Here is a 72,089-nt window from a genome sequence, read left to right on the forward strand (position 1 = left end):
GTATGCTAGTCGGGTGGTTGATCTGCTGCCCTGCTGGGATTGCTCCTTGCTTCGTTTGTGCTTTCTTAGGCTTGGGTTTTCCATTAGGTGTGGGATGGGCCATCTCATGGGGAGAATTCAAGAATACAGCACCTGCGGTTATGTTTATGTTTACATCTGACAAGCCAGAAAGAGATTTAACTTTTGATCTAGCTGAGTTTCTAGAGTTCTTTTCGCTCTGGGCCTTGGCATTTGGCAGTGTTTGAGTCTGATTCGTCTCCTGGGCATCCTTTCCCAGTGACGCATCATTATTTCTCCCAATCACATCCTTACAATACTTTTCATAAATGGATTCGTCGTGATACACTGATATTCTGAACCTTGAAAAGAACCACTCAGCTAAATCGAAGTTCTTACTCTCATTCGGGTACAGACAATCCACAGCTGTAAAACAGAGTTCAGAGAGCAAATCAGCAGCAGATGCATTGATCAACTCTGGGTTCTTGGATGTATCATTCCCACTTATGAATTTTCTGATCCATTTCTTCTGGAACCTCTTGCCACTAGACTTCGAAACTGAATGGGACCCAATAAACTGACCAGCTACTGGGTTCACATCCTCGTCCTCTTGAGAAACTTCCTGAGGCCCTTGGTCTTCTAATGGACCAGGCAAGCCTTTAGCTTCCCAGTTCACATAGGGATATGACAAATACTTGCTCTTCTTTCTTTCTCTCAACTCCGAGCTCTTCTCTACTGTTAAAGAAGAGCCCGAGTGGTGTTTCTCCTCCATAATCGGAGAAGAAAATGGATCGACATCAGGACCTTCCACTTTGAGTTCAGAATACTTTCTCTTTCTCTTCCTGGAATTTGATGCCATATCATTAGAGACAAAATTTTCTTGAGGAGCTTTGCTTCTGCAATTCTCGGACATGTCCAGGTCCCTTCCAAAAATCACAGCCAGGTCTTCATTTTTCATTTGTCGTAGACCTTCATCCTCTGTGCTCTGCAATTTCCCTCCAGATGGTGTTGAATTTGCGTGTGCACCATAGACCTTGGAATTGCCTTTTGCCACACACCTGTCACTGCCGTCTTCATCAGGAGTTGTATCCCAGAGTTGATTCGTAGGTAATTGTTGATGTCCTATGGATTGATAAAATGCTGACAAACGATTCTTTGCAACAGTTAACTCAAGTACGCTGAGCTTGGAAACAGCCAGCGCAAGATCTTTAATTTGTGCAAGAAGTTTCTCTGGTTCAAACTGAGTGATTGAATAGTCACCAAATCTGCACTCTAGAATGGAAAATCCGTCCTGAAATCCATCATTGCCGGCTGACTGCCAACCTTCTTTGAGAATACAAGAACAAGTCATCTCTGATTTGAGGCACCTACCAAATTCATCCACAGCCTTCTCCACTGCTCCAAGGAAGCTTCTAGCCTTATTCTTTACCACCATCTGTTCAAAATCCTTATGGAAAGGCTTCAACTGAGATGGCAAGCACCAAGCAATGTGGCAACTCCCCAAGTACCCAACCAATAAGCCGTTCCTCTGGTCACTCTGGACAGCATACTTTGTCACACCTAATGGATCAAAAATTTTTCCAGGCCACCAAGACTGATTTTTGGTTTTAACCCAGACAATATCACCGACGTGAAACTTACCATTTAACTCTTCCTTCTCGTCATCAGCTTCTTTAGACTCCTCACTCACCACAACCCCAGGGCAATTCACAACATCAAAATCAACTCCAGTCAGAGAACCAGAAAGATCAACATAAATTGATAGATTGTCTCCCGAAACATCAATCTTCCGAGCAGAATCGACAGCATTAAATCCCAAGAGCTCATCTTCCTTCAATTCCTCATCTCTCACAATATTCTTATCAACAACTCCATCTTTCTTCAGTTCCTCATCTCTAACCGTATCCTCAACAACAACTCCATCTTCCTTCAGCTCCTCATCTCTCAAAGTATCTTCAACAACAACTCCATCTTCCTTCAATTCTTTGTCTCTCACAGTATCCTCAACAGCAACTTCCTCCCTCACAGCAACCCCCAAATCCACTAAAGCTTCACCCAATGCCGTGTCCACATGACCCTTTCCCTCCTCAACAGCCTTAACAATACCATCATTCACCAAATAACCCTCTTCATTTCCAACAACATTAATACCACTCGCTGCAACATCAAGCGTTGCATATTCATCGCCACCGGAAATCTTTCCTTCAACAACATCAAACAGCCCAGAAGGCCAAGAAGGTCCTCCTAGATTTTTTTCATCTGGTTTTTGAGCTTCTGGGGTTTTAGGGTTTTCCATTATCAGAAAGCTTCTCTTTTTGACCAATCTCAATACAGCCAGCTGATCATAAACAGCAATAAAAAATAAATAAAGTTTTAACAACGTGCTTATCACAAGAAAGAGCCACTAAATTAAAAACAGTAATTTATAAGCAATAGAAAAGTACCTGAAACCACAAAACGAGAGGAGGGTTTGCATAATGCGCCTAAAGGACTCGCTGTAATCCGACACAGCGACTTGAACGAGAAGAACGTGGCGGAGCAAGATTCCTTCCTCTACAGTGAGAGGGAGAGAGAGATGAAACGATGGGATGGGATGTTTAAAAAAGCTGAGAAAGTTACTTAGCAAAAGATGCGGCAATAATAACTGAGTCTGTGTCAGTCAGTGTAGGAAGGAGGGGTTGGAGGGCTTAGTTGTAATTTTACGTTCAGCTGGTGTTTGTTTGCGTGCTTATGTCTAACCAGGTACAGGTCCAGATCCAGGTCCGTATTTGGGGGATATTATGGGTAGATTTTTGGATTTTGAAATATACACACAACACACGGAACACACGCTGTTACAAAAAGGTTTGGTCTGAGATTTATATTGGATCGTGATTGGAGTTGTATTGTAAAGTATATTTTATTTAAAAGTATATTAAAATAATATTATTTTTAATTTTTAAAAATTATTTTTGATATTAGTATATTAAAATAATTTGAAAATACCAAAAAATTATTAATTTGAAGTAAATAAAAAATAAAAAATATTTTTGAAATATAAAAATAAATAGAATCAAATATCAATAAAAAAATCTAAACGGTCCAAAAAAACTACAGTAGAAAATGCTCCATTGGTTGCTTGGTTTTTTATTATTAAATTAACAAAACTTATTAAATTCAGTGCTTTAGGCTTGAATTTCTTTCAATTTTTTAGAAATTCTAGTGTGATCTTAATTTTGTTTTTCTTATATCTAAAAAAATTTAGTTTGGCCCATTATTTTGCACTGACAACTTATAAAAGTTTACTCGAGTCACTTTTATGTTTATTTTTTTAGATTTTAAATATTTTCATTTCTAGCATTGCTTGGAGGGCGGTCATGAAATCCCCATAGTTTGAAAAAGCTATTAGTTTGGTCCTAAAAGTTTAGATTCTTGAATGTAAAGCTTATTTCATAATATATATATATATATATATATATATATATATATATATATATATATATTGCTTACTCTCTTTTTTCTTAAAAAAAAGAATATTATTCTTCAACCATTATCAGTTTTGTTTTTTCAAATGTATTGTATCATATATTATATTGGCCCTCTGTACCTAAATCCTAGTTTTGCTCATAGACCCATTCCATAAGTAAGAAAGGATATGTCCAGGAACAAACACATTTTTTTCTTGACAAGGATGTGAAAAGATACGCCTGACTTGTTACTTCTTTCACAATGTAACTCCATGTCAATGTCAATAATCATGATAATATTTTAATATTTAATATTTTTATTTTTATAATAATTTTTATTTTTTAAAATAATTTTTATTCGAAGATGCATTAAATTTTTTTTAACATCAGTATATGAAAATATAAAGAAGAATTTAATTTTAAGTAAAAAAAATATTTTTAAAATTTGAAAACAAAAGTGCTCTTAAAGGGGTGATTTTTAGTGGTAAAAATGCATATATATGAAAGTGTGAGGAGGGTAAATTGAATGTTAAAATGATAAGGGGTAACATTGTGAAAAAGAAAAAGGGGAAAAGGCAAAGGGGTTATTTTCACAGGGAAGCTAAAAGCAGAAATAAAATGAGTAGGGTGGGGCTAGGCGAAGACCTATTTGGTAGGGTTGAAGAGTGACCGTTCATGTTATCTGTTGAGATTGACACAAGTCTTGGCCATCTTTCACACATGTTTGTCTCCAACCGTAGACATGATAACGACACCTTTGTAAAGGACTGGTTTTTGTCCTAAACCTTCAATCTCTGATTCAAATTAAAATGCATTAAAATGAATAAAGGATGATTAAGTTGTTCTTTAAAGTCTTTTTTTACTTAAATATATTAAAATAATATTTTTTATTTTTAAAAAATTATTTTTGAGATCAGCGCATTAAACTGATCCAAAACATACAAAAAAAATTAATTTTTAGCAAAAATAATTTTGAATTTTTGTGGAACGCGGTTTGCACGGTTCCCAAACGGTGCTAAAATTTTTCAATTTTTCAATTTGTTTTAGAAGTGGAGGTTGAGTTTTGGGTGTGAAATCCAGCAAAAAAACTAAAAAAACAAGAAAAATTAGCTTTTGTGGTTGAGTTTTGTGCATAATTAAGTTATATCTAACCACAACCTCAACCACAAAAGCTAAAATAAACACCCTTTAATAATTGGTAGTGTTTGGCATTGTGGTAGTGATTACTTTTCAAAGTGTTATTTGCTTGGAAATGCATCAAAATAATATTTTTTTTTGTTTTTTAAAAGTCATTTTTGACATCGGTACATCAAAATGTTAAAAAAAAAACACAAAAAAAATAAATTTAAAGAAAAAAATAATTTTTAAGAAGCGCGACTAGGCCACAAAAACAAATGGCCATATTGTTTGGCATTGTAGTAGCTTTTGTGGTTACAGTTTAAAAAAATAATTTTAATAAAAAGCAATTTTAGTTGCTGCCAGTATGCTTTTATACGTGTTTGGTTAAAATTATTATTGAGATTGTTGTTGACTAAAAAGCAGTTCAAAAGTGTTTGGTTAAAATTATTGTTAAGGTTGTTGTTGAAACTGAAATGACTAAAAAGAACATGTAGTTAATCCATAGCTTCAAATTAAATAAAAAGCATGTGATTATTAATACATAAAAAATGTAGCAAAGCAACATTAAGGTCCTAATCTTATCATCTCATTATACTAAATGCAATCTCATCATGAATATGGTCCATCTGCGATGATCTATGATATACATAGCTTTCTAAACATGTCAGGACATCGATTAAAATATCATCTAGAAAAAAAAAAAGCGACGATCAAATTTTGCAAATGTGTGATCTTTCTGATACTTTCTTCTAATATAATTATATAGTGCTATTGATGCCACTACAATTTGAACTTGTATTTTGTAAGCATAAACGAACAAGTTTTGCAAGATTTTCTATCTTTTTCCCACACTTCAAAAGTACATTCTATAACACTTTGTGTTGAAGAGTGTACATAATTGAAGACCTTTTTTCAACTTCTAGGTTATCCATATCACTGAAAATCTAGTAAATGATATCTTTCAACTATATATACACCTAAAAATTCATACTCATTTGGATATCCAGCATTTACCAAATAATATTTTCCTACAATAAAAATTGAAGAATTTGTAAGTTATTTCATAAAAGAAAGCTTATACTGAAAATTGAATTAAAATAACATGAAATTTCTCTAATGTAATTACCTTAAGGTGATTTTGGAAATTTTATATTAGGATTGTCAATTGCCTCCAAAATAATATATATGGCATGTGCACTGTCTTCTCATCCTACCTAAACAAATATGAATTGCATGTCAAAGCTACATGCAACCATTACATTTTGAGTCGGTATACCTTTTCTACCAATAAATGAGATTTGATTTTCTGGAGAAATTGTTGCACGCACATGTGTGCCATCAATTACTCTTATGCAATTCTACATTAAATAGAATAATCATTAGGATGTTAATGAATGAAAAAAGTTATCCAAATATAAATAGATTTATACCATTAATAATATAATAATATATTATTGTTACCTTGAAATGAGACATATATCTCAATTTTCAATGGAATGTTTTGAAATTTAAGGTCTTATGGTTTTATAACATTTGTTGTGAGCAAACATGCACATTTAAACACTTTCTTCAAACATCTATTGACAATCTCGCTTGAATGTTGAAATCTTTCCAGAATTTTTCTATTCAAAACACCTAATTTTAATGTGTAAAAAACACATTATCACATTTTCAATAATATTCATCATTCTTAAAGCTTTTAACCCATACTTAGTTTCTATATCATAACACAAACTTTGCAATATTGTTGCATTCATTCTAAACATGTTGACACATCATTTCCAATATTCTTGTAAAATTTCATTTAATCATCTCATACATGTGTTGTATGAAACCATACAAAGTTCTTTAAGCACATAATTAGCATAATATATCATTAGAGCTTCACCTGTACATATTGCTAGTTTATGATAATTTAAATCTTGCTTCCAAAATGAATCAACATTCTCATCACCATCATTATTGTCATCATTGTTGTTATCATCATCATCATCATATGTATCCCCACAATCATCAACACATTCATCACCACCATTATCTTCATCACCATTATAATTAATAAAATCAACTACAAAATTCATTACATTGTCATAAACTTCCTCAAAATTGTCTTTGAATAAAGCATTAAACCATTCAACTTTCATATCAACAATCACAAATAAAAAGGCAAAGACAAGTTTTTTTGTTAGTTTGGTTAGGAAACTAATATTATGTGAACCAAAAACAAACTAAAGGGATGTTAAGTAGAGAAGAATGTTGGTGATAGAGGTTAATTGAACTTCCAAACATAATAGAGCTAAATGAAGTCTATACACGCAGGCCATATATATAAATGACAAATCCAATCTTATAAACATCATAAAGGATTCAAGATTAACCCTTGGTATTATACTGAAATGAAAGAAAAATGCACAAACACATGTCTCTAAGGTTAATTTAACCACAAAAATTACACATCATCCATGAAGGATTTAAGATTAACCTTGGTATTATACAAACACTTCAGTTATTTGCTACTCTAAGCAAATCTATAAAAGAAAATAATAAAGATCAATATATCATTTCAGCACGGAGAATGGAACTGCTCCTAATAAATCTGACATTGGATTTTCCTTTGTAGTGTGAGATGTTTAAAAAGGGACACTATTAATGTTATTCAAGTTTATGACTTAGAAGCTCACTTTTGGTTACCAAATTAGTTGAATATTGGTTGGAAATTGACTATTTTCTTATATCTATTGCTAAAAGTCGTATTATTTTATAGACTTGAAAGTTGGTTGGCAAACTTTTCCATTATTTCACTCTAAAAGAAATAAATATGACTCATATGCTCAACGTATTGACAATTTGATATTTATCAACAAAGAAATAATCTAAGATAAAGTTTCTTATTATTTCATGCTTTACACTCAACCATTGAGTGAAACTTGTTTGTCCAATGCAAGACTATAAATATCCCAATGCATATTCTTATAAGGTGACATTATAGTGATTGAATGACTTTATTATGATACTGCTATATGACTTCAAATGAGACATTCATATTGGAATAATTTGGTCATACCAAACTTTAAAATTTCTTGGGAAGTGTGTATATTAATCTGTTTTTACCAGGACCAACTAAAATGCAAAAAAAAAAAAAAGCTCTTTTTTTCATAGGATGAGGAATCTTGAACCAACCAATATTCATGCAAAAAAGAAAAATCATGCAACAATATTTCTTTTTTCAATTTGATGTATTACAAGTGGAATGTGAGTTTAAGATGCTACCTTGCTGCTTCCAGCTGATGACTTTAATCTATTACGTTGATATACCACTTAACCTTGCTTCGATGGAAGACTAAAAGCATCATAATATACATAAGGTGGTATTAATTTACTAATTCCACTGAATATGGTAGCCTAGAAACCATTTATATCTTGTTTTTGTATGGTTATATCAACTGGTGCCCCTCTTTCTTTATCAAGTTCAAGTGTGAACATGCATGGTGTTAAAATATTAATCATATTAACATGCCTAGAGAAGTTGCCATATAATACTATTATTTGTGCTTTAAAAAGCTTTGGAAAGGATATTCATACCCTTATAGAATCAGTAAGGAGAAGAAGAACAACAAAATAATAAATATGATGGATTGGTCAAAGAACTTGACATAAGGACTCTAGTATTCTAGATAACAGAGAAGATGATTAAAGTTTTTAATGGAAATATATCATAACATTATCAGAACTCGTCATAGTCTTGACATAAAAGTCAATCTAAGTAACTCAAAAACCAAACATTACATAAATATTATGAAAATAACAAGTTTAATTCATTACTCATAGCCAAATGACCTTTACATTACAACATCATAGATACATTAATAATGTCCAATTCCATTATGTCATATATCAGGCAAGAGAACAAAAGCAATAAGAATGATAGATACAAGGCACAACTCTTATTATCAAGACTTCAAACTTCGTTGATACATATTTTATAACCATTCAAGTGTTGAAGCTAGATCTTTCATTGTTGACCACATCTCTTTCTTTCTCTTTAAAAGTAAGAAATTTGAAGCTTAGCAATGAAAGTCACCACCTTTGACAATGCCATCAACAGAATGAAGCTCATCCATCACCCTTGCAATGCTACAACCTTTAATATCCCCACCAGTAGAGGTGCATTCATTTTTTATGGATACACTATCTAATAGTCGATTAAAACAATCAACTAACTGAGCTCCGACTCTAGAACCCCTTTTGATTTTTCTTTCACCTTTCTTTATGGAATATGTTATTTGTTTTATCTTTTCACTGCTATGAGTGCTATGTTTTTCCATATTTACTCCACCCACCATGTTAATAACATCATCCATAAAATTAGTAGCGTCCTTCTCTTTCGAATCACCACTTCGTTCCTTCAAATTTACATTATCATCATTGTTATCATTTCTCACATCATCATCTTCACCACCATCATCATCAAATAAAACTCTTATAGATGGGTTCTAAGCAAAAGTCTAGTAGCCACAATGTTGATGAACATTATGTCAAATTTACTACAAAAAGATGGTTTAATACCAACATGCCTAAGCTTTTTGGCTATTCTAATTCCTACATAAAAGAAGAATCAATGTAATTAATAGCACATAATCAATTTCTAACTTGCTGAAGGTAACAACTAAAAGTTAAGAACATAAAGTTCCTAAAACTAACCTAAATCTTTATTTTCCACCAATCATTTCTTACATCAATAGTTCCAATTTCATTATTCCATCCAACCAGTTTCAACAACTAATTTTTTTTCAAATCCTCTAATCTTTTTTTATAACATTCCATTTGTTCTTCAATTATGATTTGGTGAAAGAATTACCAGTCCTTTCTTTGAATGTATTATTTATCACACATTTCCATCCGCTTGTATCAAGTTGTGTGCTTAATCTCATATCATTATTAACTACTATGACATGTGTGTCATAAAAAGTATGCAACATTTTTTTTTGTCTAAAATGTTTTATCTTGACTTTGATGACCTTTCATTACTTAGTTTGCTAGCCTTGTTCAACATGCACAAATGAAAACATTATTATTATATTCAACTATGACATTTAAATAAAATTTAGCTCTCACTTAACCAAAATTATCACAAAAAATCTAATGATATATCTCTTTTGCCTAAAATTGCATATGCTAAGATTTAAGGAAAACATAAAAAAAAATATAGTGGAGTGAAAAATTGAATTGTATGACGACAATAGTATATATTGTGGGAATGAACAACATAGTGTACACCATGACACAACATATGTTCTTCGTAATATAAATGTGTTGGAGTAAATAATTAGAGCCCAATGACTGCATATTAGCTAGCTAGCTAGGATAAAGAACATAGAAAATCAATGCAAATGGCTCATAAGATGGAAATTAAAGCTAAAGCCTTCATTAGTATTGCTTGCCTATAAAAAATTGCATGCACCAAAAGCAATTTGATTTGCTAGGATATTTTTTTTCATGCTAAATTTGAAATAATCAAATCCATGAACCCCTAAATAATTAATGGGACCTAATATACATTTAACGAAATTGATATTCTAGACATTAGTATCAATCCATAAGCCTTACTGCTAGAGCAACTCAAATCCAAAATAATTCAACATTGAAGGTTTATGATGCTCTACTCAGATAAAAAGAAATCCATGAATTTTTACTATGAGTTAAGGATTTTTTTAGACTAAGAAATAGATTACTAGTTGATCAACAACTTCTCCATTTTAGGAATTCAATTTTCGGGTTGTTCTTCTTTCTTTACCACAAACAACAAACCAGAGCTGCTTTCGCTTTTTCCATAAACACACCTTGCAATTTTAGGATAAAAACACAAAATCTTATAAGTGAAAATGTTAGAAAAACCAAAATACATAACAGATCTTTACATTGAGTTTGAAGAGATAGGAGAAAAAGATTATTATTTTGAAGACATAAGGGAAGAAGATGATTTCAATTATCAAAACAAAGAAGTAAACATCATAAATAAGCAAAACTCATGTTCCAAATAACATGATCTATTGTACTTGCTAAGATCTGTAAATTAAATTCTAGTTCAAAAGGATGAGTTTGTATTCAGATTATTGCTAGAGTTTAGAAGAAAAAAGCAGGGTTAGCTTTTAACAAAGCAAGTAGATTTAAGAAGAAGTGGGTATTTCTGTCTGAGAAATTACAATGGTTAAATATCTTTTTTTGCTAGCAAACTAAAAAAGAAAACCGAGGTCAAATCTCAGAAAAAACTGCTTCAAGATGTTTCAAAATAACTGAGTTTAGACCTCAATTATTGGTAGGGTCCACCTTTTAAATCACAAGTTTTCTTATGTAATCAAATACTGTTGTCTTGTGATTGGGAGAAAACTTAACAGCTACCACACTTCTAAATGGGAACTAAATCTTAAATTAATACATTCATGAAGATCTATTATTTATTTATTTTATATGTAAAAATTCATCTTATAACAGGTTTAATTAAATACTCTTTTTTTAAGTCGTAACTAAAAATATTTTTCTCTAGCACTCGTAACCAAAAACAAGAATCAACTCAACAGACCATATTCCATTACATCTCATCGAACCAGGTTTTTTCCTTTCTTTGTTTAGGCAATTAAAAACAATGATGGAAATGAGTAACATTCATTAATTATTACGTTAGCACATAAGGGTGTGCATTCAATAAAATGGAATTTGGCACTTGAGGTCGTGGCAGGGAATTCCTTGCCTCTGCACCCAGGTTCGACCCTCTATGTGCACGTCTGTCACCTCCGCGGTGTCTTACATGCCTACTGGGCTTGCAGGGTGTTCAGTGGGTCCGAGAATTAGTCGTGGTGCGCGTAAGCTAGCCCGGACACCTCGGGTTATCAAAAATAAAAATAAAAAATAAAATGGAATTTGAAGAAATGATAGGGCATTAAGAACTTCAGAAGAAGGAAAAATCAACAAAAATCCACCTGGTTTTGTGTTATAAGTATAACAAAAAGGATAAGTGGTACGTGGATACTCTCAATAATTGTTTTTTTACTTTTTTTTGCCACTTTGTCTAACCGCCATCATGCATTAAAAAAAACATCCTACACAATTCAAGAATTGTGCTGATATAACTAGAAATCCTGACTTGGATGGTGGCACTTTCTTTATTAACTGAATTGACTAATCGAATCACGGCATTTTGCGTTTTTGTTTTTGTTTTGAAGAGAGGATGGTGAATCGGATGAACAGGGCAAGCAGTCCCTCCGCATCAGAACCTTATCAACTCCAGGAACGTATTTTTTTCATCCATGAAAAGTTTAAACAAAGGTATCTGGTCGAGCTTGGCAGCGCATAGATTATCTATCAATGACAACTGACTTGCCAACTTGTTAAAAGAAACGACTGGCTTTATAGAGCTTTGCATGCCTTGGCATCTCGCAGGAAGTGAACTGCTTTACTCGAGGCTTTAGGAATTGTAAACCACAGGGAGGGAATAGATTTTCAGTTCGAGCCTAGGAATATGACCCTCGTTTCTTAGATTGGAGTTCCTCCTGCAACGCTGTAGAGATAGAGTTACATGCATTTCCTAGTTTAGAATAAAGGCAACATCAACACCGAATGATTATCTACCACATAACATTGACACTTGAATGATCAGTGCAAGATAAACAGGAGAAAGCGTAGACAATAGAACTGAAGTGTTCTTTTCCCTTCTGTTTATTTCCTTTTTCTTCTCCCCAACCTCTCCAATGGGGTTACAACACCACCCCCCCCCTGGTTTCAAAAGATGACGTCCTGACTGATAAATATGAGCTTGAGAAGATTTCAACTGGCTGGTTCATATCTGCAGACACAGTCGTATAAATTTCCTTCGATCAATTTTTCTGCCAGCCTCTGATTCTTCACCATTGCAAGCTGCATTAATGAGATACGTCCACATATTAGATGGTGTCAATAGAAATACTCGAAAGTCAAAATATGGATGACACGACTTCAATAGATGCCTGAGTTGGCGTCTTGAATGCCATTTCCTCGAACATTTTAGAATGTCAGAAGATAAACTACCACAAGGCCACGCATGAAGCACTTCAATGGTAAAAGAAAAGCACCATTTTAACTCTCCATAGAGTGTTACCTTCAAAGCCTCACATTTAAACCGAGCATTGAAATTCGTGTGAAGAGCTCTACCCATCCCTTCCAATACAATCTGCGCAGCACAAACTCCAACATGTGATTACAGTTGCACTCATTTGTCCTTTATTTTATGCTTGGAGCAGTTTTTTCTCAAAATAAAGAGAGGAAAAAAAGAAGTTAAGGCAAACCGATATACTTGATCATGGGGACTTTAACAAAGTTAAGCACTGATAAAGATTTTGATAATAGGATCCAGAGCCATACCAAATCAGCATCCTTTGCAGCGGCAGCAAGCTCAGAGCTGACCTGCCTCAAATCAATGCACGGACTCCCACACCCATTCTCAACAACCATCAAGGGAACTGAGGAGGAATTATCTTTAGAACCATCTGAAGTGTTTATCATTGCATCAACAAGTAGGCCACCTGCTTCAGCAGCTCTGCGAAGAATGTCACAATGCTGTGGAATAGGAAAATCAGTTTCCTCACTTTTGTTTACTGGCATAATTCATGGCATTGTTCAAGTAAATGCTACCCAACAACGAGTTCTGCAACTCCAACACTAACATAGACTATGAATTACATCTTTTCTGCTTCCTGAATTAACCCCCTGAAAATTCTCCAATCAATTTCTTGAACCATGGTCGGAACTGTGCTGTTCTTTAGTTGACTTAAAATATTTACAGTTTTTATTTACCAGACTGCATAACGTAGGAGCATTGACATAAATTAAAAATTTTCCACTTTGTCATGGTGAGTTCTTATGAATCCATGTGCAGAAAGAAAGTTAACAAATGCCTAGACATTTATCAGTATGAAAAAAAAAGACATGCGACCACACAATTCGTGTGAACATGAAGAAGAGAAAAACAAAGACACTCGGACAAATAATTTTAAAAAAGAGAGATAAGAAGTTTGCAAAGCATCAAGCATGTGGCCAAACCTTTGCAGCCTCAGCGACAATGTCAGGAAGCTCCATAGCTGTTACATCATTTAGTGCTGGAAGGGAGTTTGCAACCAAAACAACCTGCATAAACAAAATGGTGGGTAGTGCACAAATTATTGAAAAGTCTTCTTTCACTAGCATCACGGAAAGGCAGACTTACCTCAGTTCCATGACGGAGGAGTTCCCGTGCTAGGGGAAGCATCCCTAAAATAACATCAGCACCTGAGTTGTCCACAAAAAGTAAAGCTCGCTTATGAGGGCAAGGCTTCTTATCTCCAGACCCCAACATTCTTTCTTTGAATGCATCAAAGTCATCCACCTGGATACCAATACGAGCAAATAATTGATTCAACATGCAATGCAAATCATGTATTCCCATTAAAAAATATATATTTATTTCTCCATTTACCCGCCAAGGTCTTTGCATTTTATTGCGACTCATTCTATAGATTTCTATGATTGTTCCTTTGTGATAGAGTTCCACACAAGCACGAGATCCCCAGTCAAATATGTTCGCAGCTAGAACACCCTCAATTAATGTAAGCAATCGTGTCTCCTGCAAGATAAAGAGGATTTTAGGTGATAGAAAGTTACTAGGTGAATCAGCATTATCATGCTAGAATGACAGCACAAAATTTCTGTCATAACTGTCAAATTAACTCTTGGTTCCAATTGGGAAAAGAAGAAAGGGGAAAGGAAGAAGGTTAGGATCATAATTAGACATACCTCTGTCATGCTATCAAGCTCCACCAACAGGTCAGGTAACACAGCGAGTGATGCCTCATTTTCTCTGTTTGCATTCAAAACCAAGAATCAATAAATGAACAGGAAGAAAAAAGTGTGTGCAACACACTATAACTGTGTTGCTACATCCTCTTCATCCTCATACATATAGCTTTCAGATGTTAAGTAAATTGCATAAAAAAATTACCATTAACAAGTTGGATAATACAAGTGATCAGGCAGGGTACTCTCAGAAGCCCTAGGAATATAATTTTTTTTTCAATTACAGAAAATCATTGTTCAGTTTGTAAGTATGATAACAATAATAGGCGTCTTAACATTTTCCACTCTGGCATGGATATGCCTCTTTTTATACATACTCTGATCAGATTAATAAGTGTAGATCATAAACAAAGTTGTGAAGGAATTGATAGAGAAACTAAGTTCAAATAATTTCCAGAGGCTGTTTAAGAAAGAATGTGGTTACCTCTGTTTTATGCTTCTATATGCGTCCACAAATTGGAATTCTCTCAAGCACTCTTCCCTTAGTTCCAAGAGATTGGCCAATCCTAACTTCCCATATGCTGCAGGCTCCTCCATCAACCTATTTAGTGTTGGAAATTGGTAAATGAAGAAAAATGGCCTTCATAACATGAAGATAATGTCAAGAAAGAAGATATCCAACTGAACAGCAAAACAAAACAATGAAAAAGAATGACACTGCAAAATTCTTATTGTGCAGTGATGATTTGAAACAAAACGATTTTGCATCCAGCAGGAACCAAAACAAAGAGTGACCAGAAAATTGAGGGAATGGGTTATTCATCAGTAAATCATCAATATTAACAAAACCGTAGAAGATGCAAAGATGGGACCAGCACTTCAGTCCCATATTAAAAAGCATTACAATGTACAAGTAATCTAAACAACATACTTGAAGTTCCAACTTTAGAATAAAGAAACTCTTCAATAAATGTATAAAAATAACGTAATAGAATGTTTACCACTATTCTAATTACCTTGCCAAGTGAGCAGAAAATGCATGAGCGAAAGCATCACCTCTTCTTTTAGAATCATCCGTTCCACCTTCACTAGCCACTGCCTACAAAATTTCACATTAAGCTCTTAATATATTTCTTATGACATTATGGACAATCGAACTTCTTATTTTTCTAATTATTCAAAAAATAAATTAACTGGCATTGTGTGTCAGGATGGTAACAGTCCTGGGCTCATAACCCAAAAGTATTGTGGGATAGGAGTGTCCACATATTTCCAACCCATGACCTCAAGTAGGATTAGCTTTTCAATCAACCAAGAGACTAAATTATTACCTCGACAATCAAAATTTGCATCTTCTGTACACGAGATTCTTCAATTTCAAGAACAGTGCTAATTACATTTAATGGGGGTACATATTCTTAATTTTATATTTAATACCAGAGTACAAAAATTTCACAGGCTGATGTATGTTGACTCTGCGCACACAAGTTGATGCATGATGACTCTGTGCGCGCACAAGTGCAAGCGTGGGGGTTATGTGTGTGTGTGCAAGAGTAAGTGAGAGAGATTTATGACAATATTGATGGTTACCTTATCAACAAGATCTGGCAAATGGTCAGACAGCACAGTGAACCAGTACCTACATTGACATACAAAATCAGCTGGGAAACCTTCGTATCATGCATATGTGAAAGCAGAGGATAAACTGTATTGAAATAGTTTCAATCACGGATTATCAAAATATGTAGCATATTCCCAGAGTTTACTCACTCTAATTCACTGTGATCTGCGAGGTCGATAGTGTTAGGCTCATACCTGTTGGAATGAAATCAGTTTGCTTCACAAAGTTAGATGGAGGGGTGACTGATGAATCACATATTTATGGCATAACAGAAAAAAAGGCAATAATTGTTTTTTTTTTCTTTTGCAAATTCAAGCTTTACACTTGTTATATTAATTGAATTCTTTGAGAATGGAGAGAAAAAAAAGCCAAATTCTCTATACAATATTTTTGCTCCTCAATATGTTGGCAACATTATGTTCATGGGACAAGTTAATGCCACAATAGAATAAGATTTTATTAGTCTAGGATACTAATTTAATAATTGAATCAAACCACTCAGAACAGTGAAAGCATTTATGTTTAGAGAGATTATCTAATGGAGTGTTTAGCAATACCAGTGTACAATTTTGCATACATTTTTGGGTCTGCCAATTGTGGAAACACCTCCAGTGTGGGTACAAGATGCAGAACACCAACATTTAATGCACTGGCATCAGAACGTAGAGTACCACCTTTGGATGAAGGAACTTCAAAGCCACCAAGCCCAGTGGTTCCAGATGAAGCCATTGGTACAGGAGCAGTAATCTCAGTTCCCTTCTGCACAAACTTTTCCATCCATGAAATCTGCATTTGAATCAACAATAAATAATGTGTAAGGTCCAATTCAAACAGGATGTGTGTGTGCACGCTCCTGCAAGAACATGGGAATCTGGTGCTTAAACCAAAAAGGCTTAAGCAAACTTCTTCTATCATCTGAGCCACCATCAAAGGTTTTTATTTCTCGATGGAAGACATTGTGAAACTGATAAATAAGATTTTCAGCCAGGAAGTTTACATATCCAGACTATACTCACTGATGAGAAGTAGCTAGTTGTCACTCACATATAGGAGGAAGAAAGCTCATGATGGCTTAACCATAACCTCAAAAATAGACATCTGCATCTCTATGAATTGTCTATATTAAGATAGTATGTACAGGAGTGATTTGCATAATAAAGTTGAAAATATAAAATAGTTTTCCATGAAGATAATTAGGTGAGACATTCTTTCTTGTTGCCAATTATTTGATCACATTATTTAATTTGAAAGGTTATTGAGAAGAATATATAGATTCCAACCTTTTTACCTCTCATGGCTATCAAGTTGATCCATTATAGATTCTTTTTCTTTACTTACCCTCTTCCTCTTCCTTTTCCTCTTCCTTCTCCTTTTCACAGGATAAAGTCCTAAATAGCTGCTTCAAGAATCTATTCCTACATGATATCTCATCTGTGTCTAGTATAGTGGGAAAAAAAGGTTTGCAAGGAATCAACATAATGGAGTTGCTTTTGGCAACTATTATGTGTGGCATCCCTAGAGCAACAAAAGATTTCACAGATAGTGGGGTTCTCCTGAGTTATCAAATGTAATTTTGGTGCTGTAGGACCAAATTGTGAGATGTTAATATATAAATACCAGCTTTAGAAAAATAGGTCAGGGCCACCAGCTACCATTATGGTACTACAAGACTTCCCCACATTTTGAACTTAGAAAAAAACCATGACCCAGCCCAATTATTTCAAGATAGTTGGCAGTCTAGGTCATATGTTTCAAAACCAAACTGCACTTGCCTTCTCATTCAAATCCCCGAGTGGTGGACCGTGAATCTTTCCTCCAGTATATGGTGCACCCATAGGGAACCTTTCAACTAACTGATGAACCATCAAGTCATCAAGACCATGCTTTTCATAGCTCATAAATGCACCTAAAGCTCCCAGAAATCCTTCATGCCGCAAAAACATTGCTTGTGCCTCTCCTTTTGACCTAGACAACCAATGTGAAAACCAAAAAATCTTTTTTCCTTAAATGGTGAATATAGAGAGAGGTAGATCATGAAAAAAAAAATAGCCAAGAAGCAGTAGTGTTCATGCAAACAATATATCTATTATCAACCTTACTTGGATCAGACAAAAGTTTAAACCTTGGACAAAAAAAAAAGAAAACAATCCTCACCAGAAGTGAACAGCAAAGGAAATTGTATCCATTGTATATGCATGACCCCTAATGAAAAACCCTCCAAAGAAGATTCTCTTAAGCCCAAATCGAAGTGCATTCAGGTATGAAATCTGCATACAAGAAAAGACAGCCACCGCATTCATGTTAATTAGTCAGTCAGTTGTCCAACATGATAATACCACAAAATCATCTCAGAAATCAAATTGCAGATAGCACTTCACCACACCAACAAATATGACATAATACCTGATATCTAAAAGCAAGTCCATCAAATTCATAACTAGCAGGGTCTTGTAAGTAAAACCATCTCAATCTGTAGATTTTAATTTCCACTAGAAGATGGCTAGGCATTGGTAAATGCTCCAATTTTCATATTAGAAGACAGTTCCAATAATAATTATACTCATAGCGAAAGTTTTGGTTGAAAGATGATTCAGTCTTTAAACAATTATCATCTATGCCAAGATTTGACAACAGCCACGTTCTACAACTAAAGGGGAAAACACATTGTTTCCCCAAGAGCCTGCAGGTTTTTATTCACCAATTGGGTCCTTTCCTACACTTGAAATTGAAAAAAGAAAATATTCCTATGTGTCAAGGACTTCATACGTGTAACTCTTCTCAAAATTTAGAACAGGTTGTAGTATTACCTATAATATGGTGAAGTAAAAAACAATAATAATCTAGAGGATAAGGTACTAAGATACTAAAGTTAAAATAAAAAATAAATATCAATCTATAGCATACATGGCTTCATCATCACTCTAAGGCATTCTTTATAAGGAATCATTTATGTCACTCACCTGCCCAATGTTATATGAAATCATTCGCAAGAGGGACAGGGAAATATCTTCAGGTCTGTAGTTTGTAAGTTCCTTCTTTTCAGAGATAGCCTTGCCAAAACTAGAAGCGATGGTTGATGCTGACAGACCAATCTATAAAGATATGATAAGAGGAAACATGATCACCATAACATATTGAAATTTTTTATTTTTTATTTTTTAAAAAACTAACTATATTCCAAATATGAATCTTGATGACACTTCGTAGTTTGTGCCTTTTAGTTTCACGTGTTACCTATTGCTATGCTGAAAGGAGTGAACAAAATAAAAGTATACCTTGTTATAATCCATACCACCATAAATATCACCAACCAGCATGTCAATTGTTCCATTATCACCCTTTTGACTCAGCTCTAGCAACTCATCAAAACTGCAAAGGAAATCAATAAAATGAGACCTTAACAATATTTATGAATAGTGAAAATATAGGAAGATTAGATATCATAACGACCTCTTGCACTTGGTTAACAGCCTTCCCAAGCCCCAGTAAGTACCACCACCAACATTTGTCCCACTGACTCGTTCAAACTTCCCATCCCCATCAACCTTATAAAAATTGAAGGCATATTTTATCCTTTGTGAGTTTTTACCATACTCAAAGTGAAAATAATAAACTGAGAAGAAAGATTAGTTTACCTTGATCATACTAACACCAGATCCAATGTTAACGAGAAGATAAGGGAACATATCATTCTGATCAATCTGCACAAACTCTTTCTGACCCTCCATGTGTGTGAAAGCTTCATGGCGAATAGCCTACTCAAAATTTGGTGCAGAGAGCTATGTGGTTAATATAGATTTGAAAACAGCAAGTCTAAAATAAATTATGGATCATACAAATGGATGTCAAACATGCTTAAGCTAGCAAGTGAAAATAATGTGATAGCGGTGACAAATTTGATGATAATATTGGCCAGAAAACTAAGAGCAGTCCCATCATTCCTATTGTAACAAGAAGGCAGTGTCATCATAATCTAATTATTTCAGTAATCAAATACAGATATAGGATAAGTCTACTACCCAATAAGAGTTAAGAGCATGACTTAAACTCAATGGTGATGGCATTTTTCCAGTAAGAAACATACTCCACTACTCACCATAAAAGAAAACGAAAAACATAAGTTCAAATGTTTTTATGTTTAAAAAGATGCACAAACACAAATTACTTATCAAACAATAATCCTGTTTTCAAAAACAATAGTCAATTAAAGTAATAAATAAGAATTGGAAAGAAAGTGGTAAGAGTAATTCAAGGTTCCACCTTAAGCAAAAAGTTCGCTCCTGCCACAAGACAATCCATTTCATCTTCTTTGTCAAGACTAACCCCAAGCCTTTCCTTTAAGAGGTCTGCATACTTGTATGCCCCGCCACCTGTGGCCTTCTCAGAAAATCAACATGTTAATATGAAAATCTGTTAGGGACAAATGAGTAAAAATAGACTTTGACTAGTGTAAACAAGATTATTTTAGTCTTTATTGCACAGTTTTCTCCTTCATATTCTATATTGATGACCAGCTGTACTATTAAAATCATGACTTAAGAAGCAAGGAACTTGTAATTTGAACATTAGTAAAGAATAAGTAGGGATGTTGGATTTAACACATACTTTTTTCTACCTCAATCATATTTGAGGGTTGAAAAGCTGCTCATAAATTGGAAACATGGTATACAGAATGTGGGTTTTATGCAGAGTCCGATTGCATAACCAGAGGAACAACATTGTCATGTGTAGCAGTAACAGATTCTCCAACATATTTTGATGCCAATGCAAGGAATTGCTAAAACTAGGTTAAACTATATCTTGATGAAAAGATGAACAATAATTTCTAAAATTCCTTTTTCTTAGATACTAACATATCCTGTTTGCATTACACATATATTACCTCCTAATTTCAGTAAAGGTCGTAAATAAACCACAAGTAATGCAAAAGTACCCCCTGCAGAACTGAGAAAACATAAAAACAAAGTTTACCTTAATTACAGCATTGCCATTGGATGAGGTATCAGAATGCCAGCTATGTGAATCCACTCCTATTTGCAGGAAAATCACCAGAGTTATTAAAAAAAAAGGAAATGAAAATGAAATCGGTAACTTGCAACTAGTCAAACAAGCTCGTTAAACATCAAAGTGACATGGTCTGATTCCAATGACAAAAGATGCTCGTTGAAGAATGATTAGTAAGTTATAGAAAGCATACCACCACGATGAAGCTGCTTGGAAGAAATAAAGTCCAAGCACTCATTGATCTTGCTTGTCTCAAACTTAACAAAATGAAGTCTTCCTCCAAGAATGGGGTAGCTTCTCCTATTACCATTGGAAATTCCCAATCTCTCCTTCACTGTCTTCTTCCTCTTATCATTAGTTGGCCGGTCTTGGTGTCTTGAAAAATACACCAACTTGATTAGAGAACCTGCAGACAAACACCATTAACTGATCTTTCATGCATACCACTGGTGATCAATCTATCAACGTTCAGCTTGTCAACATGAAAATCTAGAACAATACGAAATGAAGAATTTCCCACTGAAGGAAAACAGAAAAAGGTAAAACCAGTTGTCAGTTAGTGATAGAATTGTTGTAACTATCACTACTAAAAAGCAATATAATGTATATCCGTTTGAATTTTAGAAAATATATTTCTAATTCCAGCAAGCAAACCATCAAAATGTAGGTGTGGAAGCAAATCCTTCTTCAGTGCAGTTAATGAAATGAATGAACGGAAGTGTTTGAGAAAACATGGTCTTAAACAGAATTGGCAGAAAAAAGGAAAAAACATGCAAGCAAGTACATGGAGCACGCCAAAATCCAGACTTTTATTTCGTCTCCATTCTCCCAAAGAGCCAGACAGAAAGACAATTCACAATGAATGAATGAGAGATAATTCATAACAATTCAAACAAAATACAACTTCCATGAAAGAATAAGAATCAGAAATCTAATTAAGCCATCAAAAAAAAAAAAAAACACAGAGAGAATTCCAGATTCGAATAATGAATAACTTCTACCTCCAATATCAAGAGCCAAATGGGATATATCATCAGATTGATTAGGCAACAGAATTGTAGGATCCCTCTCCTCAAAATTCCCTTCAATTGCAGCCTTGCTAAGGTCCAGCTGTGGTCTGGAACCAGACCTGTGGATAGAAGTGCTAGTGGGAGGAACCATGTCTCTCTCACCTTGACCACCGCTCCCCTCCTCTATTACCTTGTCAATCACAGACTCCCCTTTTATTACTGTGCCTTCAGTTTCAAGAGCTGGGCGGTCCTCCCTCAGCTTGTCAATCACAGGCTTGGCAATCTCAAACTCCTCCTTTATAATTATACCGTCAATTCCAAGAATTGGGTCCTCTTTTAAACTTGCCATTAATCCCAAAAATAAAAAAGAAATTTGTCACCTGCTCCTTAACCTACACGTATCCAACAACTGTTTTGGTCAGACTTGTAGTTTTTTCCCCTTGTCCTATGCTCCAAAAAGAAAGGAATAAAAAAAAAAAAACTTTGTTTTATATAAAATCCAATCAAATTAATCAAGACAAAGATTGGTATATAGAAAAACTCGATCAAAATGGATTAAAATATAGATAATTCTTAATGCCCATGTGATTGAAAAGTCCTCAAGGACTAGTCAATAATTCATTTTACGAAACTAAGACTTGAGAAAACAGACAAAATGATTAGGTCCACATTGAATTGAATAAAGAAGAAGCTAAGCTAAGATATTGGTGGTGAGAAATAATGCATCTTGATCCAACGGCTCAAGGACTGAACTTTGGCCTACAAATCAAGAAAAAAATGCAAGTCAAGGGAACTCAAAGAATTCAAATTGAAAAAGGATACCAAAGCAAACCCAGAAAGTAAAAAAGAAACCATCTTTTAAAGTTGGGTTTTGGCGGAGAGAAGTAAAGAGAAGTTATTATCAGCTGAGCTGAAATTGAAACAAATAAAAAACGCAGACCTTTGACAGTTTTTGTGCTTTGTTGGTGATGATTCGATTGTTGTTGTTGGATCGCAATGCGAGGACGAGGATTTAGGGGATACGAGAGACGGATCGCGTGCAGGGCAGCCTAAAACCGTACGTCAGAAAGTTGTGTTCTCTGTTTTGTTTTCGTGTAGTTGAGACTTGAGACTGGTTAGTTACAGCAAGCTAAAGCGGGAACTTTGTTGTCAAGGGCCCGTTTGTCAAAATATGATTGCAGTGAAAAAGTATTAAAAATCATAATTTCAAGTGCGGGTATTATTATCTAGATAAACGAGATCAAAAAACTGTCTTGGCCTCGTAGGTCAATATAGATATCTAACTTTTGACTCGGTATAGGTATAGGTATAGGTATAGATATAGGTTTTAAATTAAATTTGATGAAAAATAACTTGATATAACTTATTTAATTTAATATACACGTAAGCAGCTTAACTGTCTTCATCAATACCTTATTTGATTTTAAAAAAAATCAAAACAATAATATTTTGGATTGATTTATATCAATTTCATTGAAACAGTATCCGATGAGTTGTAATCTCTCTCCATTTATATTCATACTAACAACAAATTATTGAGATAAAAATGAGAACAAATATATAGGAGATGATTTTGAAAACTAAAGATAATATTCACAAATATATCATATTGTATATATAAATATTGCAACACTTCATGCATGATTGAGAGTATTGAAATTATTTTCAAATATTGTCTCTTCTCATATATAGTATCAAAGTAATCTACATATCTTATCTTTTAGTAATGTCTTCACCCAATTCTGTAATCTTTGCTCTAAATCATAACCCTCCCCTTTCCTCACATCTTCCCACAATCAATCTTCTTAAAATTCAATTCACCAAATACAACTATCTTTCCTGAAAAACTTTATTTATGTCATTGTCTATCTAGATTATGTTGAAGATCATATTCATCCACCTTTCAAAACACTTCTCACAACATCATAAAACTCTTTTGAATCTTCTCATAATCAATCATATCTTTAATAGTTTGCTATGATCAGCTCATCCTTAGCACCTTCATTTCCTCCTATCATGAATCCACCACTCCTACTATCGTTGACATTGACTCTTCACATGCCTTATTGTACTCTCTTCAATAAAGATTTGTTACACACTCTTAAACACATATTATTCAAATACATCTTCAAATAAAACACTCTGAAGAAAGGTAGCCAACTCATCTCTGACTATTATTGAAATTAAATTAAAAAGGGCATTTAAAGATATCAAGATTTTATTAGGCCATCTCAAGGTCTAAATAATTTATTACATAACATGTTGGATATGGTTTCAAGATAAATTAGAAGCCCAATTCAACTAAATTTATGATTTTGCTTTAATATCCTTTTGAATAAGGGTGCTTTTAGTAATTTATGTATTGTTTTTTTTTTTGTTAAATAGCCTTTAAATAAAGGACATTCAAAATGAATTATACTTGGCATAATTATAAATAAAAGAAGCTACTAATATTAGAAGCTCTACTGTAAAAGAAGAGAGAAGCAAAAATAAAAATCATACACAAATACTTGAAACATCCTCTCAAACATTAGTTAAGTCCACAAATGAAGGAAAATATTAAAATTCTTTTCTTGTCAAATCAAATCAAACATTAATCTGGTATGATTAAAACTTTTAAATTTGTATGAAAATCTTTTCCTTCAAAGCAAAATTAAAGATAAACCCTTGAAGAATTCAAAATTCAAATCTAACAATTTTGATACCAGCATACAAAGAGAGTTTTCATCTATTTTGTATTCAAATTTATTCTTATAATTTTATTTATCACTTTTAGTTTATTATATATGCAACGAAAGTGAATTAATAATTTTCAAGTTCAATTTTGATTACAAATATTTAGCAATTATCTATGGTTAAAACTCTAGTAAAAGTTTGACAGAAAACAAAAATTGATAAATCATTGGATGGCAAACTAAGTTTACAAATTAATTAATTTGTTAATCATGATTGCTATTTTTTTACAATATTTTTTGAATTCTTTTGTCTAAATGAGTTTTTTTTTCATATAAAATCTATTTATATTATATAAGCATATAGGGTGCATGAAGTGAACAAAAGTTTAATTTGAACTCATTAACTTATATAATGATAACAATAACATTAGCATAATATTATTTACATATATTTTTATTTTAAAGTTTTTTATTATTGTATGTGGCATGACTATAAATTAACAATAAATGAAAATTGTATGAATCCATTTTTTAAATAAATTCTCTCTCTCCCTCCCTCCCTCCCTCCCTCCCTCTCAATATTATCATATTTTGATAAAAATAATAATAGAAATTTCAATTATTTTAAGGAAAGGAGTTAAAAGTAGCATGAGATAATAGCTAAAATTATATATATGAAAATAACTAAGGATCAAATATAATATTTGATGAACTTTGATGTATTATTATTTCTGGATTTTTCATATTATTGGCCTGTTTATAGTACTTTAAGAGTTTAGTTAAGATCATTATAATTTTTTCTGATTTTTTTTGTTGATGTTGTTTTTTATTGAATAAACTATGCTGCTAATAGAAAAAACCATTTTGGTGTCAAAACAATAAAATTACATGAATTAGAAAAGACAATTTTGACAAAAAAAAAAAACTCTCCTCCATAATTTTATTTGTTGTCTTTCTTATGAATGTTTATTTTCTATTATCCTATAATCAAATAAAAATAGATTTTAAAAAGCAAAGTTATTAAACATAATTAGGCTCATGACTTGATTCACAGGTTAGGTAAGTTAACCTAGGTTTATACAAAAAGAGACAGTGTTTGAGAATAACTTTAATGCTATCAATCATGCATGAAGTATTGTTATATTTACATATACAATCTATTACATATATAAAGTAAGATACATTTAAAATTTAAAGTACAATTTTAAACATTATCTTTAGTTTTCAAAATCATCTCTTTAGATTTGTTCTCATTATTATCTGCATAATATGTGGCTAGTTTGAATACTAATGGAGTGGATTTCTCTTGTTGGATTTGTGTTTGGTTTAATGTTATTTGCAGTGTTAATTGTAGGATTGGTTATGAGTTAACGAGAGATTGCAGCTCATTGAATGTTATCTTAATAGCCCCCTGTAGTCACAAAGGGGTTCAAAGACATTAAGAGTGGATCGTACAAGACTAAACTTGGGATTAGAAAGAGGTTTGGTAAATGTATTGACAAGTTGGTCTCACAAGGAAATGAATTTAACATGGAAAGCATTAGAGGCAACTAGATCACTAATGAAGTGAAAATCAATTTCAATGTGTTTTGTACGAGCATTAAACACTAAGTTAACAGTGAGGTAGGTAGTGCTGATGTTGTCATACCAAAGAGGAGGTGATGAGGAGAGGAGAAGACCAGTTTCACGTAAAAATGATTGGATCCAGAAAAGTTCAGTAGTAATGTTGGCTACGACTCAATATTCAACTTTAATACCGCTATGAGATATTGTTTGCTACTTGAGAGAGCTTCATAAAATAAGATTGGATCTAAGAAAGATATAATAATCACTAGTAGAACATCTATTATCAGTATAACCAGCCTAATCCGTATTGGAAAAGGGTTGAAGTTGAGAATGAGCAAAAAAGAGTCCATGATTGGTGGTGTTCATGAGATAATCCAGTATGCATTTAATAGCATTCCAATGATTAGTGGTTAAAGAATGCATGAATTGACAGACTTCGCTTACTATATAAAAGATGTTCGGTCGTGTAAATGAGAGATATTGAAGAGAACAAATTATGTTGTGATAAAGTGTTAGATCTAAAAATGGAACACTTGTGAATTGTGCCAATTTGGTGGTGTAAGCCATAGAATATGAAATTGGTTTGGTGGAATGCATATTAGTATTTGTAGGTCATGATGCTGATGTAGAATGATTCCATGAGAAGTGGGAGATACCTGAATACCCAAGAAGAAATTTAACTAACTAAGATCCGTGAGAACAAATTCGGTGTGAAGCTATTCGATGAGATTGAGAATTTCCTGAGTATTTGGACTAGTGACTAGAATATCATCCATATAAATTAACACAAAAAGCTTGATATGAGTAACATTAAGAATGAAGAGTGAGGTATCATTCTATGACCCAACAAAACCAAGAGAAAGAAGTTTGGAGTTGAGTCTAGAAAATCATACTCGCAGAGCTTATTTGAGGCCATATAGTGCTTTATATAATTGACATGTACGACCATGAAATTATGAATGAGAGAAACTCGGTGGTTGGGTCATGTAAACATCTTTATTGAGAACACCATGTAGAAATGTATTTTAACATCAAGTTAATGTATGTGCCATTGAGCTTGCACTACAAGAGATAAGATGATTTGAATTTTAACTAGTTTAATTACAGGGCTAAAGGTGTCATCATAATCAATACCTTGTTATTAATGGAACCTTCTGCAACATGACAAGCTTTATAGTATTCAATAGCTCCATCAATATGAAGCTTAATATGAAAGATTTATTTGTAACCAATAATGTTTATATGAGGTTTATGTGGAGATAAAGTTCATGTCTTATTATGTATAAAAGCATAAAATTCATTAGCCATGACATTACGCCATTCTTGATATTTAAAAGCAGTGGTTAAATAGTTTGGTTCATTAACGAGAGATGTAGTAATAGTGAACAAAGCATGCTTGGTTGAAGCTACCATATTAGGAGATAGTTGATTGGTTTTAAAGATATTTTTGCGAGATCATGTTGTCATTGGATGACTTGGAATTCGATCAGTAAAAATAGGACAATCCACTAGTAATACAGAGGTTGTTAAGGCTAGAGATGATGAACATCTAGTATAAGTGTCTGCAATAGCTGATGATAGAGATAAAGACTCTGTGTAGAGAGGTAAAAAGATATGATAAGTCTCTTAAGTGTGTACTTGTGCAACAGAAGTAGCTTGTGAAAGTAAAAGATGAGGAACATAACACATAGGAGTTCAATTGGATATGAGTTTTTTAACAATAAAGATATTAGTGAAAGAAAATTGATGTTCATAAAAACTAATATGACGAGAGACATATACACAACTAGTGAATGGGTCAAGATACTTGTAACCTTTATAGTGAGAGCTATAACCTAGAAATATACAATGAAAGGTGAAAGTCACACTTGTGATGATTATAAGGATGAGGAAAAGGTCAATAAGAATAATTAAAAGTTTTTAGAAACTTATAGCCAGGAAGTCATTAATACAAGAGTTTAAGAGGAGAGAAATTAGAGGTTACATGAGAGGGTAGATAATTAATAAGGTATATAGCTGTGAGAAAAACATCATCCCAATATGTTTGAAGGACATATACATTGGCAAGAAAAGGAAGGTTTGTTTAAAAAATGTGACAATGTTTTCGCTCAACAAAGCCATTTTATTGATGAGTATGGAGAGAGATTATGCGATGAGTAATAACATGATTTTAAAGCTGAGTGTGATCCTAAGATATTAACCACCCTAATTTGATTATAAGGCCTTTATTTTACAATTAAAATGATTTTTGACATGACAATGAAAATAAAGAAATATGGATAGAACATCAAATTTGGCTTTGATTGGAAATAACTAGATAAACTTGGAGAAATAATCAATGAAAACAACATAATAACAAAATCAATTAATAGAAAATTGAGGAGTAGGTCCCCATACATCAGTAAAGACTAAATCCATAGGGTTTTTTTAGAGGAATTTAAAGACAATTTAAATGGAAGACAATGACTCTTACTAAGTTAGCAAACATGATAAATATAAGGGAAAGACTCATTTGTAACTAGTAAATGATGTCTAGACATTATTTCTTTGACAATTCCTAAGGATGACCAAGGCAAACATGTCATTGACCAAGATAGAATTGGGACGTTAGGTAATTGTGGAAAAACCATGAAAAGGATAAATACCATTTTTGCTATTACCTTTGATAAGAGTGGCTATCGAGTATTAATCCTTGACACATAAAAAAAAAGTGAAACTCAAAATAGACATCTATATCATAAGAAAACTGATAAATAGATAGAAGTTTTTTTTTATTAATAGCTAGAACATAATGAAAAAATTATTTAGTAGAAGAACAAATAATAGAATGTCCAATATAGTGAATATGGAAACCTTAACCATTGCTTATTTGGAGATCATTAACACCATTGTAATGAGTGGTTTAAAGATTAAGATGATTTAAATCGGAGTTGATATGATGATTGGCATCTATGTCATGAAATCAATGAGAGTTGACAAGAGTGGAGGTAGATGATGTTGGAATTGTTGTGAAATTTGCTCGTGGAGGAGCTGCGAATTGAAATTCTTGATCTAATCGTTGTCATCATTTAAGTGTAGTATGACTAGATTTTGAGCAAATTTGACAAAATAGACGTGATGAGTTAGAAAAAAATAACACATTGACAGAGTCATAAGTAAAAGAACGATCATGTGAATGCTCACAAGAATTATAATGATTGCCACGACAGGAAGCAGTACCACAAATGAACAAATATAGATTATCTATTTGTGAAGTTGATAGATGGAGTAATGATATCAACATGAATGAATTATTATTTAAGGCATAATTCATACATGAGAAAAAAGTCATAAAAAGTATTTAATGTAACTGGTTCAAAGCGTATAGTAAAGATTGTAATAAGAGGGGTTATATTCATATAGAAGGCCAATAAGAATATATAAGATTTTTTTTTTCATGAAAGTTTTGTCCAATAGTAATAAGGGTATTGAAAAGAGATTTACTTCTAGTGAAATAAATGAATTAATCTTGATTTTTTTTAATAATATATTACATACGTGACCTCCCTTAGGTTATAAAGAGGTATTTGACAATTCTTACTTTTGCTTTTAAGTGCTTTTTATAAGTGTTTTTTTCTTGAAAAATATTAAATTTATTTTTTTTAGTGTTTTCTTATAGTTTTGATGTAAAAAAATATATATGAAAAACAATTATTTTAATGCATTTTCAACTTAAAAGCTATTTTGAAAAGTGCTCTACACCACAATCTCAAACACCTTCTAAATGCACGAGGACTTCATATCTTGGACAACTTACTTTTCACAGCATGGCCCTTTTTTAAAAACAAAATGGTTTGAGTAAGAAAGAAAAACTCATGCAATCCTTTTACGCTTCTTCTCTTTTCTTGTGATAATGACTATCAATCAGCGTCTAAACAAAATCACAATTTTAAGATAATGTTTGAGAATTAACACGGAAAAGAGTTTGAGTTTTTAGATTATCAAATCAATTTGTGGGTTACTAGGTTAACCTCGATTTATTATTTTTATCGAAAATAACATTGTTTTAGAGTTTTTTTAAAAGGAAAAAACTTATTGTTTTTTACCCGATTGGATTTGGACTAGGTTAGGTTGGGTCAACCTATCAAGTCACCAGAGTTTAACCAAGTTAATGTCAAAACCAATTCAAATTAACACTCAACCTAAATCATGTTTCGAAACATGAATGTACTAGGTCAATTCGCCAGTCCAGCTGAGTGTAATAACTATGAGCAAAACTCTATTTTCAATTTTTTTTTTTAATTAGCACAATGACAAAAAGCATTTGCCAAATAGCACAATTAAAAACTTATTTATGAAAATAACATAGTTTTTGTTGAGACGCACAAGTCTTACTAACGTGATCAACTATGCAAGTCGTACATGCATGACCAGTTGAATTAAAAAACTATTTTTTTAATTAGAACAACGGCTAAAATATTTAGCCAAAATAGCAAAATTAAAAATATATTTGTGAAAATAGCAATATTAATATAATTTAAATATTGGGTTATAGTTGTAAGTTTAGTTATGTAGATAATTTTAACTTAATTATTATTGTAATTGTAGTAGATAGAAATATAATAATTTAAAAAATGGTTGATATAGAGGTTAAAAATTGCAAAAGAAAAAAGAAAATGAAAAGCTTCAAAATAAAAGGCTTGTTTAAGTAATAGAAAAATATTTTCCTTTTTATTAATAATTTTCTTCTCGTTCTGCAATTTTTTTTTTAATATAAAATAGAAAATGTGTTCATTTAGTGAGAATTAAAAATAATTTTTTAAATTAAAAAACACATCAATATTATAACTATTTATAATAGTCAGCTTACTATTCTAATAATCTAGTTATCAAGCTCTAATGTCCATTTAATGGATGGAATCCTGTCTCTAAAGATCCTAACGAGAAAAGCAAACATTGTTTTTTTGGACAATGAATTAAAATATCATCATAATAGTAAAACAGAGTAGCTCAAACTTTTAAGGAATCAATAATTGGTCCTTATAGTATTAGAGGTGTAACTCCTTTAACAGAACTAGACATGAAGGTCATTAGTGAGCAGTCATTATAGGAACAAATGGCTTTTATCGAGTCATAATAGTAAAACAGAGCAACTTAGGCCTTGTTTGTTTGACGGAAAGTGGTGTCCTGGAAACCACTTTCCAAACTTTCCTGTATTTGTTTGTCATTAGAAAAGTTGGTCAACGAAAAACACTTTCTAGTCAAAGGAAAATTTGGCTTCGTTTCCAGGACAGTGTTTTCCTTTTATTTTTGGTGGAAAACACTTTCCGGAAGTTGTGAAAAATTTAGAAATGTCATATTATTTGCTGATTATATCAAATTTGGTCCTCAAACTTTTGATTGTTATATATATTTTGTTTTGAATTTTTTTTTCAATTTCATCCCTTAAAAATTTATATTAACTTTGGTCTTCATTTTTATAATTGTTATTTGTTTTTTCCTTATCATTTTTTAATTGAAATTTTTTATCTATCAAATTTGGTCCTCATTCTTTTGATTGTTACTTATTTTATTTGAAATTATTTATGAAATGGTAATTATTATTATTTTAATTTCTTCATCTTTCAATTTTTTTATTTATTAGATTTAATCTCTATTATTTTGATTATTATTTATTTTATTTGAGATAATTTATGAAATCATATTTTTTTTCAATTTCATTCTCATTCAACTTTTTAATATGTAAGATTTGTTTCTCATTATTTTAATAAACTTGAAAAAAATAAAACATTAATAAGTTATTTTCCAGCTTATTTTCCATGACATAACCAAACACTGGAAAGTGTTTTCCAACTTATTTTTCATTACACTATCAAACATTGGAAAAATAATTCACTTTCCCGGAATTCAGTTTTAAAAAAGAAACTACTTTTCAGCAAACAAACGGGGCCTTAGACTTGTTGTTCAGGAATCAATTATTAGTCCTTGTAGTGTCAAAGGTTTAACTATTTTAACAGAACTAGACATCGAGGTCATTATTGAATAGTCATCACAAGAATAAATTACTATTATTAAATCATAATGGTAAAATAGAACAACTCAAACTTGTTTTTAAGAATCAATGACTGGTCCTTGTAGTGTTAAAAGTCTTAACACCTTTAATAAAACTAGACATAGAGGTCATTAGTGAGTAGCCATCATAAGAACAAATAGCTTTTATTAATGTGATTATTCTAGATCGTCAACATTCTTTATACGTTCATTTATATCACAATAATAATCACTATGGACTTGATTAATAGGAGAAAGGTAAAATGGGAAACCAAACTTGACATATGAGGTAAAATACAATATCTTAAAGGATTTTATGATTGGCTCTTAGACACTTAGTAAACATTGAAAGAGGAATAATAAAGAGTTGATATATGCAATCAACTTAATTACTTTTGACTATCATTTGCCAAAAAACATGTATCGAGCACTAATTGAAGATAAATATCATGACAAAAACATATTTTTTACTTTTCAAAGAGAAATAGGGATCTTGTTCTGAAATATACACAACATCACTAGTTTATCTATCATGGAAGAGTATTATGAAGAATTTTTCTCTAGTTTTAAAGAGTTTTCATTTATTGAAAGTAAATCCTCATCACTTAAGATTTGTCTATATTTATTTTGAGATTTTATCTTAATTGCACAAAAAAGATTTTGGTAGGATTTTCAAGTGAATTGGCTTAATTTCTAGTATTGACGTGACATGCACTATTTGCACCAATCCCTTATTTATCATAAGAGTATAAGCCCATTTCATAGCCAAAATTTGATGCATGAGGAGGCAAATAGAGTCTTGTGACATAAAAAGGTATTTTTCACAATATAAAGAAACTAAAAGGGTTAATGAAGAGGGAATCCGTTCAAATATTTAGCTAATGATTAGACACTTGAAGATCATGATAAGTTGAAATTCGCTGCTCTAACTTCATCAATTTGTGTTTGTCTAAAATAAATATTTCATTTATATTAGTACATTTAAAGCTGCCTGAAAAATAGTTGCAAATATAACTTATAACTTGATTCTTTTATCTTAGTAGGTTTATATCAAGGTCTGTCTCAAACTTTTAATCTCTTAAATGGTGGTATGGAGTTTAAGGGTGCACATACTAATTTTCTTAAGCATTACCTCTATACTTAGGTTGCACTGCACTTTCTTTATAGGATTTATGCCAACATTGAAAATTACACTTCTTCTCCTACCATTAGAAGGTTTTATGGCAATTTGAATGCATATTATTATTGGAAGCCTAACATTGGATTGTGTTAGACTTCTATATGGTTCTCTTTAATCCATAGATTTTTATAGGCTATAATTTCTTATCCAGATTGTCCTAGACCTCGCACAAATGATGAACAAAAAACAATGAATTTTTAAAGTTTTTAGCACGTATTCACCTTGCTTATCTACCATGTTATTGAGGAAGGAAATATATTTTAAATATTTACAATCCTTATTGTTTTACTCAGATGTTGATCCCACTCTTTTGATGAATATGATGGAGGATTTCTTAAAAGATGTAGATTTATTACTTATCACAACACCAATATTTGAGCTAAAATTTGAGCAATGCATCGAAAAAAGGGAAACTCATTACTTGTAAATATATGGAAAGGTCAACCTAATGCCATATAGGTCAAGTTTCATAAAGCCACCATCAATATGAAATCAATAGAGAAAGAGATTTTCAAAATTACAACAATAAAAAAAAAGTTAAATTCTCATATTGATTTTATATGTGATCAACAATTATAGATGGAAAATGGAATCAAGTTCAAAGAAGATGAACTTTTAGGATAAAAAACATTTAAGACTTAAAGTGTAAATGATGTGAAAGTGATAGACCAAACAAGGAAGGACTTAAATTAGACTTTGTTTGGGATGAAAAACATAAATCAAGTGAAGATTATATAACTGCATGTCATATACTTTCCTTATTATCTTCTCACATTTTTATTTTTATTTTTATCAAGGAAGACATTTAGTTTAGGAAGATATTTGATTTTCTTTCTTTGAAAAAAGATTTGTGTTTTTTAGATCTATAATGGGGTTTGGACAATGAATGACATAAGACTTTATTTTCCTACCTTTTGCATTTAAAGTTATATTATTGTCCATCTAGGCGGCAGTTAAGCCTCATGGCCGAACTTGGAGAGGAAATAAAGAAAAAAGAGAGGAGAAAGAGAAAAGAAAAACAATAAAAGCCTAACCAGATAGTCCAATAAAAAAAAGAAAAGAAAGGAAGAATTAAAAGAAAAAAAAAAGAATCAAAACTGAGTGGCCTGTTAAGTTAAATGGCCCAACTAGATTGGAAAGAAGAAGAAGAAAAAAAAAGAAAGAGAAAAGTAAAAGAAATTAAAGAGAAAAGGAGAAAAAAAAACCCAACCAAGCAACTGTTAGGCTAAATGGCCCAATCTGACATTAAAAAAAAAGGGATGGTGTTGAAATCCAGTGAGAAAGAGAGAAGAAAGAAACAAGTTGTCGGAGCTCTATAGAGACTCTGATTACAACATGTGTCGAGTAAAAAGAATCATATATGCAATATGAAGCTATAAACATAAAAAATACCCTTATCAAATACTAGAGTGAGCCTCACTCATCGCTAGAAAATGGTGTTTATGTGTGGTTAACATACTGGATATATATATGTATATATATATATATATATGTATATATGTATATATATATATATATATATGTATATATATATATATATATATGTATATGTTTTGGTGTTGACTCTACATTAAATCTCTAATTTAGTTTTTGAAAAAGGCCTGGTTTGCGTGTGGTATATTTTATTAAAAAATATCAAGACAACATATGAGATCAACCTGTATGTTGTAGCTTAAATTGTCAAACCTGCAATCAAAGTTATGGATTCAACCCGGTTTAATAATTTTTTTTCTTAAATTTATATCTTACTAAAATATAAAATAGCAAAATTTTAAAAATAAAACATAGAAAAAAAAAGCCTAGATACATTAGTCTGTTGGCCTAATGTGTTTAGGCTTTTAAAAGAAATAGCCCAAGTGCGTGAGCCATCCAACCCAAGCTCGCACGCGCCTAGGACTTGCTTTATTTTTATAATATCTTTAAGGGGTGGGCGTTTTATTTTCTCTAAAAAAAAAAAAAAACATAAATGTCCTTTGTTGATAAAGACAACATGTCGTTTGTCTACTCATATTTTGACCACTACTGTGCTGGCTAAAAAATCGAGGTAGAGTATTTTTGGTTCTAAAAGCCCATTTTCCAACCCATTTTAACAAAAAAAAAACCACCTTATAAGTATTCTTAGAACATCTGGAAATCAATTTATCAACCTAAGAAACTCAAACGGTAAAAAAACATAAAATCAAACTGGATAAAAAAAAATTTCCTCAAATAAAACCTGTTGTCACCAAAATTTACTATTTTGGTGGTTAAAATCAATGTTTACAATGACTTTCTTTATCTACACAAAATTCAACAACTTTTTTTTTCTTCACCAAACCAAGAACTGAAATATCAGAAAAATAAAATATTGTTTGGAAATTGAATTTTCAATAACTAAAAGGACCAATTATTTATAAACTAAAAATAAAGGGATCAAACTGAACTTTTTGAATGAAATTCTGCGTTACCTTCTATTTTTCTTAAGTCTTTTTTTATTTTGATTCTCTATTTTTTAATTTCATTTTTCTTAAAATATAAGAGAAGTTTTAATTTCATTTTTCTTAAAATATAAGAGAAGCAGTTGACCTCAATTTGACTAAGAAGATGAAATTAAAAGAAAAAATTGAGAACCAAAATAAATAAATAAAAAATTCATCAACCAAACCAAAATGTAATGCGGTACACACTAAGTTATAAGCAATTTTATTTCTTTGGAGTTTTATTTTTTTAAAAACAGTTCAATTATAAATATTACTAAAAATAAAGTAATTAAAAAAGATCAAAAAGCAATTTTAGATTTTGGTTTATCATATTTCAACAATATAGTTCTTTTTGTAATTGAAACACTTGTTGACTTACATTGCAAGAAAAATAAAAAAATAAAAAATTCTCCTCATTTCTTTGTTATTTTTGGGAAAAAAAGTAAAGCTTTCATACGATTTTTAAAAATTATCTTCTAGAATTCTTATAACAAAAATATATGAACTTAGCATAGTTTAAACTAGTTATTGAAAAACTAGAAATATTAAAAACATAGTTAAATCATCGAGCAAACTATTGCTATGAAAACTCACAAGCTAGCCAAACACAATGCTTCAATAATTCCACGCATCATAGGCGTCCATGTAAAGACAAAGTGTGCCGGGATTTAAAACTAAAATTAAAATCAGTGATAAACAATAAATGCTGATCGCTGCAGAACAGTGCTTGAATGAGGAGCATAATCCAATTGATCAATTCTACCAACCAATCAACCAACCACAAACAAGAATGATAGCTAAGGAAATATTTTTATACAAGGAACATACACACCTTATACGAGTGAAAACACAATAGCATCACGCTACCACTACCGCATCCACTCGTCAGATTCACAAGTGTCATTTGGGAAGGACTTGAACCCAAAGCAAAACATCTTTAGACCAGGTGCAATCTCTTATTACAACTACTTGATAACCATTGAGATTCGTCTGTAGATATTTTCATCATCATTCACTCATGCACATCATCAAGCTTTAGCAGCCTGCACAGCAGGTTCCGCTTCTGAATCAACATTTGATTTTGCACGCTTGGTTTGATAATCCTTCACAGCGGCCTTGATGGCATCCTCAGCAAGCATGCTGCAGTGCAGCTTAACTGGTGGAAGAGAAAGATGTTTTGCGATCTCCCTGCAAATACAGATGCCATGATGTTAAGAAATCATGTTGCGCTCCTAAAGCTTCAGGGTGGGGCCTCATTATATATTGAAAAAGGGCAGACCCAAAATCTATTACTGAAGCTATGAAGGTACCAAGCATGTTAAATTAAACAAAAACTATCAACAACTATAAAAACCAGTAGTTACAATTTTATAACAAGAAATGGAAAGACTAATGTCGTTTCATTCCCTACCTGCTACCCTTTTACCTATTACATTGACATGGATGCAATGACAACACACAAGACATTCAACCTAAAATTATCAACAACTAGTGTACATCTATAATTTTTCTCTTCCTTCATGGAATTGGTCCCTCTCTGTCTCTAACATATGAGGCCCCCTAAATTTTCTAAGACCAAAACACCCAAAGTCTATTATTTCGATTGTAAAATCCATAATGATTTAACATGTCATGCATGCGTCAAGTATAAGTTCCTTCTTTCCTCCTTCAAACTCACTGTAGAAAGGCCATCTCATGTTTCCATCTATACACTTCCATTGGTCAATGTGGTATTGTTAACATTAGTGATTTGGTGTGAGTGCAGTTGTGCATGTCCTTTTACGCATTTGTATAAGGTCATAAAAAAGAGAGTTGTGATTATAGAATGAAAAGAAAGGCTTTTTTCCAGAAAAAAATGAAGAACAAAACAAAACAGAAGAGAAGAGAAGAATTAGGAGGAGAAAAAAGAGGAGAAGAGCACTCTTCAGCTGCCCAAACTCGCACCAAAGAGGAGACAGAACCATTCACTCATGCACATGTACTTTGAGTAAATTCAAAGATATAAAAAGAAAAGGAGTGCTTTCTATTGTTCACAAACAGAAAGCACCTAAGATCTGATACAATAAAGGATCAAGACTCTCTCTAGTTTAGTTCATAAGATCAGAATAGCAATCTGGTTAACCAAAAACAAAATGAAAATAAACTGAGTCCTGTTTGTCAAGGAAATAAGACCATGCCAAATACTATAATAATATTCCAGAAAAACAATAACGTAAAAATCTACTATGAACCTCTTCTCATAGCTAAATCATAAAATTCATTCAAAGAAATTGACAGCACAAACAAGCACATGATGAGAGCATCATACAATCCTCATCATGTCTTGCAAGAATACCTGCATTGGATTATGACCAGGGAAAGATGACCACGACATTTCTTTTTTCAGATTCAATGCCTTTTAAACCCACTAATTGATTACCAACTATGAATATTCCCAGTCATAAGTGCACAAAATGACATTTATTACTGATCTCTTTACGCTTCCAATCAAGGATAATGTCAAAAATGGTTTAACTTCGGTCATGAATATTCAAGGGATAATAATGCACAAGTAGTCTTGCTTTATAAGACAAGGTCAGCCTACATGATGCCACTTGAATTGTATGAAGAATCGTAAGTTGTTGGTAAACAACAGGGATGAGGGATCCCATGTCACTAGACTGCAAATACATTTCAATTGTGACGGTGCAATTCAATCTTCCCTTCCACATTTTTTTAAAGCAATTTTGTATCGCTGAAGTGGTCTGATGTGTTCTAATCATAATTCCCTAACCTTCAGCAAAGGCCAAATTTCAGATGATGTGGAAAAAGTGGGTCCATAAAACTATCATCCTTTGGATAAGAAATTGCACAATCTGATACCCTCAAAATAACTCTACAAACCTCGAAAATATACAACTCTTGATTTAAAATTAAACCAGTACAAGCTTGTATGCTGCAATAACTGAGCTTAAAGGTAGAGCCAAAGTATACTGAAAATTATGCGAAGACATCGGCAGAACCAATGCACATTATATTCAATACCGATTCTCACTTCAGCATCCACCATCTCCAAATGTCAGCCATGCTCTACAAGTCATATACTATACCATATGAAAACAGGGCTAGACTCAAAAACTATGGACTCTGTACAAATCCAGTAGTCCTCAAAGTTCCCTATACAAAGTTGACGATGATGGAGTCTAATCTTACAAGTGATGATAGCTTTTCGCAATTTTTTATGCTCACACTCACTTCCACGGTTTGGTATATATGTTGTCCTCTAGGAGATTCCATTAAATTCGCACTAAATATATATAAAAAATAAAATCAACACAACAACAATCTAAGCACGCACAAAATTGTTACTACTATAAGAAAACAACCACTCAGAAGATATTTTCCCCTAAACTAAAACGTTAGAACCCACCCAGGCAATTATTGTAATAATTAAAAGCACGCAATAACAACAAATTATATATATATATATATATATATATATATATATAAAACTCACGTGTTCTTGATGGTCATAACTTCCTCCATTTGTTTCCCTTTCACCCATTCAGTAGCTGGAAAAACAACACAAAAATCAGCACCTCATATTCACATCTATGAATAAATCAATAAATGAATTAACATTCAGCATAATAAATTAATAAAAGCCCTAGAAATTCGACAAGAAAATAAACAGAACCAAAAATAGAAATTGGAAGTAAAATGAGAAACATACCAACAGAGGAGGAAGCAATAGCGGAGCCACAACCGAAGGTTTTGAATCGAGCATCTATAATCTCACCAGTTGTATCATCCACCTTAATCTGCAGCTTCATCACATCACCACAGGCAGGTGCGCCGACAAGCCCAGTACCCACCGTCGGATCTGTCTTGTCAAAAGAACCAACGTTGCGAGGATTGTTGAAGTGATCAATCACCTTCTCGTGATAGAAGCGTGGCAGGATCTGAGTTCTTTGGGAGAACAATCTCTTGGACGCCAGTTGTCTCAACATCTTTTGGCTTTGATAAGAAGAGGGAGTAGATTCTTTGAGACGCTCATTTTGTGCGTTTTGTAGGTTTGTAGGGATTGAATGGCGGTTCTTCGTGGACACGTGGAGGGTGGAGATGCCTCAGAGATTTTCGGATTTTGACACGTTTGAAGATCAGTCTTCTCCTCCCGTATTATTGGATGATGACGTGGAGGATGATTTCCTAGCTTCCTTTTGTTTTGTTGGGCTATGAAAGGCCCAAAACAGGCCTCGAATCTCTCTAGATTAGATGAATTAAACCAATGCTTTAGGTCGGGTTATGGCCCAAAAAGATCACGCAAGAAAGTTGTGTAGACTGTAGAGCCTCTTTGCTACAGATGATTAAACACATTAAACTGAAATCTGTATCAATGAATTATTGTGATTTATTTAGGAAAACTATTTAAACTAAAAAATATATTAAATTCATGGGTTAAAAAATTTTAATTTTTAAGAAATTAAATATTTATTTTTAAAAAATAAGTAAAAAAAACCAATAATCAAACATTACATAGTTTTTTAAGTAAATAGAACCACTGGATAATTTAATTAAGATTCCAAGAGCTAATATACTTAAAATAAAATAATTGAGGTTAGTTAATTTTAAAATATCTAAGGTTATTAATTATGTAATTAAATATTAGTTAATTATCATGTATGTAATAATAATAATAATAATAATAATATAAGTTAGTTAATTTTAAAATATTCAAAGTTATTTAAGCTTTTATTTAAATAAAAAACAGCCTTTAATATATAAAAAAAACCATTTTCTATGCTCTTTAAAATGAAAGCTATTATACCTTTTTTTTATTTGCAGTAGATGAACAATGTTTTCTTTAAATATTTTAGTTTTTTTGTTAATAATAATAATAATAATAATAATAATAATAATTAAATAAGTCTTATATACGAAAGTAATTAAATTTGTTTCGAAGCCTTGTATATATTGTGATGTGACAAGCAAGCAGAGAATAAAAATAAAACCAAAAGGCTTAATCGCTGCCTGGGTCAGCTAGGCAAGCTGGGTTGCTCGCCTAGTCAGTCCAAGCAATTGGACATGCCTTCGGGGGGCAACCCAGCTACCAAAAAAAAATCGGATTTTTTTTGTATATTTTTTATTTTTATATATTTTTATACATATTTTCTCTTATTCTTTTTTAATGTGAAAGTATCTTTTTATATTTTTCTATACTTGTGATTGTGGTAACGGTTGCGGTTCAAAGTGTTTTTCACTTAGAAATGCATCAAAATGATTTTTTTTAAAAAAATTATTTTTAAAATCAGCACATCAAAACGATTTGAAAACATAAGAAAATATATTTTTTAGCAAAAAAATTGAAATTTGAGGGAACGCGGTTCAACCGTGTTCCCAAACGGACTCGTCACGCTAACACTTTTATTAGACAAGAAACATGATGAATCAGACACTGTTCTAAACCAACCAAAGCTCATTATGAGATTTTTTTTCAACATAACCACATGTTTTACCACTTCTAAATGTATTCTTAGAAAAGCAGAACCACTTGCCTTGTTGTCTAGAAATATCATCTTGGAAAATGTGAGCCGTATAAAATCTCTATAAGAATCAATCATCAAAAACAGGTGAGGGAGACCTCATAGTCTTAAAAACTATCCAAAAGAGGAAGAAAACTTATTTTCATAATTTTTATTTGCTTATCCTTAAATCAACAAACACTTAAAATTGACTTAAGCTTCGGAGTGTCTCTCGTCCCATGAGGTAATTGTTTTGCAGGGTTAGTAAATGCCAAAAGCTCGTCAGCTAGGAAAGTCCATTTCTATTGAAAGTTTTTCAAGACTTCATCAGTTGCACCGTATGTGAGAGCTAGAATAAAAAGCAAGTTCATTCCATTTCACCATTTACTAAAAACTTTCCTTGGTTGACGAGACTCCTGTACAAGGGAGAGTGATTGATCTCTCCACTCCAAGTCTCCAACAAATCTGCAGCTATATACAATTACTCAACAAAGTTATCACAGTGATGCAATTGTATCTTCGCGCTTTGCCCTTCATACAACAACAAGAACAAGCTCTCATGAATGTCCTAACGAGTGTGCAATGATAACTCGAATTCTAGGAAGAGACATGACAGAATGACATGGAAGCAAGTAACGCCTACACTCTTGCATTTCAAAAGAGCTACACCCATCGCTCTTACACGATCTGCTCAAAATGATCTAGTCACCATCGATCTCCACCATCTCACTCATGCACTAGAAAAGGAACTAGGCATGAGACAAGCTCCATGACTCTATGAGTTTGTCAGTAAAAACACAACCTAATAAGAGAACCTCTACTATTTAACAAAATCCTTCGCACTCGACTTTTTAGAGACCGTGTCTCTATGAAAGCTAGTCTAAATAATTACGAGGGACTCACAGACCCTCGAGAGTATATATAAAATGTGAGAAGCATTTTAGAGCTTGTCACATAAGACATTGATGATATGTGCAAGATTCTTCTAACAATGCTTTGTGGATCTACACGTACATGATGTCATAACTTAGAGCCTGACTTTATTCCCTAGTTTTGAGATCTCATCTCTAAACTCATCTCTTATTTTAGCACATATATCCCTACCAAAAAGAGTATTATAGAGATCTTCACTATTACACAGTGAGAAGATGAAGGCACTAGTGTTTATCTCCAAATGTTCAATGAAGAAATGCTTAGCGTGAAAAAAGCTTCCTGAACACATTATGACAAAAGCCCTCATTAGTGGAGTCTATGAATATTCCTTGTGGGAGAGGTTATACACTCTTTTGATAAAAATCTCCTCAACTTCAAACATGCGATGAAAAATTACATTAAGGTAAAAAAAGTTAGCATCACTAGAAAAGATCATCTACATTTTCACACTTTAGCAGAGTCTCTACCATACCATCAATCCTTAACAAGAACATATAGAAAAAGCATAAATGGAATATTCATAATCGCCTGACATTCCTTGAGCTTATAACTATAAATTTGACCACCATATTAGCTGAGGTGTTATCTGCTATCCAAGGGAAAGAATTTGTATGATATCCTTCTCTCATAAAAGGCAATGCAAACACAAGGAATCCAACTAAGTTTTGTCTATTTCACTGTGACAATAGGCATGATATCAAGGAGTGTCATACACTCAAGAAAGAGATAGAACAATTAATAGGTAGGGGTTACCTCCACCAGTTTGTGAAAAAAGAAAAACAACCAGAACCAGGAAAAGAAAATTGTGTATTTGGGTTTGAAACGCTGCCTAAGATCAAATAATCCCCAATTATCTCTAAAAGATTGTATCACCATCTTTTGAATTTTTCAATAAAATGGTATTGTTTCTCCATGAAATTTCTCCTTGAAAATCTATTTAGTCTCCACAAAAAATCTCCATGAAAACTACTCCCCCACATAGTCTCCACGACTCCTAACAAATCTCCAATAACTATGCATGTGTCTCTAGGTCCCCGTTACAATGTAGTTTCTACGACTTCCGAAAAATCTCCATTAAGTCTTCATACGTGTCTCCAGTTCCCCTTGATCATTATCCCGAGGTACTATAACTAACTTTTTCTAAAAGGATCAAGGATTTTCCTTCAAGAATATTGACAAAATTTGCATGAACAAATACAAAAATAGATAACATTTGTAAGTTTTTGTTTTTGTTTTTCTCTTTTTTCATCTAAGTTAAGCCTTTCAAATACATTTTTTTGAAAGGCTTGAGGGGTGAATTGTCATGACCTTAATCTCGAGTCCATGACCGGCAACACAGGAGAGGTGCCACGAGACCTACGCTAAGTCTCAGAATATACATATGATGAAACAAATATATATAAAATTCATGTAACATTTTGTAATCTTTCAAATATTCCTAAAAACCAATAAAACAATTTATAATAATACTTACTACATTAAATAAAATCCAATCTTTGAAATAAAAATCTAACCCTGAATGAAAAATATTGTAACAGTAGAGCGTCTAAGACATCAAATCATAAAGAATAAAAAAAGCTATGCAGAAACGAGTAATGCATACCAACAAACAAAGTAGCAGGAACTCTCAATCCAAGTTCAACCTGTTAATGGAAGTTAAAAAACCTGAAATAATATTAAAATGAAGGGATGAGTTCAACCAATTCAATGAGAGAATACCATTTAATATATATTTTAGCTATTTATAAGTATAAAGATTGAAACAAATACACACACACACACACGCACGTACATTAAACATAATAGCATATGGTAATGGAATACATGTTAGAGATCAGACACAGTTATAGGCTTAGATAACAGTCAAAACCCTAAGGTTCTAATAATAGACGAGGTTTGCAGCCCTGATAATTGTAAGAGGATCAGTCACCATAGGTTGATGTCTCTCTCACTAGCTAGGTATACATAATACTATGAGCATATAGACTAATTACTCTTCATTAGCCTAGAGTTACTAATAAACATACTGATATCAAGACATAATAAATATTCACATAATTATCAAAGCAAATAAATGTCATATCAAATATAATTTAATTCAACAGAATACGAATATGATTTCAAGAATATATGAGTACTCAAAAAATAAAGCAACAACATATCTAATTATTCAAGAAATAATCAGATGTACTCATTATCTAATCAACATACATAAATTATTTATATTACATTCATATTAAAAGACATTTCACTCACCCGAAAAATAGAGCAAAAGACAAATATATACAAAACTGAGGATCGCTAATAGAAACGTCAGCAACACCTATACAGATACAGAGAAACACTCAAAACGACTCAAAGAAAATAACATAAAAGATTACAACCCTAAGCTTAAAGACCAAAACAAAATTATAAAGATGAACCGATTCACCCGATCGATCCCAAACATACCCTAAACTAATTGAATCTAACAGACCTGATTAACCCCTATTGTTGGGTCAACCGGTTGACTGTTACCATAGTCAATTGTCGATCGACAATATCAAGCGAATTAGTTGCTAATTCAGACCAATCAATCGACCAGTTAATTGGGATTTTCAGAATCCCAATCCACCAGTTTCCAAATCTGCAGATCTAAGAATAAACGACTTATTCTTCCAAAACTCATAATTCCAGTAATCTAAGTAGTTCGTTGTAAGCCAATTAACATCCTAAAACATCAATTAAATCTCTTAAATCGTTCAATTATCAAATCATATAAAAACCCTAAACTCTTTTTTAATCCTTCAACCATCAATTTCCTTCTCGAAAACAATAAAAGAAGGAATCACTTGCTTCTTCAACCCTTCTCGAAACCCAAAAGCTTAAGTTTAAATAAATCTTAATTGTTGGTATATTTGAGAGAAAAAGTTACAGTAGGGGAGAGAAAAAGAGAACAAAGGTAAATTAATTTTCTAGCAAAATTCTCTTTAAATACATAGGTTAGGTTAAGTTCTTGGGTTTGAGCTAGACTTGAGTTTAGGTCCGATGGCCAAAACATGGGTCTTACACAAATGACGTGCCAAGGTGAAAAGAAAAGGGCTAAAAAACCTAATCCAACTCAAATAGATTAAGCCCAAACGAGCACAATGCCTACTTGCTTGGTCAACCTAGGTAGTTAGGCACTAATTATTCGGGTGCAACCTGGCCAAACCTGGATCTTTTTTGTGTATTTCTTTATTTTATTTTACATATTTTCATGCATATTTTCATACATATTTTCTCCAACTGATCTTTTTATTTTTGTGCAAGTATTACACACACATACACAATCTCATAAATTCTACTTGTCTTCACGCCAACATTTTTATTGGAGGAGAAACGCGGTGAATCAAGCACTGTTCTTTAAACATGAGAATATTTTCAACATAATCACATGTCTTATTGCCTCTGATCGAATTCTTGAAAAAGCACAAGCACTTGCCTTGCCGCCGTAAAAAATTTCTATAAGAATTAATCGTGAGAGAAAAGTGAGGGAGAGCTCGGGATCTTAAAAACTATTCGGAAAAGAAAGAAAACTTCTTTTCATAATGTTTACTAGCTTATCCTTAAATCAACAATCACTCAAAATTAACTTAGATATACAAGAGACTTGCTTTGCAAGTTTAACAAAGAACCAAAGCTTATTAGCTAGGAAAATCCATTTCTATTTGAAGTTTTCCGCACTTCATTATATTGTAACGGTGAGATAATGCCAATCTATATATTCGATCATATTCTCTGGGACTTTCCTGGGGGAGGTTGAGCGGTTGCTTGTAGATTCCCCTCATAATTTATTGGTTGCTCCTCTTCCATGTAATTTTGCAAATTTATTTTCAAAATTGCTTATAGTTCTCCCATAAATGTTAAGAGAGAGACAGAGTTCAGTACACTGATAATGTCGAAGAAATAAAACAAGAAAGAAAACATGTCAGTCTCGCTCGCCTGGGACAAACTAATAAAATATCAAAAGAGTACGTCTGGAAACTGAGATGAAATACATGTCTCTGGCATAGCTAGGAGCTATGAATTATTTAGGGCGAGCATTTTTTAGAGAAGTATACATACCATAAAACAGGCCTCATTGTGCAAGTTGGGAGTATTGACGATGAATATATTTCCACGCAAGACATGCATGACAAGATGCGCTATGCATTCCTGTCCAAGCTGGAGAATTTGTTGAAAGAAAACTCGACAGAGAGCACTTCTGCCTGAAGGACAATAATATTTGGATTTTTGTCACCTTTCGATTGAAGGGTTTGCTTTTGCGTTTGAGATCAACGCGTGAAGAAAGAAAACAAAGCCCTCGTTTGGGATCATTTCAAGAGAATGTGATCATATGAAATAGGTTGCATAGGCCGTCCCTGGAAAAGGGAAAGTAGCTTGTCTTCATCGCCAAACTAGGGTTATCCTCTACGTGGTTGCATTCTTTGGATCTCTTTCTTAAGGTCCACTGCCCTTTCACTTCAACGTACGAATATTGCTCTCACTGATGCATGGTGACAACTTACGGCATTATCAATTTGATCCTCATCAACGCCTGTTGATTGCTCGACAGTTCTTTTCAGGATTTGTTTTGATTCTCGATTTGTCATGGGAATGCTTCTAGAGCTAGAATTTGACTGATCTAAAAACATGCTACGAGTTAACAAAAACGACAATGGTAATCTTAGTGGTTCTCATTATTAAGATTTGCACCTAATTGCATGCAAGTATCCTTTAAATTGGTCAAGAATCATGACGGGATTAATTAATATGTGGACCTAATATTTAGAACCATCACTAGTAATATATCAACCTAAGGCAATGTTTATGGGTAAGTATTAGTTTTTGTTCCAATGTAATTATAATTAATTATATGAAAAGAAAAAATAATAGTAAAATCAAGCACTAATTCAACACCGAAATGTTTTTTTTGAGATTACAATAATCTTCTAAGAAATAAAACGAAATAAATTATGAAACTTGATTTACATCCTAACTTAAAATAAAAATAAATTATTTCCAACTAACTCAATAAGAATTAAATTAAAAATATATAAAAAACAATAACCAAAGCAAAAAAAAAAAAAAAAGACTAAAATACAAAAAAAAATTACAAAATATTATAGATTACTATTATAATTTGCAATGTTAATTTATGGAGGTAATGTAATATAATTGTAATAAATTGTGTGCAACTTTGATTTGTTTAATTGATCGTCCTACCGTCAATAGCCAAGAAATAATTCGGGTTCCTTGCGCTAGAAGTCAAATACCACACTGTCAAGCCAATCAAGAAGCACACAAGTAGGAAGAATCTCTATTTTTCTTTCCATGTATCATAGCCTCACATGTTAGGCCAAAAATTCCCTTCTCATGCGTATCATACGTGCTTTCATACAGGCTCAAATCTTGATGCTGTTAGGCTTATAAAAATTGAAAGTTACAAGTTCTTAGTGAGGATTTGATACAATAAAATGAAGATTTTATCGAGGTAAACGATGCAAATTATTTAGTAGATATTTTTATAAACTAATAAAATAGATTTATATTTAAAAAAAAATTTAGTCGTGTCAGACTAAACTAGCAGCTTAAAACGAAGATAATTATAGATTTGACCGTTGGAATATCAAGCTAAAAACTTTTAAGTGATTTTAAAGATAATTTTTTTATAGGTGATTCTAGTTCTAACATAACCATGTATTTTATTGGACCACTGAATCTTTTAAAATTAGGTCAGAAGTTGTTGTTTCAGCTAACTTTATTATTTTTCCTATGATTTTTTTTAGATTTATTTTGGATTCTGTTTTAAATTTCTTTTATGCTTTCAAACTTTAAATTGCTTCCTAGTAAGAGTTGGATTTTTATTTATTTATTTAAAGTTCTTGTAAATTTAACGAGAAAACAACCATTATATATTTAATTTTCAAAAAATAAAATTATAAATTTAAAGTTTATACATGCAACCCTCCCTCTTCACTCGATTAATTGCCTACGTTTTCTGTGTTGTTGTCCCTATAGCATATATAGCATCCGAATGCATCAAATTTATATTTACAATTTCTTGTATTTCACAGTTATTGAATTCACAGTCCAATGGAACTTTCATTACATGTTTGTGGGTTCCACAAAACTTGGAAACCTAACGATTGACCTAACTTCCCTCACTATACCATAGATTTTTTGTTTTATTTTTCTATTTTTTTAAATGAAATGTCATCAAGTGTCAATCCCAAACTATTTTATGCTGATTCTCCATGATATCAAATGCTTAAATCGAGGTTGTATTGGCTTCAGGACGAGGAAGCTTTTGTCAAGGGACGAGGGGACCTTAACCCACTAGGGCAAACAGTGACTTCAGGCCTTCTAGCTTTTATACAAACTATATAGTATGCGTTCATGCTAATAATATTTTTAAGCTGTAAAAGCAGGAGAATTTATTTTAGGTAGTGTTTGGAACGTAGTGCAAACTGTGTTCCTTCAAAATTTAATTTTGTTTTTTGCTTAAAATAATTTTTTTATATTTTTAAATCATTTTGATGTGCTAATGTCAAAAATAATTTTTAAAAAATAAAAAAACTTTATCTTAATACATTTTTAAATAAAAAACACTTTAAATCGCTACCATTACTACAATCTCAAACACACTCTAAAGTGTTGGGCTAGAGAATCCTCCAAAGCCATTGGAGGTTTCTTTACCCCATCAAACATGTGGAAATAATAAATTTAAGTAATGAGGTGTCATGGATGGATGGTGTTAGTAAAATTTTATTATTAATCAATTCACTGTTTTACTATGATAAACTAATTTTTTCTTATTTTAAGTTTTATATAAAGGATAAAATTAATACTTGCATTAAATTTAAATATACCATGTCATAAAAAAGAGAAAAGAGGCTTTGTTTGTATAACAAGTATATTTAAGCTTTGTTTAATTTATTTACAATATTTTTTTTATTGGAATTAGGCTTTCTTATTAAATATTTTTTCCTTGGTACCATTGTAACAGAGAAATGAAATTTCTAAAAATCTAATTCACCCTGTATATATAACTTTTTATTTACTTATATTTTTACTTGAAAACTATAATTGAGCAAATTTTAATAGTAAGATCTAATTTTTTCAAAATAAATTATAATTAAGTGTGTATTGAGGATTAAGAGAAAATGGTCTATCCTTAATTTTTAACAAATATAAAGTAGGATTAATCAATATTCATAAAATGGGAAGAACACTACTCTTGAAATATTCATTTGTCATCAATTATAATTATATTATAATTATAGAGAAAACTAAAAGAGTTGATGCTACTACTATATTAAAGAATCAAAACACTAAGGATTGCAATAGTAATCTACTTTTTTTTCTTGATCACTTGACTTTTTTTTTTTTTTAATATTTTTCATTTCGCATTAAATTGACGTGGAAATAGATATGGTGGTTTATTTTGATTGGCTTGGTGTTGGGTTCTCGCAATGTCAGGATAAAAAATTAAAGCTTAGTTGGTCCTCGGTTTGGTGAAATAAAATGCAATTTTATGATTGGAAATAACTGAATTTTTATGGACTGAATTTGAAATTGAAAGAAATGTTCAACCCCATTTTAAATTTCATCATCCAACATTAAGTTTATAGAATATTAAGCTTTTTTTTTTTTTTTTAGTTTTCTTTCTATGATTATAACTCGGTCTCATGATTCGAGTCATGAATTTGTCATTCTAACTCAGATTGACTTGAGATTTATACATCATTTTACTTTTATTTTTATGTCAAATTTGATCTTTATTTTTAATTTTTTTTTTGTCTTGGATCTTCTCTTTTTAATGTAAAAAACTGTGTAATTTGTTTTTTAATTTTACACTTAATTTTAGGTTCAAATATAAAATAATAATATTGTAAAAAAAAGTTTATAACAAAATGTATTAAATTAAGTGTGGATGACAAACATAAAACTATATATAAAAAAAACCATCTATCAACGTTTGTCTAAGACTACTCTAATCATTGAAAAACTAACAATAAATGAAAAAAAAAACCCATACATAATTATGAATACATGTTAGGGATAATAATGAATATTTTATCTTGTTTATACTCTTCATGAATGGAATATATAAATAAATCTAAACTAAAATCTATAATAATGAATGTTTTATCTTGTTTATACACTTAATCATCTTGTTTATTTTAATTAATCTATATACTAAAATCTTATAATAACATGCATAAATTTATTTGTAGCACACTCTCATAGTTTATTATCAAGCATTTTAATTACTTTATTTTATTACTAAAATCTATATATATATATTACCAGGAAAGCTAGTATGGAAGAAGCAATTATGGGTGTGTTGGTTCTCGTAGTGTTTTTAAAATAAATTTAATTTGTTTTTGTTTTAAATTAATTTATGTTATATTTTTTTTATTGTTCTAATGTATTAATGTTAAAAATAAATTTTTAAAAATAAAAAAAATATTTTTAATATTTTTTCCAAACAAAAATCACTTTTTAAATTACTGCTGCAATATCTAACCCTCATTTAAAATAGAAGCTATTTACTTTGGTGGTATGGATTCCTTCTCCCAAGTGATCAATTCAATTCATTAATGATTGAAAACTAAAATATTGGCATTATTCAGGTCAATGATTTAATTATTTTCATGTTTTATTGCAAATATTTCTATTTTTCTTTTCTTTTCTGTTTTTTAAAATTAGGCCAACCGTTGAAAGAGTATTATTTTCAGACATGCTCTCCCTCCTCCACAAGTCTCTCATTTGTTTTATTGTGGAGTACCAGAAAAGAGGCTACTATATTTATGCTTGGTCACCACACACTACCTGTAACTCTTTCACGCAAAAATCTTTCCATAGCTTCACCTTCTCTGTTTACAGTATCTCTCTCAGCTTTCTCTCTCTCTTACTTTTGGCCATTTACAGCCCTCGTTTTTCAGTTGCTGTTATCTCTGTCTCCAGTTTCTTCTTTTGCTCTCTCAGGTCATGTAACTGTACCCCAAAACTACAATCTTGAAGGTGTTCTTATTGTTGCTTTAAAGGGTCTTTTCTTGAACAATGTGATGTTCTTTCCTCTGTTTTGTTAATGTCCATTTTCTTAAAACTATTCTAAATCAATTTTCGTAGGCCTTCAATCGTGGATTCTCGTCACTACAATCTTCTTCTTGTGTATTCCATTTTCTTGGATGTTTAAAGTTGTCTACTTCTGCTAATGCCCATTTGCCTTGAATTTGTTTTAAAAAGTTGAAAGATGCAGTTTTTGATCATGGGTTTTCGTTAATTTGGTTGCTGATGTTCTCTAAGCCCTTTACCACTATATAGCTTGGCTAAAATTTAGCTAGTTTTTCAAAATTGTAACATGTAATTTTAATCTCTCAACTACATTTTGTTCTGTTAGTGTGCTTTCTGGTGGGACTTAGTTTATGAAAAGGAAGCTTTTCTTGATAATGAAGTAAAGAAAGCAGTATTAATGGATCCAAATCTCATTGAAGTCAAACGTAAATAAGATCTGTGCATATGGAGAGAATCTGTTCTTTCCGTTAATTCAGACTCTTTTTATTTCACTGTGGGTTCTGTTCGCTAGCATCATTGATTTTTAACTAACAGGATATCATTTCTAAACGATTCTTTGGTTCTTGATATCTAATATACCGATATCATTCTTTATAATTCCTTGAAATGTAAGAATCTTTAGCTGTATATGTTTTCTTACAGGATTAAATGTATCCAAAATGTTTATTTCAGGACTTCAGTCCTGCTTTTGTTTAATGTCTTTCTGCCCATAGGTTCTCATTGTTACCTTCTCCTATGCAAGTTTAGCTATCTTACTGGCCTCTCGAGTAGTAAATTCGGTCGGAGTCGTGTTTTTATTTTATTTTATCTTATATTAGTTTGTTGAACAAAACTCAATCCATCTTCACCGCTTCATATTCACCAAAACTCTGAGTTGTCATGGAGGAGACGTTTGTTCCCTTGCGAGGAATAAAAAATGATCTTAGAGGAAGGCTTTCGTGCTACAAGCAAGACTGGAATGGTGGTTTCCGTGCTGGCATCAGGTTTGTGACGCTTACTGCACGTATTTAATCAAACAATTGAGAGCTATGGTTGTGATATTTACCATTTGTACTAGTTACTATGGGAGTGTTATGTCAATTTTTTAGCTCAACTTTGGCTTTTGGCTGTGCTCAATGTAACAGTTATAATCTTGATTTTATATACATATATATTTATGTCCTTCTATTTAGGATCCTTGCTCCAACAACATATATATTCTTTGCTTCGGCAATTCCTGTGATATCTTTCGGGGAACAGCTAGAAAGAGATACAGGTTGGCTGGCTTTTATATGTTGCCACTGTCCTCTTCTATAGGTATTTCAATAGTTATCTACTAAGTCTCTATTTTTGGTTACATGTTACAGGTGGAACTTTGACTGCAGTGCAAACTCTTGCATCCACAGCACTTTGTGGCATCATCCATTCAATAGTTGGAGGGCAGCCCCTGCTCATACTGGGGGTCGCTGAGCCAACAGTGTTGATGTATACATTTATGTTTGACTTTGCAAAGGACCGAAAGGACTTGGGGCCTAATCTCTTCTTAGCCTGGACAGGATGGTATATAAGCATAAAAATCTTTGTTAGCTGATATGCCTGGTGTGGTTTCTGGTGATATTCAAGGATTTCCATCGCTTTGTGTTCTCAGGGTTTGTGTGTGGACAGCCTTGTTGCTGTTCCTGCTGGCAGTATTGGGTGCATGCTCCATAATCAACAGGTTTACACGTGTTACTGGTGAATTATTTGGTCTTCTTATTGCAATGCTCTTTATGCAGCAGGCCATAAAGGTGAGCACTCTTAAAGAACTCGCATCATTTTATCAGAGATCCATTTAATTTCTGAGTTAAATGTTTCCAAATGATTGTGCATGGAATTTTTTCCAAGTAAAATTGGTTTCTTGAGAATTCTCTTAGTAGAAAATTCAAAACGCTGTGTTCTTTCTCCAAAGCACCATGAAAAGAATGTTGTAAAGTCTGCATACACTCAATTCTCAATCATAGCTTCAATTTTGGATTTGATACCAAAGGGACTTGTTGAGGAGTTTCGCATACCCCAGAGGGAAAATATTAATCAGACTGCGCTTCAACCTTCTTGGCGATTTGGCAATGGAATGTTTGCATTGGTTCTCTCCTTCGGCCTTCTTCTGACTGCACTAAGGAGCCGCAAGGCTAGATCCTGGCGCTATGGTACAGGTATTGGATATTATTGAATTTAAATTCCTAAATAGAGGAAAATAAACTTCTTTTGCATTTTGTAGGTTCAAGTTTTACAACAGTCATGGTCGATTAAGAACGTGTAGCTTTATGACTATTTTACCTGTTCTTTCCAATAAGTTGGAGTGTTAGTGATGACTAACCCTTAATGGCCATAACCCCTGCCCATCTTTCTCAAATCATGCCTCTTGAAAATAGTTCAAAAGGGGAGGGATTCGTGTCTATCTGCCCTTGTGTCTGGTTTTTTTTCCTTTGTAGAGTTTTGAGTTCAACATGTCTATGAAGAAAAAGTTTCCACTTACTGCATATAGCATTAATTGTCACTACATGTATCTCATAAACTTTTACTCACAGCTCTTCTTCATTTATTTTTGTTCAAAGGTTGGCTACGAGGATTCATTGCAGATTATGGAGTTCCACTTATGGTGCTGGTGTGGACAGCCATATCATACATACCAGTTAATGATGTTCCAAGAGGGATCCCAAGGCGGCTTTTCAGTCCAAATCCATGGTCTGTTGGTGCACACTCAAATTGGACAGTCATCAAGGTGAATCCTAGAACAAAACTTCCTTCAATATTAGATTTGCTTTAACTTGATACAGAGCTTAAGCTGTGCATTAAATCCTCCAAATCCTGGTATGGATTTATACTTTGTTTATTTGTGCAGGAAATGGTGAATGTGCCTCCTTTATATATAGTTGGATCATTTATTCCTGCAACCATGATTGCTGTGCTTTACTACTTTGATCATAGTGTTGCATCACAACTTGCACAGCAAAAAGAGTTCAATTTGAAGAAACCATCTTCCTATCACTACGATCTTCTTCTTTTGGGATTTTTGGTACTATGTTATTCAGAGACCATTTTTTCTCATCATGATTCTACTAAGATGGTTCAATCGCAGCAAGCAGGATGAAATGTAGGCACTTCGTTTTTACATCTCTTCTGAATTTGATGTGAACAGGTTATATTGTGTGGTCTTATTGGCATTCCTCCTTCAAATGGTGTAATTCCTCAGTCTCCAATGCATACGAAAAGCTTAGCTACCCTGAAACATCAGGTAATAGCCGTTCAAGTTCTAAATTACTTGATACGTATCTGGTTTGTAGAATAGAAGAGTAATTTAAGTTCTTTACTCCAAATTTCCCTGAATCTAATTTTTAATGTTCCAAAATACCAAGGCTGAAGAAACATACCAAACCTGTTCCTTCGCATTCATGGATACAAGTAGGATGAGCATCCGACCATTTTTCTTTATGGCCTGAATCATTACAGAGGGGCTTAAGCAATTGATATTTCTAGTGGAGAAAGTTTATGCAAAACCCTTATGTGCTTTTGGCTTCCCTGGTTGTTTACAGACTCCCTTTTGTTCAACACTTGATGGGCATTTAAATGCTTCTTGTTTCTTCCTTTGCTCTGAGAAATGTCTGTATCTATGTAATTGTACCAGTCAATGATTCTCATCATCTTTGTTTCTTTGCTTTCACACAGCTTTTGCGAAATAAACTTGTCTCAACAGCCAGAAAAAGTATGGGTAAAAATTCAAACCTGTGTCAATTATACCGAAGCATGCAAGAAGCATACAATGAAATGCAGACTCCATTAGCCTATCAACAGCCTCCTTCCCTGGTAGATTAGCCTGCTAATGATTTTTTATTTACAAGATGTTTGTTTTGTTTTCCTTTTTCTATCTTTTCCTCTCACCTTTACTTGAAACAGGGACTGAAAGAGCTGAAAGAATCCACAATCCAGCTGGCCTCAAGTACTGGCTACATCGATGCACCCGTTGATGAAACTACTTTTGATGTGCATAAAGATATAGATGACCTTTTACCAGTTGAGGTCAAAGAACAACGTCTCAGCAATCTGCTCCAGTCATTGATGGTTGGTGGCTGTGTTGCTGCTATGCCTATTCTGAAGAAGATCCCAACCTCAGTTCTTTGGGGTTACTTTGCTTTCATGGCTATTGAAAGCTTACCAGGAAATCAATTTTGGGAGAGGATATTATTGCTTTTTACTGCTCCAAGCAGAAGATACAAGTGAGTGTATGCTCATACAGTCAGGCCACATCCTGTTAGCTAGGAACTCTTCTATGCTTTGTTAATTATCCTTATCTGCATCCCCTATTCTTTATTTGTTTTGTCACTATGTTTGACTACAAACTTCAAGCATATATTGTTTTTCTACTAAAATATACTGGAAGAAAATAATTCTACAACTAATAAAACCGTATTTGACGTGAAACCGTATAATGATGATGATGATTTGTATGTCACTGTAATCCTCAGATGAATCCGACATCTAATTCAGGTCTCCTGTGTTCCAGGGTGTTGGAGGAGTATCATGCTACCTTCATTGAGACGGTTCCCTTCAAAACAATTGCCACCTTCACTTTGTTTCAGACAGCTTATCTGCTTCTATGCTTTGGCTTAACATGGATTCCAATAGCTGGGGTCCTTTTCCCATTGTTGATCATGCTTCTTGTTCCAGTGCGGCAGTATGTGCTCCCTAAGTTTTTCAAAGGAGCCCATCGTCAAGACTTGGATGCTGCAGAATATGAGGAAGCTCCTGCTGTATCTTACAACATGACGTTTGAAGTAAGTTCATCTCATTCCTTCTTTTTTGCAATTTTCAGCTAGGCATGCATAGAGATAAAGGTTTGAGAAAACTCTGGTTTCCTAATGCTCTTTGATGAGAAATTGTTTTTGATCTGCACTGTGCCTAATCCATTTGGAGTTTGCAATGTGCTAGCAATTCGATGGGTCTAAATTCTCACCAACTTTACCAAACACATATAATACTTTGCATTCAAGTATCTGTCTTCCAGGGATCCACTCTTCTTGAGTTCTTGATGTCTGACTAAATTGATAGGAGTAACTTGAAGTTCGAAAAGTCAGACAAACTTGAAGTTCGAATAGTCCTAAAGTTTTTTATTTCGAATGTATGATGCTTTATGTATCTGACAGGATCAGGATCCGCAAGCAAGAAATACTAATATTGATGGTGTGGAAATTCTTGATGAAATGATCACACGAAGCCGTGGCGAGATCCGGCATACACAAAGCCCTAAAATAACAAGTTCTACTCCAGGTTCAGTGGAGGATATAAAATCTTCATATAATCCATGTCTTTCACAAAGGGCATACAGTCCACGCGTTGGTGAATTGAGGGTGGATCAGAGCCCAAGATTTTCTGGAAAGGGAGTTGAATTAAAGCAAAATCCTAGTCCTGGGCCTTCTAACCTTGGTCAAAGTAGTCACGCTTCATCATCATGCTAAATTCATAATTCTGGTTAGGTTAGTTGTCAGTATGCTCGAGAGGTCCTATGTTAAATTATGTTACTAAGTGTCTCTTGTAGGAGTGTGTTTTCCTTTGTGATGTCTGTTAGTGTTCATTGTTCTCCATCTTCCAGTAGTCTGGGCAGAAGACACGTATATGATAATGAAAATATGTCATTTGCGCTGATGTTTCTTTGCTGCAATCTCCTCTTCCTCCCTTTCTTTTTACTGCTCTACTGTTTGTTTACCCTTATTGTTTGGCTAGGAAAGCATTTACAAGATTGAGAAGCAGAAAAGAAATTATTGGAAGAACCTCACTATGTTTCTATAATTTTGGGGTAAATGCCTGGACTATGATCTAAAAAAAAGAATAGGAAAGATCATTGCCTGTTGCAGAGGGTTCTTGCAAGGGAGAAATCAGTAACAATTCCTCTCTTCAACATTTTTTCATGAAGTGGCTCTACGAACTTAAACTTCAAACTTTATGATCAAAAGCACAGGACTTGAGAGAAAGCACTTGAGCAATGCATGTGAATGCAAGCTTGGAGACAATTTCTGCACCAAAAAACAAAAACGTTGCTCTTCTAAAACAAGTACCCTTCACCTAATTACTGGGAATGTTCGATCTTTTCCAACCCAGCCCAACCCAGTAGGCCACTTCGTACCCCTTAACCACTGCAGCTAGCGCTCAATCGGTAAACGTGAAACTTGATTGCTTCAAGTGTCTATGTAGTTTCAAACGAGAACCCTGATCAGCATCGTTTGACAACAGAACCGTAGAGAAGGGATCATACACATGGAATTGCGCAACACAAATAGACAGGTGTTGGGTTCTTTTGTTTGTGCTTTCTTTTTCACTTCATTTTCCAGGTTGTCTTCTAGGATGTTAAAATCATGAACCAGTTTAAAGCCATGCAGCATGAGTCTATGATGCAGATGAATACTCTTTACTGAATAGTGTTTTTAAAGTGCCCCCCTTTTTTCCCAGAAAATACTCCTCTCCTGACAGCTATACGGATGATGTTCATGTTGATCAAGCTTCCACCAATGGTTTTAGGATTTGCTAGTGGGAATCTCATCCAATATATCTCTAGCTAGCAGTAGAGGAGAGAATCCACCCTTGCTTCATGCATCTTTGCGTGCTTTAGTGCTTGCAACTTGTAATGGCGCAAGCCTATAACTAGGTGGGATCTGCCTTTTCCATCGTTTCTAAATGATAACATCTTATACTCTGATCATTTCCATATTTTCATTTTCTCTAAGTGACCATTTCCTTCGTTCGCTCTCGACTTGTGTGATTTATTTCAAGTCTTAGTAGCGATATATCATCGAAGAACTGCAAAATCATAGTAAGATTAACAAAAGCTTAACTAGACTTGACATAATATAAACTATAATAAAATCAACTGTGTTTTTTCTTTATTTTCAGCTACCATGTCTTATCGGTAATCGTTAGCTGTAATTGCTTCTCTTTCATCCTCTTATGTTGCTATATATTGTTAAGAGACTTCAGTAGTGTGTTTGTCTTTGGATGTCAATTGATTTTAGCACTTCCTGATCATCTGCTATGTTAAGGTTTGTTTAATTTTTTAATATTAAATAATTATTTTTTTAATCATAACCATATTTGGGCTATGAATTTTGCTCTATTATACTCTCAAACTACTGTATTATTTTCTAGATAACTTAAGTCCTTTTGCTAAATTGAACCTTTATGATTAACGGGTCAAAATTTGAACGTTAGGTAAAATATTTCTTCTATGTCTACCACTAGCCTCCATGAAGGATAATAAAAATAAATATACTCCGTCACACTGGCAATTCAGCTTCTTCTCCAATAACATACCAGGCACAAAACTCAGAAAAAAAAAAAAAGTATGTTGTGTACGTATCTAGGTTTAGTCTTTGCCTAGCTCTGTCCAAAATTAATCTATGTTTAGTGAGATCACATGTATTTATATACTCTTTTTTTTTTCTATAGATCATCTTCTTCTCCTCCATAAGTACTAGCTTAAGTTGGATAGTCACTCGTCCTACGAGGAATTTATTTTTTTAGGAACTCCCAGCTCACATGCCTAAATTTTATAACAAACCATGAAAAACCTAATATTTTCTTTGTGAGGTTTTATAACAAGTTCATCGTAGCAGTCAAGTTAATAATTCAATCCCCAGTAATTCAAGGGTGAAATATGCTATTAAACCCAAATGGTTCTAGGCAGGATGAGCTTCTTGGACAAAACACATTATGGGTAAGTTTGTTTTGCAAAAAATATTTTTCTCCATGGAAAACATTTTCCTAAAAATTGAGTTTTTTTCTTTGTTTGGAAGTATCAAGAAAAATATATTTTTTATAAAAAGATTATTTTTCAATTATGGTTTTTTAATGATAGTAATTAATAAGATTAGAGAAATTGCAATGTGTATGATAAAGTTAGTGGCGGTGGTAATACTTATGATAATAGTGTTAATGATTGTAATATTTATGATACCATTAATGTTGGTGGTAATGGAATAGTTATAAAATGATGGTTATTGTGATAATAGTGATGATGACAATAATAATGAAATGATTTTTGCTTTAATAGCAAGTAGTGGTGGTGGCAACAATCGTGGTGATTGTTGTTATGGTTGTAGTGGTTTACAAAATTATGAGAGGATGATGATAAAATGATGGTTATATTGATAATAAGATGGTGGTCGGTGGTGGTGGCATGGTGATTGTGATGATGATGAGGTGATTGTAGGTGATGATGATGAAATGTACGAGGTGATTATAAAATGATAGTTGTGGTGGTATTGGTGGTGATTGTAGTGGTTTTGAATATCAAGTTGATAATGCCAAGGAAAATATGTTTTTTTTTTTTAAGTTAAAATATTTTCTTCTAAATTATCAGCATTCAAAAATTGATTAGAAAATACTTTCTATTAATTTATTTTTTAGTGTTTGTTTCGTATTGAAAAAGGAAAAAAAATAGTTTTATAAAAAAACATTTGTATACCATCACTAGAAAAGCTTTACCCCTTAGTGGACCATCCTGGCTCGACCGAATTAGTTAGGGTCTAGTAGACTTCTAAATATCGCGGTTTAGATAAAAAAAAAAAAAAAACTAACTCTAAAGTCATTAAACTCTACATTAATAGCAATTTAATCATTTGAGAAATAATTACAAATTCACAGTTAGTACTTGAAATTTTTTCACCTTTCAATTTGATTAAAAGAAACATCATCTTTTATTTTATTAAAATCATTCAAGAAATTTTTTTAATAACAATTAACACTAATTCTAATATTGAAGCAAAAAAATCATTATTATTTTTTAATAGTAAAATACAAATACAAATTAAAAAATAAAGTGAAATTACCTTAATCCTTATATGGTTTAGTTATTTTTCTTTATTTTTATTTTTTCAGAAATTATGGTTTACAACAAGTAGAATCAAAACAATTTTTTAAAGTTATATAGCCATTAACAAAAAAACTCAATAAAATAATTTAAATTTTTTATAAGATTATCATTATATTCTAATTAATGATTAAAATTTTTTTAAGTGTTAAAATTATCATCGATTCTCTATTACCCCTTCCTCTCTCATACCTAGCTGCCGCTATTTCTCCTCTTTTTTTTTCTTTGTCACCAACCCCATTATTATTACCAATCAATCGTCATCTCTTCTAGTGGTTAATGCAACCAACAATAATGGCACTTTTCATGTTCAGCTAATGATCATCATTGGGAGATCTATTGTGATTTTTTTGGGGAATAGTGTTACATTTGTTTGAGACTAGGATTTACACTCTCAGCATGTGATTTCATTATACCTCGGGTTGTGCTCTCTCTTTGGTCTAACCAGAATTCAGATTTTTCTTATTCCTTTTTAGTTTGCATGCAAGGCCTTTTCTTTTAGTTTTCCTATCGCTATCTTAGTGCATGTGATGGATTTTTGCTAGGGGGTTGTTTTTGGGTTTTTCCTTTCTATTGTTTCTTAGGTTATTAGACAGCACACCAGTCGCATGCCACTCAGCTAGCACCAAGCAACAACTTACAACAAGATTTGTACACCAGTTGTTTGCCACTCAACCAGCACTAAGCAATAACCTGCAACAAGATTTGTAAATGCAACAGAATAAATCATTTATATTCTTTCTCCTTTATGTTCTCCTTTTTCCTTATTTAGCTGAAAGCGTTTCTTTTATAAGAGTATAGGACAAAATAGTTTATTATAGTTTTTTTATATTGAGTTGTGTATAAATACATTAGTATTCTCTGCAGAGTGTGAAATAATAAGTAATTCATTACATCATTTTTTCCTTCATGTAAAAGTTCTCTTCCTTGATCTTTTCATATCCTCTTCAGTTTCTTTCATGGTATCAGAGCTCTAGAGAGCAATACCTATGGAGGATTCATTAGAAAATCAATATTCACCAAATATACCACATAACCCATCAACTCACTCAGATATTAACCCCAACACCAACTGTGCAACAACCACTAATCAATATTTAAACCTTAACAATCCCAGCAACCCCTTTCGGTTAGACACCAAAGACAACCCAACCATAATTCTAGTAACATACTTACTTAATAGCGACAACTACGCAACTTGGTCTCGTGCAATGCAGAGAGCTCTTCGCGCTAAGAACAAACTGACATTTATTACAGGAACCATCAACCAACCAACTGACCAACTGACCAAGAAAACCCTCTTTTTTATTTGTTTGAACGATGTAATGACATGGTGGTTTCATGGCTTCAGAACTCTATCAGTAACTCTATCAGATCTAACATAGCATTTGTTGACAGTGCTCGAAATATTTGGCTTGATCTGCAGGATCGATTTTCCCATCAAAATAGCCCACACATTTACCATCTAAAGAAAACTTTAGCTAATCTCTCACAAGAAAATGATATTGTAAGTGTTTACTATGGTAAGTTAAAGACTCTTTGGGATGAAACAATAATCTATGACCCTATTCCACCTTGTAACTGTGGTGCTATGAAAATCATATCTCACCGTTATTAGCGAGATTGCGTGTTCCAATTTTTAATGGGTTTGAATAACTCTTATTCTCTCATAGCTTCTGGGACATCAAGTTCGTCGTTCATGTCTACATCTACTTCAGTGGGAACCTCTCTTGAGGGGCATTGCTCAGGCGAAAGCCAAATCGTTGAATGGACACAAAAGAGATATTTCATATTCTCATGAGAAAACATTCTGAATCGGCATGAACAACAGCCCTCGTAAAAGCATACAGTAAAAGTTACAGGACCAAATCATGTTGCTTGACCCTATCCCTACCATTGCTCGCGTATTTTCCATAATTCAGCAACAAGAACGCTAACATCAGTTTGCCTCTCCCTCAATACAACATGATGTTATGGCTTTTGCAGTTAGAAGACATTCTTCATGTAAACCCCGGGGAAAAATAAAGGTTGCTTAGATTACAAACTAACTACATGAGAAATAAAAGTGAAGAAATCCATGCATATGGTTAAATAAAAACGGGAATTTAGAAATTTTTGGATATAAGTTTATGGATGAAATATTTCGAGACAATATAAATCAACCCGAAAATGTTGAGGGTTGGATTAAATTAAAGAAAATAAGATAAACTAAAAAGAAGTGGGGGCAAAACGAATACATTTAAAGAAAATGGGGTCTAAATGCAAATAAGAATAATTATAGAGCATAAATACTACTCTTCTTACCAAAAATAGATCTGCAACTATTGTGAAGAAAGAAGAGAGGGAGTTTTGGTATCTATTTCTACAAATCAAGAGAGAAACACCAAAATTTCAAGAACCCATCCAAGATTAAGGGTTTATAGATGGAATAAACACTGGTGGGCAAGTGATTAACAAGGAAATTGAACAAGAAGAGAAGATGGAGGGCTGGCTATCATTAGATAAGAAAGGAGGAAGTTGAAAATCTTCAACTGGTTGAAGATCAAAACCTTAATTCATACCGGGTAAGGTGTTCTAAACATGATCTTATAAGTCATTTTAAATTCGATAAGGAATTGATGCCTTGATGTGAATTATAGATTAGGATTCTTAGACTTAAATTTGGGGGAAAAGTATTTGTTGTAAAAATTAAGTTAATTCATGTGTGGTATGTGTTTGGAGATGTGAAACCATGATAATTTACCCAGAAAATATAGTTTGGGAAATTTATGTGTGAAGGGAAGGGGGGGTGACGAATCTGGACAGACTCGTCTCCTGACTTTCAGTAAGATTTCGGATAGGAGGATGAGGGAGAACCAGTTTCCCTCATAGAAATTATAGTTTTGGATGTTAGCTAACTAAGGAAATTGATCTTGCTCAATTTAGAGCTGTAGAACTCCAGTTATGGGTTATCAACCGAGACTGGGTCATGACAAACCCTGTAGAGCAGTAAGTCTGATTTTGTTTATGAGCAATTATGACTATCTTAGGGGCAGAACTGGGTTCTCCTTCCTCAGGGGACTTGTAGCCCCATGTCTTAGTTTTCTAACGAGACCAATCTTGCTTGCAACAGAGTTCTATAACTCTAGATATAGTTAAAAATCTGAGGAGAGGTCGGACAGTAACAGTTCAATGTCTAGACAGTAACAGTTAAAAAATGAGACAGTAACAGTTCAATATCTTGACAGTAACAGTTCAAGACAGTAACAGTTCAATGTCTAGACAGTAACAGTTCAAAAATGAGACAGTAACAGTTCAATATCTTGACAGTAACAGTTCAAGACAGTAACAGTTCAAAAATGAGACAGTAACAGTTCAATATCTTGACAGTAACAGTTCAAGACAGTAATAGTTCAATGTCTAGACAGTAACAGTTCAAAAATGAGACAGTAACAGTTCAATATCTTGACAGTAACAGTTCAAGATAGTAATAGTTCAATGTCTAGACAGTAACAGTTCAAAAATGAGACAGTAACAGTCCAAGCGTATGTTAATGAGCGATTTTGACTACCTTAGAGGCAGAACTGGGTTCTTCCCAAAACATAGAACTTGTAGCCTCATGTCTTACCTTTCCAACGCCACAAATTTCGCTTGAATAGGAGTTCTATAACTCCAGATATAGTTAAAACTCTGAGGAGAGGTCAGACAGTAACAGTTCAAAAATGGACAGTAACAGTTGGACAGTGACAGTCCAAACATCTGTTAATGAGCGATTTTGACTACCTTAGAGGCAGAACTGGGTTCTTCCCAAAACATAGAACTTGTAGCCTCATGTCTTACCTTCCCAACGCCATAAATTTTGCTTGAATAGGAGTTCTATAACTCCAGATATAGTTAAAAATCTGAGGAGAGGTCAGACAGTAACAGTTCAAAAATGGACAGTAACAGTTGGACAGTAACAGTCCAAACGTCTGTTAATGAGCGATTTTGACTACCTTAGAGGCAGAACTGGGTTCTTCTCAAAACATAGAACTTGTAGCCTCATGTCTTACCTTTCCAACGCCATAAATGTCGCTTGAATCGGAGTTCTATAACTCCAGATATAGTTAAAAATCTAAGGAGAGGTCAGACAGTAACAGTTCAAAGAGGAAGCAGTAACAGTTGGACAGTGAAAGTCCAAATATAAAGAAAGGAATGATAACTAGGATTGGACAAAGAACGACAGTAATAATGAGTGAAATGAGAAAAACATAAAGTACTAAGAAATGACTGAAAGAAAGACTTATTGGTTGTTGATATGGTTATTATAAAACATATCCTTGAGTGAGGAAAATTATGAGATAAACCTGTGATTTGCAGGAGGGACCACAGACGTGGTGCAACAGCAGCAGCAGCAGGGGAGCACGAGTAGAGCTTCTATTGCAGGTAGGTGATTCACACCTATGCTTCCTAGTTAAATTCCATGATTTAATATATTTTGATGTGAAATGTAAATTACTGAATGTATGTGTATTCAAGGTGAAAAGTTGTTATGTGAATTGCCAAGTGATGAAATTATTACTGAAAAAGGAAAATATGATAAGTGTGATTTGAGGCATAAACTAGCATACATTAAGTGTATGTTAGGATCCCGGGTAAGGGGATCACCCTGTATTGGCTAGCATACATTTAGTGTATGTTAGGATCCCGGGTAAGGGGATCGTCACGAATGGACTACCATACATTTAGTGTATGTTAGGATCCCGGGTAAGGGGATCTCCACGTATTGGCTAACATACATTCAGTGTATGTTAGGATCCCGGGTAAGGGGATCACCATGGAATGGCCAGCATACATTTAGTGTATGTTAGGATCCCGGGTAAAGGGATCGCTTTATATCGACTCCTATGGGGTGGTGATGACGATACCAGTGAAATTGGTATCGGTAATGGGATAAGCAAAAGTAATCATGTTGATGTATGGAATGAAGGTTGATAACGGCAGAGGGAACGATTATTAATAGTTGAATAAGGAAGAGATTTAAAAAAAAAAAAAACTAGAAGGGAGAAATAAATGAAATATGAATGCATGTTGCCCTGTTGAAATTATTAGATATTCATATTGTTATATTTATGGAAATATTCACCTTGCAATAATATGTATTTTGTTTCAGAATCATCGCATGCACGACAGGAGTAGATCCTAGCTTATGTTCCCTTTTTGAAGTCTAGGTTCTAGAGAGTATACCCTTGTATTTTGTAAACATGAAAATGGTTGTATAACTTAATTTGTATAATAAATGTTTAAACTTGATTGGATGAATTTAACGTTGTAGTTTATATAACCATATTTCATGTCTATGAATTTATATTTATTTAAATTATCCATCCATAATGATATTTTTGTTATATCATGCATATCATAAATATTATGGTTGATAGGTGTGAGTATAATTGTGGAATTGAAACCCAGGCTGATTGGGTCGGAAATTAAGTTATGAGATGCAAACTGTTAGAAGTATAAACAGGTTACATGTCGGTAAATTGGGACCTTCCGGTATAGGGGGGACTCCGTTGAAATTTCTGGTAGATGTTAACACGAAGACCGTGAATATGTATATATATAAAAAAAAAAATTAACTACTCTGTTTTTCTATTGACATGAGATTGTGGTTTTATCCCAGAAATGAGGGATGTTACACTTCATTTCCTATCAAATACCCATTACACTCCAAGTTCAAAAAGGAACGGACCTATTGTACTCACTACAAGATTACAGAAAATATGTTGGACACCTATTTCAAGGCTGGCAACGCTAAAGCTCCCATATATTCTCATTGCAATCTTAATGGTCATACAATGGAGAAATGTTATAAACTGCATGGCTATCCTCCCGGCCACAAACTATTCACTAAGTCCAGAGGTGCATATGTTCTTGCAGTACAATTGACTTCAACTCTACTGCTATTATTAAAAATGCCAGCAACAATTGAATAGGTTTGATTAAAACACAATACAATCAACTTATGGTTTTGCTTCCTTCAGGAACATCTTTCACTGCTCAGACCTCGACTCAACCCGATCCCTTATCAACTCTTCACGTATCTAGTATCAATTTTTGTTTGAATGCTCACACACACAATAATATTTCTCTCTCACATGCACCTTGGATCATTAATATAGGAGCATCAGACCATATGGTCTGTTGCACCTCATTCTTCACTAATATTACCTTTGTTATTTCTCAACCCGTTGAGTTACCTAATGGAACACATGTTTTTGCCACACACATTGGAACAGTCCAACTAACACCCTTTATTTGTCTCACACAAGTTTTATGTATTTCTTATTTTAATTTCAATTTTCTCTTAGTCAAGAAATTGACCCCCAATCTTACATGTTACGTTATGTTTCTCTCTAATTCTTGTTTCATCCAAGACCTTTCATCTTGGACAATGATTGGGAAGGGTGAAGTGAGGAATGGACTTATATCGTTTTACCAACATTATTGTCTCTCCATCCCTCTTGGTTAATACATTATCTCAATTTTTCATATCCCAATAATCTGTCATAGCTTCTGCTTTGTTTAAACACAATATTGCAGATTTGTGGCACTATCGTCTAGGACATCTATCTTTTCTTGTCTTGTCTTTAATCATAAATCCTGTAGTAAAGAAAAACATCTCCATTATCAATGAAAAACCTTGTTGCATTTGTTCCTTAGCGAAATTTCATCAATTACCTTTTTCTTATAACACTCATCATACATCGCAATCTTTTGAAATTGTGCATTGTGACCTCTGGGGACCATGCTCCATACCCTCATATGATGGTTTCAAATATTTTCTCACTTTAGTCAATTGTTTCACTCATAGTACATGGCTGTATCTTCTCCCAACCAAAGCTGACATTAAACGTAACATATAATCCTTTGCCAATATGATTGAAAACCAATTTGATCATAAAATTAAAATCCTATGAAGTGATAATGGGGGGGAATTCCACATGAAAGATTTTTTTATACTAAAGGAATCATTCACCAAACCAGTTGTGTCCAAACACTCCAAGAAAATAGGATTGTAGAACGCAAACACCAACATCTTCTCAACGTTGCCCGAGCACTAAGATTTCAGGCCAAACTTCCACTTTAATACTGGAGTGATTGCATCTTATCAGTCATATACCTTATCAATCGAACTCCTAGTCCCTTGTTTAAAAACAAGACACTTTTTGAAGTTCTATTCAATAAACCACCCACTTATACACATTTGAAGGTTTTCAGGTCCCTTTATTTTGCCTCCACTTTCTTACGTCAACAAAAAAAATTTTGACTCCCGTGGCCGAATGTGTATCTTTCTTGGATACCCTTTCGGCATTAAAGGCTATACTGCAGTCTCATACTACCTTTATATCTAGAGATGTTGTCTTTCATGAATCCATTTTTCCATTTCACTATTTACCTCTTCCACCTGACAACACTACCTTTGTGTTCACTAAACCTTTACCCAACACTCTTGACTTTCCTATTGTTGTTTCAAACCCTGATGCCTCTGGTTCATCTCCTCCCACCAAACCTCATATCCCTCAGCTAGTTGTTGATGATTCTCTCATCTTCACAATAAACACCATATCAGCTCTCATATCTCCTTCTAATTCAGTTATTCATAGGTCTACTAGGGTCAGAAAAGCACCACACTATTTGTAAGACTTTCATTGCCACAAGTCTTCCCTCGCTATGCTTTCCCAATCACTATCCAAGTGTTCCGCCTCAGTCACTGATAATCCTTACTCTTTGGAAAACTTTCTTGATTATCAAAATTTTCTCCATCATTTATTGCTTTTTCCACTTTTGTTTCCATGCATATTGACCCTACCACATACAACCAAGCCGTGAAACATCCTGGTTGGTGCAAAGCCATGAGTGATGAATTGATTGCCTTAGAACAAAACCACACCTGGATTGTTACTGACTTACCTCATGGCAAGGCAACCATTGATTGTAAATATGTTTACAAGACTAAATTTCATGCTGATGGAAGTATTGAGAGACTGAAAGTCAGGCTTGTAGCCAAAGGCTTTTTGCAGCAAGCAGGTATTGACTATACAGAAACCTTCTCCCCTGTCGCAAAGCTCGTTATCGTAAAAAATCTGCTTTCTGTCACAACAATCAAAGGATGGTCTCTTTTACAATTTGATGTCAATAACACATTTCTTCACGATGACTTAGATGAAGAAATATACATACGTAAGCCCCCTAGCTACTCTGTCGGTGGCCCCAATCAAGTCTGCAAACTCCTTAAGAGTTTATATGGACTCAAGCAAGCTTCCCGTTAATGGTATTCCAAACTCTCCCTTTCTCTCATTGCTTTTAGTTTTACACAATCCAAAACTGACTATAACCTATTTACTAAAATGGATGCAGTTCCTTTATTGCTTTACTAGTTTACGTTGATGACATTATTGTTACTGAAAATTGTTCCTCTTCTATTAAATCACTTAAATCCTTCCTGCACAAACAATTTCAAATCAAAGATCTTGGTTGCTTACGATACTTTCTCGGCTTAGAAGTTACTAGATCCTCAACGGGTATTCATCTCTGTCAGAGAAAGTATGCTCTAGACATCCTGACTGATTCAGGTACCCTAGCTAGCAAACCCCTTAAATTGCCCCTTGAGCAGAACTTTAAGCTCAACAAGACTTCTGGAGTTCCCTTACTAGACCCCAAACTCCTATTGCCATCTCATTGGATGTCTTTTATATGTCACCCTCACCAGGCTAGATATTTGTTTTCCCGTCTAAATCCCCATCCAATACATGGACACACCTACGACAACACATCTCGCAACAGCTCACCGGGTTTTTTGTTATATCAAGTCTGCACCTGGCCAGAGCATTCTATTACCTTCTTCCTCACAGATTCAACTCAAAGCCTTCTGTGACTCTGATTGGGCTTCATGTCCTGATACTAGAAGGTCAGTTACAGATTACTACATATTTCTTGGCAACTCTCTTATTTCTTGGAAATCCAAGAAACAATCTATCGTATCTCGCTCCTCAATTGAGGTAGAATATCGGTCTATGGCTTCCACTTGCTCAGAACTAACCTGGCTTCGATATCTCTTTCAAGATCTTTGTGTTTCTCATCCTCATGCAACCCAGCTTTACTGTGACAATCAGGTTACTCTGCACATTGCTGCAAATCTTGTTTTCCATGAATGCACGAAACACATCAAATTGGATTATCATGTCATTCGTGACAAGATATAAGATGGTAGTATCATAACTACTCATGTTGCCTTTCGGTGCCAATTAGCAGACATATTTATAAAAGCTATTCCTTCCTCTATTTTTCAGACACACTTATCCAATATGAGAATAGTTAATCTTTATTTTCCATCTTGTAGGGGGTATTAGACACCACACTAGCCACATGCCATTGAGCCAACACCAAGCAACAACCTGCAACAAGATTTGTACGCCAGTCATTTGCCACTCAACCAGCACCAAGTAACAACCTGCAACAAGTTTTGTAAATGCAACATAATAAATCATTTGTATTCTTTCTCCTTTCTGTTCTTCTTTTCCTTATTTAGCTAAAAACATTTTTGTTATAAGAGTATAGGACAACATAGTTTGTTATAGTTTTGTTATAGTTTTGTTATACTGAGTTGTGTATAAATACATCAATGTTCTCTGCAAATCACAAGAACAGAGTATGAAATAATAAGTAATTCACTGCATCATTTTGTTCTTCATGTTAAAGTTCTCTTCCTTGATCTTTTCATATCCTCTTCAATTTCTTTTATGCTATCAGAGCTCTAAAGAGCAATACCCATAGAGGATTCATCAGAAAATCAATCTTCACCAAATATACCACATAACCCATCAACTCACTCAGATATTAATCCAAACACCAACCATGCAATAACCACTCATCAGTATTTGAATCTTAACAATTCCAGCAACCCTTTTCGGTTAGACACCGAAGACAACCCAGCCATAATTCTGGTAACATACTTACTTAATGGCGACAACTACGCAACTTGGTCTCATGCAATGCAGAAAGCTCTTCGTGCCAAGAATAAACTGGCATTTATTACAGGAACCTTCAACCAACCAACTGATCAAGAAGACCCTCTTTTTGATTTGTTTGAACGATGTAATGACATGGTGGTTTCATGGCTTCAGAACTCTATCAGCACCTCTATCAGATCTAGCATAACATTTTTTGACAATGCTCAGGATATTTGGCTTGATCTGCATGGTCAATTGTCCCATCAAAATGGCCCACGCATTTACCATATGAAGAAAACTTTAGTTAATCTCTCACAAGAAAATGATATTGTAAGTTTTTACTATGGTAATTTTTTATTCATCAGCACAACTATTTAGCCCTCATGCAATATTGGTTCCATCATATCTTCAGTTTCTATTATTTATTTAGTGTTGGTTCATAATTATAATATCATCAAACACATTTGCTCCACAAGTTGTAGCTACGCGTGAACAAGGCATCTAGTCAAGATCTAAACCACAACATATTCATGATAATTGCAAACTTTTTGGTTTCTCCTTTTTTGGGAATTCCATTGCACCGAAAACCATCCACTACTCACAGGCACTCTATAGATAAATCACAACAACAAATTAATGTTACATCAAATCATCTATAATTGTTGGGTTCTAATAATCAATTTAAAGGTTTTTTTAGGATCTTAAAAAATAATTAATTTAGTAATCTAAACGAAATCACGTCACAAATAAAAAGAAAATAAATCCATTAAACACAAAACTCTAGGTTTTGATTTTTATGAGATTTTGTTTTCTTAAATAGGAGAGAAGAAATCAATTGGAAAAAAAAATTTGTGGAAAGAGCAAAGTTTGGTTATTTATGTTACATTGTATATACAAGGATGTATTTGTCTCTTCATTTAAAATTTAAAATTGAGTTTATCCAATATGTAAACCATAATTTTGAAAACAGTAAAGGCAAAGTAAGAAAATAGTTAAATTTTAGGAGGTTCAAGATAATTTCACCAAAATATAATATATTTTCATTCTACTTCACTTAAATCTACAAACACTAAATCTAGATTTTACTTCACAACAACATAAAATAATAATAGATATTGCTACATATATTTCTTTTTAAATATATATTGGCACACATGTAATGGTAACAACATAGAAGTTACATTATTCAGTATATTATCATTTCTTTAAAATCACTTTAACATATGTAACCTAACAATATATCATTCCTCGTAATAATTTGATTTATCAAATTTTTCAATCATAATTAAACAAGTATATTTAATTTTTTTTACAAAAAGAAATTGTATGTGAGTTTTGTCATAGTAAAAATTATTTAATAAATAAATATTATGAGGAATGTGTTATGCTCACAACAATATTAATTAATCTAACTTATCTATTTTTATGGATAGATGAAAATAACCTTCTTACATGACTTACATGAGAAATAAAATTGGATAACACTATTTTACATAGTATAAAACAAACATCATTAGCTTATAAAACATCTTCTAACAATACATATATAATCCAAAAATTAATAAATCTTTTTTTAATTCATTATATTGAATTATCAAGAGATTTCAAATTATAACATTGTTTTTACAAATCTTTGAAAAAAATATATAGAACAATAAATAATCTAATCATACATCATTTTTATATTAAAAAAAATTATATAATGACAATGATGTTCTGTCAATTATTACATAAAACATAACAAGGTAGTCTACACATGCTATGTTGCAGATCCTATCAAAATGTTTTTGCATGTAAAAAAGATTGACCACGCCACG

At 32.9% G+C, this 72,089-nt stretch overlaps 4 protein-coding genes across 5 annotated transcripts in view; 1 reads left to right on the forward strand and 3 right to left on the reverse strand.

Moving 5' to 3' along the window:
• The window catches only part of LOC7458034 (serine/threonine-protein kinase ATM), a 3,846-nt gene extending 1,193 nt beyond the window's left edge, over window positions 1-2,653 (reverse strand). Inside the window, exons 1-2 of the mRNA XM_024582483.2 lie at window positions 2,442-2,653; window positions 1-2,335 (exon numbers count right to left, since the gene is read on the reverse strand). The exon at window positions 1-2,335 is cut by the window's left edge and continues 1,193 nt beyond it. Of these exons, the coding sequence (XP_024438251.1) occupies window positions 1-2,293 (2,293 nt within the window). The 5' untranslated portion in view covers window positions 2,294-2,335; window positions 2,442-2,653. The remainder of the gene's footprint in view (window positions 2,336-2,441) is intronic.
• A 9,515-nt stretch (window positions 2,654-12,168) lies between these two features.
• On the reverse strand, window positions 12,169-23,142 carry LOC7458035 (pantothenate kinase 2). 2 transcript variants are annotated; one of them, XM_024582450.2, is made up of 23 exons: window positions 22,939-23,142; window positions 21,990-22,390; window positions 21,182-21,394; window positions 20,956-21,014; window positions 20,245-20,361; window positions 19,620-19,739; window positions 19,435-19,529; window positions 19,260-19,353; window positions 18,945-19,076; window positions 18,139-18,251; window positions 17,757-17,949; window positions 16,562-16,770; window positions 16,134-16,178; window positions 15,954-16,002; window positions 15,380-15,462; window positions 14,848-14,964; window positions 14,364-14,427; window positions 14,047-14,193; window positions 13,798-13,956; window positions 13,635-13,718; window positions 12,957-13,151; window positions 12,694-12,765; window positions 12,169-12,473 (listed from the first exon to the last, which is right to left on the reverse strand). In XM_024582450.2, the coding sequence occupies exons 2-23, from the start codon at window positions 22,345-22,347 to the stop codon at window positions 12,384-12,386; spliced, it is 2,808 nt and encodes a 935-aa protein (XP_024438218.1). In that variant the 5' UTR covers window positions 22,348-22,390; window positions 22,939-23,142; the 3' UTR covers window positions 12,169-12,383. The 2 variants fall into 2 exon arrangements, with proteins under 2 accessions (XP_024438218.1, XP_024438217.1); XM_024582449.2 differs by having other exon boundaries at window positions 21,990-22,757.
• Window positions 23,143-36,506: 13,364 nt separating this feature from the next.
• On the reverse strand, window positions 36,507-39,943 carry LOC7458036 (iron-sulfur cluster assembly protein 1). The gene is made up of 3 exons (XM_002318616.3): window positions 39,621-39,943; window positions 39,405-39,459; window positions 36,507-37,096 (listed from the first exon to the last, which is right to left on the reverse strand). Exons 1-3 carry the CDS (start codon window positions 39,895-39,897, stop codon window positions 36,937-36,939), a joined length of 492 nt encoding a protein of 163 aa, XP_002318652.1. The 5' UTR covers window positions 39,898-39,943; the 3' UTR covers window positions 36,507-36,936.
• An 11,209-nt stretch (window positions 39,944-51,152) lies between these two features.
• Window positions 51,153-57,084, forward strand: LOC7458037 (probable boron transporter 2). The gene is made up of 12 exons (XM_006376797.3): window positions 51,153-52,409; window positions 52,599-52,681; window positions 52,773-52,965; window positions 53,054-53,192; window positions 53,432-53,597; window positions 54,000-54,166; window positions 54,287-54,460; window positions 54,584-54,679; window positions 55,111-55,248; window positions 55,339-55,658; window positions 55,946-56,216; window positions 56,586-57,084. Exons 1-12 carry the CDS (start codon window positions 52,306-52,308, stop codon window positions 56,895-56,897), a joined length of 2,163 nt encoding a protein of 720 aa, XP_006376859.3. The 5' UTR covers window positions 51,153-52,305; the 3' UTR covers window positions 56,898-57,084.
• Window positions 57,085-72,089: the final 15,005 nt, after the last annotated feature.

Source organism: Populus trichocarpa, chromosome 12 (assembly GCF_000002775.5).
Source record: "Populus trichocarpa isolate Nisqually-1 chromosome 12, P.trichocarpa_v4.1, whole genome shotgun sequence".
NCBI classification, from domain to species: Eukaryota; Viridiplantae; Streptophyta; class Magnoliopsida; order Malpighiales; family Salicaceae; genus Populus; species Populus trichocarpa.

Excerpts from the sequence above, each read along its gene's own strand:
- LOC7458035 (XM_024582450.2), bottom strand. The coding sequence starts at position 22,347 with ATGGCAAGTTTAAAAGAGGACCCAATTCTTGGAATTGACGGTATAATT. Across the intron at positions 14,428-14,847 it reads TATAGAAGCATAAAACAGAG|AGAAAATGAGGCATCACTCG; the intron begins GTAACCACATTC and ends GAATGCAAACAG. Across the intron at positions 12,766-12,956 it reads CTGCAAAGGATGCTGATTTG|ATTGTATTGGAAGGGATGGG; the intron begins GTATGGCTCTGG and ends TGTGCTGCGCAG.
- LOC7458036 (XM_002318616.3), bottom strand. The coding sequence starts at position 39,897 with ATGTTGAGACAACTGGCGTCCAAGAGATTGTTCTCCCAAAGAACTCAG. Across the intron at positions 39,460-39,620 it reads TATTGCTTCCTCCTCTGTTG|CTACTGAATGGGTGAAAGGG; the intron begins GTATGTTTCTCA and ends TTGTTTTTCCAG. Across the intron at positions 37,097-39,404 it reads GTTATGACCATCAAGAACAC|GGAGATCGCAAAACATCTTT; the intron begins GTGAGTTTTATA and ends CTGTATTTGCAG.
- LOC7458037 (XM_006376797.3), top strand. The coding sequence starts at position 52,306 with ATGGAGGAGACGTTTGTTCCCTTGCGAGGAATAAAAAATGATCTTAGA. Across the intron at positions 55,659-55,945 it reads GCTCCAAGCAGAAGATACAA|GGTGTTGGAGGAGTATCATG; the intron begins GTGAGTGTATGC and ends CCTGTGTTCCAG. Across the intron at positions 56,217-56,585 it reads CTTACAACATGACGTTTGAA|GATCAGGATCCGCAAGCAAG; the intron begins GTAAGTTCATCT and ends TGTATCTGACAG.